The sequence below is a fragment of the Hemiscyllium ocellatum genome, chromosome 32 (assembly GCF_020745735.1).
Source record: "Hemiscyllium ocellatum isolate sHemOce1 chromosome 32, sHemOce1.pat.X.cur, whole genome shotgun sequence".
Taxonomy (NCBI): domain Eukaryota; kingdom Metazoa; phylum Chordata; class Chondrichthyes; order Orectolobiformes; family Hemiscylliidae; genus Hemiscyllium; species Hemiscyllium ocellatum.
Window position 1 is genome coordinate 19,561,816 of NC_083432.1, and position 72,089 is coordinate 19,633,904.

The 72,089-nt window shown below is 41.4% G+C and overlaps 1 protein-coding gene across 1 annotated transcript; it reads left to right on the top strand.

The window, feature by feature from the left end:
* The first annotated feature begins 31,185 nt into the window (after positions 1-31,185).
* Positions 31,186-33,387, top strand: fzd2 (frizzled class receptor 2). The gene has a single exon (XM_060849085.1). It carries the CDS (start codon positions 31,513-31,515, stop codon positions 33,211-33,213), a length of 1,701 nt encoding a protein of 566 aa, XP_060705068.1. The 5' UTR covers positions 31,186-31,512; the 3' UTR covers positions 33,214-33,387.
* Positions 33,388-72,089: the final 38,702 nt, after the last annotated feature.

Genomic DNA, 72,089 nt, shown 5'->3' on the forward strand with positions numbered 1-72,089 from the left:
GTTTCCTGACATTGGGTTCATGTGCAGACATAAGGCTGATCTTGTGGCAGTTGAAAATCATGCTTTATATCAATACAACCTGTAACATAATTCACTTATGATATTAAAACTTCTTGCAATTACATCCAACCTACAGGATTAAGTTAGCAACATACAGGAACCTCATGGCACCAGGTTCTCGTCTGTTTGAAGCGGCTGTGTAGCACTTGGCTTTGAGCTATTGCACCTGAGACCCAAAGGTTTTCTTTGCTGATCTCTACGGGGGTTGGGTGGGTTTGTGGAGTGGGAGAGGGGCAGCTTGGATGGAGAGTTGGGACAGGCGAGGACAGAGTGGTTAAGAAGGCATTTAGCATGCTTGCTTTCATTGCTTAGTTCTTAGAGTATATGAGTTGGGAAGTCATGTTGAGGTTGTGCAGGAAATTGGTGAAGCCTCTTCGGGAACACTGTGTCCATTTCTGATCACCCTGCTAAAGGAAGGATATTATTAAGCTGGAGAGGGTTCAGAGGAGATTTACCAGAATGGTGCGAGGTATGGAAGTTTTCAGTTATAAAGAAAGGCTGGGACCTTTTTCACTGGAGTGTCAAAGATTGGCAGGTGACCTTATAGAAGTTTATAAAATCATGAGGGGTATAGATAGGGTTAATGATAGGTGTCTTTTCCCAAGAGTGGTGGATTTCAAGGCTAGGAAGCACATACTTAAGATGAGAGGAGAGATATTTTAAAACGATACAAGTGGGAATTTTTTTACACAGAGGGTGGTTTGCGTGTGGAATGAATTTCCTCAGGAAATGGTGGTTGCAGGTAAAATTACCATGTTTAAAAGATATTTGGATAGATTCATGAATAGGAAAGGTTTGAAGGGATATGGACCAGGAGCAGGCAGGTGGGATGGGATTATGTTCGGCATGGACCGGTTGGACCGAAGGGTCTGTTTCCATACTGTATGACCCTATGACACTATGACAAGTCAGGAGTGAGTGACAGTTGAATGGAGTAGAGCCAGTAGAGTAGAGAAATGTAAGAGTGAAGGGCCGGTAGTATGGAGTGTGCTGGAGTCAGTGGGTGAGGTATGGGTAAGAATGGTCAGGTAAGAAATGAAGACCCTAATGGGAATAGTGGGCTACTCAACCTCTCAGTCCTGCCTGCAATTCTAGATCATGATTGATCCTCCATCATGTCATCATATTCCCATGCTATCCTGATATTCCATTATGTCAATAAGAAAATATCTATTAATCTTTCGCTCTTACTTAATGACTGCGCTGCCATAGCTCTCTGAGGCAGAGAATTCCATTCATCACTCGGTGAGGGATGATGTTCTTCTCATCTCAGTACTTTTATTCTGAGACTGTTCTAGACCCTACAGTCAGTGAAATCATCGACTCTAATCTAATCTGCCTATCCCTTTAAGAGTTTTCTAAGTTTCCCTCATTGTCTCTCATATTTCTAAACTCCAGACCCCATCTTATCAGTCTATCCTCATTATCCCAGGAATGAGTTTAGTGAACCCTACCTACACTGTCCCTGTGACAAGTGCATTCTTCCTGAGGCAAGGGGACCAGATCTACACACAATAGTCAAGGTGCAGTCTCACCAGTGTGCCACACAATCAAAGCAACCCCTTTTTACTGCTGTACTTAAATCCTCTTGCGATAAAAGCTAACTTGTTCCATGCCTTCCAAATCACTTGCTGCGTCGTCATGCAGTTTTCAGTCTCTTATGAATGAGGAAACTTAGATCTCTTTGGACATCAACTCTTTCCAGTCTCTCACAACTTAGAAATACTCCGTACTTTGTCCTTCCTGTCCAAGTGGATGAGCTCATGCTTATTTACATTATATTCCAAATGCCAAGCTCTTGCCCACTCTCTCAGCCTGTCTAAGTCCTCTCAAGGCCTTAAGAACAGGCCCAGTACTGTCCATGTGGTTCCATCTCAATGTTTTGACTGGCAGAGGAAAAGTTTACTGTCACAATGGGAAGCATGATTTGGTAAGGGAGCCGGTGCAGGATCGGTTTGCGTTTAGGATAATCAAAAGTCTTGTAGGGTTGACAAGGATGTTGTAGAATGGTCTATGAGCAGGTGAGGGATGTGGATGGTTGAGGGTGTAGGCTCGTATGAGGGAGAGGTGATATTTCTGATTGGAAGCTGGTAGGTTCCAGGTAATGAGGAGAGGATGAAGGGTTGACAGATAATATTTTGTACTACTCACTGGTTCCAGAGCCTTTTGAAGTCTCAGCCTAAGTTGATGATCGGATGACTCAAATCTTTCTTTGCCTCTTTTCATTTCTCTTTTGCTATATTTAGCACTGTTCCCTCTACAGCACAGTATTATCTGTATAACCATCCAGACAAAATTAGTTAATACAGCAAAAACTGGGAATCAAGCCGAAATCATTCGTCTAAATCCCTTCTTTATCTTAAAGAAAGAAGGAACTTTTGTTCACAGACTGCCTTTTGTGCTTTTGCGAAATTATGTCAAAAATTCTCAGTACATTCCCAAGTAGTTTATACACAATGAAGTACTTTGAAGTAAAATCATTGCTGTAAATTTAGAAAGTCATCTCATTAAATTTGTTTCCAAGTGCATCCTATCACCTACCTGATTGTCATCTGGTCCAGATACTGGGCTGAATCTTATTTCTATTGATTTTTTATATAAATTCTGTGAGTTCTGTGCTGCAAATCAATGCAAGTTTAAAACACCCCAATTATACCGAGGTAACACAATGTAAATTATAGACTGAATTCATAACTGGACTCATACAATTGTCCCACTAATTCTCATCTTCTGTTCCACACATACTCATGTTATGTCTTGTTACACAAAAAAAACAACAGAAATTGAATTGTTAACTTGCCTAATATCTGATACATGCACTAATATAGAGTGAATTGTTTGTATCTCTAAGGACATCTTATGTCGTGCAGCCATTAACTTGATCTTCATCTGGAAACGTTTTTTTTATCATTTCTGTAGTTAGTGCACCAGAATGACATCTATGAGCCAACTCTTAGAATTTTAAGTTGTTAGCGATGTGAATTGATCACTGTGCTGGGAAAGAACACAAAGGAACACCAACAGTAGCAAGTGGATGCTGGAAATCAGACACAAAAACAGACATTGCTGGAGAAACTCAGTAGGTCTGGTAGCATTAGTGGAGCGAGAGCAGACATAATGTTGTGGGTCCAGTGCCCCTTCCTCAGAACTGGGAACTTCCGTAGTGAGAATGACCATTGGCTGTTTGGCAGAGAGTGGGGATAAAAGACTTCTTTTCAGGCTGGCAGCCGGTGACAAGTGGTGTCCTACAAGGTTCTGTGTTGGGACTGTAACTTTTCACGTTATACATTAACGACCTAGATAAGGGAACTGAGGGCATTCTGGCTAAGTTTGCAGATGATACAAAGATAGGTAGAGGGTCAGGTAGCATTTTGGAGGCTGGAAGGCTGCAGAAAGACTTGGATAGGTCAGGCGAGTGGCCAAAGAAGTGGCAGATGGAGTACAATGTGGGAAAGTGTGAGGTCATGCACTTTGGTCGGAATAGAGAAAAGGACTACTTTGTAAATGGGGAGAAAATTCAGAAGTTTGAAGTGCAAAGAGACTTGGGAATTTTAGTCCAGGATTCTCTCAAGGTAAACTTGCAGGTTGAGTCAGTTGTTAGGAAGGCAAATGCAATGTGGGCATTTACTTTGAGAGGACTTGAATAGAAGAGCAAGATATACTTCTGAGGCTCTATAAGGCTTTGGTCACCCCACATTTGGGGTATTGTGTGCCGTTTGGACCCATATCTCAGGAAGGATGTACTAGCCCTGGAACACGATCAAAGGAGGTTCATGAGAATAATCCCAGGAATGAAAAGCTTAAACTATGAGGAATGTTTGAGGACTTGGTCTATACTCGATGAAGTTTAGAAGGATGAGAGGGGATCTTATTGAAACATACAGAATAGTGAATGGCCTGGACATAGTGGATGTTGGGAGAAGTTTCCATTGGTAGGAGAGAGTAGGACATGAGGGTACAGCCTTAGAATGGAGATAAGGAGAAACTTCTTCAGCCAGAGATTCGTGAATCTATGGAATTCATTGCCACAGAAGGCTGTGGACGCCAGGTCATTGAGTGTATTTAAAGCTGAGATAGATAGGTTCTTGAGTATCAAGGGGATCAACAGTTACAAGGAGAAATGGGGTTGAGAAATGTATCAGCCATGATTGAATGGTGGAGCAGGCTCGATGGGCTGAATGGCTGAATTTCTCCTTCTATGTCTTATGGTCTTGGACCTGAAACATTGACTTTGTTTTCTCACCACAGATGCTGCCAGACCTGTTAAGTTTCTACAGCAATTCCTGTTTTCATTTCAGATTACCAGCAAGTGACACAATGATAGTGACCCTGCTCTGGGTAAGGAGGCATGGGTTCAAGTCCCATTTGCTCCAGAGGTGTGTAATAACATTTCTGAGCAGGTTGATTAGAAAATGCCTCCATTTCTGCACGATAGTGCCCTGTGGGTGCAGTGGTCCGTCCATTCCTCTAGGTCAGAAGACCTGGCATCAAGTTATTTCTGACCATTGGCAATATGTTGTAGCTGCTATAAGAAGGCAGATTCCCCTCAACACTCTCTCATCTCACAGCCCATCAACAACAGCCCGGAAAATCCAGGGCAATGCTTTCAAATATCATTTTGACACGTGTCGACCAATTTGCACACTGCAAAGTCCAAGAAACAGCCACATGTAAAGATGATTGGTTGAATTATTTCAACAGTACTCTTTGTGGCATGAATATTGGACAAGAAACCAAGGTATTTCTGACTAATGCAGGTTAAAGAGCTACGAGACACAAAGTGGATGCATTTATAATCCCAGTCGTAGTGACAGTGTAATTGCAATATGCGTGCACCAACACCACATCAACTGCGGCTGCTGAAGAAGGCAACTCACCATAATCTCCTCAAAAACAGTAAAGAATGTTGTGGTTCTGTTCGCCGAACTGGGAATTTGTATTGCAGATGTTTCGTCCCCTGCCTAGGTGACATCCTCAGTGCTTGGGAGCCTCCTGTGAAGCGCTTCTGTGATCTTCACAGGATGCTCCCAAGCACTGAGGATGTCACCTAGACAGGAGACGAAATGTCTGCAACACAATTTCTCAGCTCGCCGACAGAACCACAACAATGGGCACCCGAGCTACAAATCTTCTCCCAAACTTTGAATAGTAAAGAACGAGCAATGATTACTCATGTTGCCAATGAGGTCCAAGAACAAATTAAAGCAATTGTCCAGTGATAATTTCAACTGTAAATGTGAAGAAAACAAAATTATATTTGAGTCAACTCAAATCCATGATGAATAGAAATTAAAAGTATGTAAAAAAGAAGTACATTCATGTTTAATACATTTAATAGTTTTGTAGATTATGCAATGTATTACTGCTAAGTCACTGTGTTTATCTTGATTGTATCCAATTGTAAATGAGTAAATTTTGCAGATTGGCAGCAAATTAACAGCATGAATAGACTCAGCATAAAACAAGCACCTTTTAGTTCCTTTTTCAGTATTTTTCATACTTTGACAACTGACATGAAATTGCTTGATGCAACTTTTCTCAGTTTGAGTCATCAGAAAATATTAGACCATCATAAAACGGTTCAGATTCACCAGCAAATCCTACTGAAAATGTGAAAGAATACAAACTGTTATACAAGGTAATGGTTCTGTTGGAGTTAATGCTTATGACACATTAACTCCACCTATTCTATTAATGTCACACACAATCAGTGAGTGGAGACAAGGAGTTCTACTGTAGCCTTTGGAGGGGACCAGATATATCTGTACCTACTCCCTAAAGCCCTGGTCGTTATGCCTGACCAAACAGTTGCAATTATAGCTGTCATGCAATAAACCTTGCTTTTAGGAAAAAACAGAAGCCAGGCCATAATTGCCTAAGGAATGTGTTGCCACACCAACACCCCACTCACCCCTTCTGACCCAAGTGCAGCAGAGTCTTCAGAAGCTGAATCGGACTGTACAGCTAGCTAAGGACCCACCCTGAGAGTGGAAGAAAGTCATCTTTGTCTATGAGGGACCATTGATGAGAAACCTTGTTATTTAAAAACAATGCCTCTTCTGGAGATACTCTACAGTCATGTATCCTCTATCACAAATCATTAGATCAGGCCAAGACAAAGGAGGATTGGTGGCAGTGACCTACCTCAAATATCCCTTACCCAGTATTACATGTGGTGGAAGTGGCAAATACCATTAGATGTCAACAACAGTTATCTGGGAAATTATCACATATTATTTTCAATATCACCTCAGCAATGCAGTCTCTGAGGGGAGTAGGATTACAAGGCGCCTTTACTAATGACCTTCTACCACATTGCAACGAGCAAACAAGCATATAATTGGCAGGATTTATGAATGCAGCTGCAGCATGCAAAATGTATATTCAAAATGATTAAGCGTCATGTTCGACAAAAAAGTTTTTTCACTCTACAGTCCTACATTCACTTGTGACATTGTTTCTAACACATGAAAGAGAAATAGGTACATATAGTGAGGAATTTGATATGGGTGACAGTGGGGGATCTCGCCTGTTTGGAGAATCACACTGAGCCTTGTGTTGCCTGCTTTTGGGAAGATCCCTTGTATTAATTAGATAGCAATGGGTCTACTCCTTGATCAGGGGAAAACCCCACCATGAAAACCACTGGCCAATGAGAGGCTGGCAGCTCTTTGTTGCTAGGCAGCACCATTGAAGAAGTTTTCTTGGCAATGCCCTCTCTCCCTCCACAAGAGCTTGATTGAAGATGGAGTGATTTTGGGAGGGGATGAGTTTGGGTTATGGAAGTGGACAGTTGGCTGCAAGGGTTGAGAAATTGGCTTTTGTCAAACTCCTCCCTTTCTGACGTCCATCGACCAGGCACAGCATTCCTTCAGATATTACTCAGGAAGTCTGCAAGAAAACCTGACAGGCTTCAGCTTTGGGCTAACAACATCATAAGTTCTTCCACTGTTCTGAGTGAATACCAGTTGTATGTGAATGGTGCCCATAAATGGACATTAACACTTATGCATCTTAGTAAGGGTCAGCAAAGCCAATCATGAGCCTTTCCCTCACAGATTTAATCAGAAAAGCAGTACGGAATCCCAGCCATGAACCTCCTGCCTGATGAAAACACCTCTGCCATAGTTGGGAGGACATTAAATTCTAGCTGCAGCGTTTGTGGACACATGTAAGAGAGACAGTGTGGCACAAAGGGCAGCAGCAAGGAAAGGCGCAGAGTCAGATATATGTATATTAAGGTAGAGAATTGGAAAGAAGGACATACAGAATGTGAGATGCATACCACCACAAGGAAGTACCATTAAACTCAAAGGAACAAAGATGGTGAGATAACTGAAGAAAGATCAATGCTAGGCCCACACAAAGGACAGAATGTAATACCTTGCCTTGTGCTGGGTTTGGTTGAAGGTGTATTTGATCATGCAGTGAGGTGACAAATGGGGAACCCTGCCAATCTTTCTGATTGAGCGTGTGCTGAGAAGGTTTGTAGAAGACTATCATGTCCCATCAGTAATTTAGACACTTAGATGGGAAATGAATATCCACTTAAGACCTGAAACTGCTGGTGTTGGCACTTACAGAGCAACGGGCACAGCACTCTCCGTGTGAGAAGCCCAGATAACACACCTAGCAGAGTTCCTGATAGCTGGGCGTGTAAGTGGAGGGGGGAGATGTCCATATTCAAGCATGCTCAGTGCCTGATTAAGAGAACTGGAATCTGCTTTTCCATGCAACCCTCCCTCATCCCATCCCTCCCCTTTCATCAGAGTATTTTCGAAATCCTGGGTCTAGAGTGAGTGTAACTTCAGCATCTGTCACCAGCATCACCTCCCTCCAATCCCCCTACCCCTGACTTTGACGCTACCAGCAGCATGGCACTGTCAGTGTCAGGTTGGCTGGCGGCTCTCAGCTAATGGGACTTCGACCCCAAGGTTCTTGATCCTTTGGAAAGCCCATTGCTGCCCAGTTATTGACCTGATTGGTGCTAAATGCTAAATGTTTCTGAACAGGAGCATAGGGTTGATACTGGCTCTCCAACCAGTGGGTAAGAACCTCTATCACTGCCACCAAAATCTTTTTGCATGATCAGCGCAACATACAGATGGTATTGAGGGTGCATGACTAAGGAATGTCTTCGTGGGTTTATGAAACTGAATGAATGCAGTGAGGGATAGTCAAGTGTGAGACTGCAGGTGGCAAAACTGAGAGATGCCAACATAACTAAGTTCTTCAACTCATCCAGTGTATTCTGATAAAACAGAAATTATCATGTGATTCAGGCCTATGGATATTTTCTCTGATTTGAATTAGGAGGATGGCTCAGAGACAGCGGTTATGTCCAGCCCTAATGCCCTGTACCATGGAAGGGGTTGATACAAGGTGGAGTCTTTCACGCCGTTATGTTCCTCATGTCAGTGTTCTGTGGTGTCATAGTTTATAGCATAGAAACAGACCCTTCAGCCGAACTTGTCAATGTTTTCACAATTAACCTAGCCTCATTTGCCTTGTTTGCACCATATCCCTCCATACCTTTCCCATCTATGTACCACATGAATCAGTGGGCTTACTGCCTATTGTGTAACCGAGCCACGCAGAACATAACGCGTGCAGGTTTTCTTTTCATGGTCTATGCTGGGTCAGCTGTTCTAGGCCACGTCTTTCAGCCGATATGAGAGTTGGTTAACTCATTCAGTTGGGCAGGTGGTATGCACTGTAGAGTGAAGGCCTGCAGCATAGCTTCAATTTCTCCACTGGCTGAGATTACTATGAAGGCATCTCCTTTCAACCTCTTCCTTCACCTCCCACGGTGACCCTCAGCTTAAACCACCACCAGTCATCTCTCTCTAATGACGGTGCAGCCCTATGGTCCGGTAGGCCTTTCCCATCTCAACTGAGGACGATGTGTCAATGGGAGTAGCATGGACAACAAAACTAGGAAGGAAAGACAACTTGCAATAAAAGGGAGAATTAGCAATAGGAGTATACAGAATGGGTACATTGCTTAGCATGCTAATTTGTGAAGGTGTTTGCCAAAAAAATGGAATCCTGCAATAGGCTGAGTAATTAAATAATTCATATTGCCATAGAAAGAAACACTTACAGTCATTAGCACAACAGTTGAGACTTTATTTAAATAACTTTACCATGTATCTATTCACATAACTGTTTTCAAAGCATCATTTTGATCAATTTCAGATTGTTGGTGTTTTATATAATCTCAAAACAAAGGAAAAATAAACTGTTATTTTCTGCTGTTTTTATTCTGACCTTGAGATACTCTGGAGAGCTTTTTTTTAAATAAGAGCAGTAACGCATAAACAGAATCTTCAAGCAACAACTTTAATTAGCCTCTAATTGACCTCAACACTTACTTAAACCCCTTCTCCCCAGGGAAGAATTTATCAATGGCCTTAAAGGGACAGACCAGGTCAGTAATAAATATTGCAAACATTCTCTAGGTCCTAGCTACCAATGAGTACTGCTAGAGGAGATCACATGGTATTATAAACAATCGATGCATGAGGATAGTTACAATGGCAGTTATTACATCCTGTAGTTTTACTCTAAGTTTATGTTATCCTGTGAATTCAGTGAGGTTAATTTCTTGCAAGTCTTCTTTTCTGAAGTGATGTCTGCCCTATAGTATCTCACCTAACAGCCCTTTTCCATGACTAAGGATATTGTGACATATTGTTCCCACGTGGAAAGTATAAAAGGCCAAGCCAGGCCTAAGCTCTAAACGAGAGCACTGTTCTCCCAAACAAGTTCCTCCAGTTGTCAGATGTAAATCTTCAGTTTATCGACTTGTTATTTGCTACTCCCTTGTCTAGGATCTGGGCTTAGCAGTGAAAAATAACTCAGAATGGACAGACAATTGAATTAGGGGCCCTCTTATTTCCTGTAATTTAAGAATGCAAATACCCAGGTAGCACTATTGCCCAACACACCAACAGGACAGCAGTAAAATTGTTTTCTTGCATTTATATAAAACTCTTTTCTGGTAACTTTTACTGTCCATCCGGTTTTATGTAATAGTCAGGTTACATGGTTTGTTATCCTATAACGCTGTGCTTAGAGGCAAGCCTTTCAAGTGACAAATTTAACTGACCACAGACCATGAGATACTATGAAAACATTGTAAACTACAGATGTAATCTATTAAATTTGTCAGTTGAAGCCACCATTGTGAGACAGATCATAATAAACAAACACCAAACAGAGAGGAAAACCTAACTGAATGAAGTCTGAGCTATTCTGATCAGGAGTAGTCAGTCTCACTCTGCAAAGCCCTCCCTCTTGGTCACTCAATCCAGTAAATGGAAATTACTCTCCTATAAATCACAAACAGGGCTGATAAAGGCAAGCTGGCAATTCAACTAAAGTCCTGAAAGATAATATGCTCCCCAAAAGGAATTTCACACGACAGCGCAGTCACCTGTAGTATCTGACAAACCTTTAGATGTGACTAACGAGAAACTCAATCCATTTGATATGTTTTCTTTAGAGTTAAAAAGAACTGAATTGTTTTGTTTGGTCTTTGCTTTTGTTCTGTCACAATTTCAATCTAAGTGAGGTGATTACATTTTCCCCATGCCCCTGTCATTAATTCTCTGTAAATTATTCTTGTAATTAGAAACACGGGTGATTTGTTGGTAATGAAGAAAATATTCAGAGAAGTGCAATGGCATCTCCGGACAGAAAAATAAATAAAGAATCTGAGTGACTCATCACTTTATTTTCCTCTCTCTTGTCAACAATATCTTGTAGATACCTTCTTTAATTAATATAAACATCCCAAGGCACTTCACAGGACAGTGAAAGTGAGGAGTGCAGATACTGGAGATCAGAGTCGAGAATGTGGTGCTAGAAAAGCACAGCAGGTCAGGTGACATCCAAGGAGCAGGAAAATTGACAGTTTGGCATAAGCCCTTCATCAGGAAAGTAATCAGGCAACATTGGGCACTCAATCAGACAAAGAAATATTGGAATATGTCATATAAATGGGAGATTTTAAGCAGTGATTCAAATTGGAAGAGGGAAACAAAGGTGAAGAGGTGTTGGGAGTGAATTTCTGACGTTGAAGCTGAGACAGCTGAAGGTATAGCCACCAATCACAGTCTGTTTCTCTTCTGCTTAATGCCCACATTCAGCTGAAATCTTGAAATGGCAGTGAATGTGTACACACATACCACTAAGCTCCCACACTCAAAGTGCAGGAAGATATGGCATCATTAGTAAGGACCTGGAGGAATCTGAATATAAGGGTGAGGTCATTACTTGACCAAGAGCCAATGTGGACCAGTGTGCACAGGGATGATATGTTAATGGGACTTGCTGTGAGTTAGCTTATGGCCAGCAAGGGTTTGGATGAGCTGACCCCCAACCATTTGCAATAGGGCAAGACTGACCTCGTTCTTATCAACATCTACATATCTGTACATTCCACCAGAACTACAAGTAGGAATGTGAATTGGGCTGTTTTACTTTCATACTCCTTAGCCTGGGCACTAACTGCAATAGTTTTCACAATTTCTTCTTTTAAGTTGCATTCCAGAAACCTAATGAAAAACTGGGTCTATAAGTCTGGTTCAATGTCACTGGAGACAACAGCTTAACTATTGGGATCTGGTGGTTGGTACTGACTTCCTGGTGCATTGCTTTAATCTAGCCGTACCAGGGATAAACATGCTCATGGAATGACAAAAAATCAAACCTGGTTTCTTCCTCTTTTTCAGAAAGTAGCGTAGAATAATATGCTACTGAACCACTGATAGAGAGTGAAAGTTAAAACCTAATGAAAAGAATGAATGCACCTTGCCTTGCTTCAAATTGTCTGTTGCAAAGAACTATAGCTTCATAAAAGAGTCCATGAAGTTAAATCTACATAACATTCATTTGGTCCGAGCTGGAGTTTTGAGTTCAATTTTAAATGCTACTCTTTCCTAAAGTTTACAAACTGTACACAAGAGATTTACTGGCATGGCTCCATGGATAAGGGATTGCATTTATATGGGTAGAGAAAGTGGAGTTGGGAAAACCTCGATAAAATTTGATAGATTTTGTTTTCAATCACAAATGGTTTAAATGGAGAAATTAAAGTAACATTGTTTGCAATGGCTGAAGCATTAATAACTAATAAGCACATTTATAATGCGATTGGTAAGAAAATCAGAGGTGACATGAGGAAAAACCATGTTATATGAATGTTTCATATTTGGAAAAAGATAAAAATCACACAACACCAGGTTATAGTCCAAAAGGTTTATTTGGAGGCTCTAGCTTTTGGAGTGCTGCTCCTTCATCAGGTGGTTGAACAAGAAGCAGCGCTTCGAAAAGTAGTGTCACCAATTAAACCTGTTGGACTATAACTTGGTGTTGTGTGATTTTTAACGTTGTCTACCCCAGTCCAACACCGGCATCTCCAAATCATATTTGGAAGGCACTGCCTGACCGGATGGAACAATCATGGAATAATTTCCATTTTCAATAGAACCAGTTTTGCATTGTCTATACAGACAGACCCAAAGTAAGCTGACCTAACCTATTTCAATTTGCCTGTCATGAATATTTGGCAATGTGGCAAAGCCTCCAATTATTCATAAAGTCATAGGTGTGCATATTGCACTGGAGTGTGATCTATCCTTCTGGCCTTGCTGCTATCCTAAACGTGAACTGACCTCACTTTGTGTACCACTCCACATTGCCAGTCATATAGCAGCATCACTTCCAGTTGGAATGTGAACTCCGAAAAAAACATAATAAAATGTAGTCAGTCACTATAGATCCATATCACAATGAAAAATATCCACTAAAAGTTGTTAACATTTTTTTAAAATCAAAGAATATACGTCTCTGGTGCAAGCATTTAGAATATGATTGATATTGCATGCCTTGAAGGCTGTTACATAATTCACTCCATTAATAAAATAATTTTACTTTGTGTCTTTAGAGCTCACTAATGAACTTTCAATCTGATGAAGAGAAAGGGAACTGGGGAATCCCAGTCACACCACCATTCAGGCTCCAATATTGTTACAGGTATCTCATATAATTTCTTCCAGTTCTTTTTTTAATTTTAAACTTTCCCCTAGTCACTATTTCTAGTGAAATTGTAAACGTGCAGGAATGTATTTACACTTTTGCTATTAATAACATGTTGTGCTTATAATGCTAGTAACATATATGATCCAAAGCAAGTCTTCTCACTATAAATCTCAATTTATGAAACTAAATTAGAAAATCACATGCTAAAACTCATCCATCAACAAGCACTTTTGTCGACACAACCTGAGCTCCTGGTCTTAGGATAAATTCTGATGTGCATAATTATAAAGGGCTCTGCCTTTGTCAGTCTGTCAGTGTAAATACATCTGTCGATGCTGGAATAATAGTGCCTCAGCTTTGTGTCTCCTAGATTCTCAAACTTTACTGCAGTTAAACTCCTAGATTCCAACAGTCTTTGCTTTGCAAAGTGAAATCATTTTTGACTTCTGGGTATCATTCATTGAAGAAGCTTAATGACCACAGATCTCTGTGTTGGTCCCCGGTTATGCCTGTCAAGACACTGCTTGCAAGATTTGCTATTGCCTTCCGCAGATGAGTAACCTGAAGTCTCTTCTGTTCCTGTCGCTTGCTGTCAGCATGATTCACCACGTTATTCTTTATCGTATTATTATAAATAATGTTCATTGGTCATTAAATCCTGAGGTGGGACTTGAACCCACAGCCTCTTGCTCAGAGGTAACATGTTACCCATTGCACCACAAGATTTCGCCTTTTATTTAGCTATGAATATATTTTTAAAAAACAAGACCCTATATACAAATAAGGGCAGGAGCATGATTTTGAAATAGGGACTAGCTTATCTGCACAATCCGACTGATCCATCTCTAACTTCTAACTTGACTTCCAAACTGCACTTAGTTTTGCAATGCCACAAGTGGTTTACTAGTATGTGTTGTAAAACGAGATGCCTGTATACATTAAGAAAGAAAGATTGCATCTATATCACTTCTTTTGTGAAAATATCGCAGTTTTCATATTTTAAATTTTTCCAAAGATTTTTTTTAAGTCAATAAAGTAGTTGGAAGTATCATCACTTCTGTAACAGAGGAAAATTATTAATATTTCTCAGTCCCCTCTTGTCATTTCCCAGTGGACTGCTACTTATAGACACTTTGGGAGTATTTTCCAGACTTTGTACAATTGACAGGGACATTTTTCAGCCTGCTGCATCATGTCAGGAGACAGAAGACAGATTATCCATAATTTTACCCACTCAATATTCATCATCACAACTTCTCCACTAAAGCCGTTGTTCCTGCCCATCTTGACTGAAATGCAGGGTGTGGCTGGGAGGAACAATTTATTCACAGCTAAACGGCACCAGCCACATAACATTTGAGTGCCACAAGTGTCAGTGAGTTAAGGCAGCTGCAACATGAGTGATTTACTTTGCATTAGCCACCTGTCCATTACATGCATGCTGTTTATACAATACAAAGAGTGTGAGTTATTTATATATATATATATAGCATAAGATTTTAACAAAATATTTATTTCATTTTCAGCTGGCATTTTTGTCAATGCATTCAGATGCGATGGTAAATTGTATGGCGTGCCCTCGTGTGGCGTGACTTGAAATATTTCCGGGTGTGCCATGTCATTTTTTGAGAATGCAGGAAAATATCATAAAGTTCCAGCAGTAACAGAAAATCCTCTTACTTGTGGGATGTCATTGACTTAAAGTTGACCACAGCCAAGAACAAATTCATTTTAAATGAAGCTCTATTCAGTAGAGCTGTGTGCAATCAACACACAGACCATTCAAAAACATATGAAAGCACCCTCTTATGGTTCAATGAATAAGCTAATTACCTGGTGTAGTCGTGAGCCTTATTGACGCAGATCCTCTTCCCAATCTCCATCAGGACTCTGGGTAGAATATTTGTGCACTTATCATCACAGTGCCTAAAGGTTCCTGCTCCTGTTAAAACTATGCCCAAATTCATGTCAGTTATGTGAGATTCCTACAGAAACTCCTGATGCTACAACAGGAGTTGTACAACATGTGCCCCTGCAGTATCTTCAGATAAAGGTGGAGAAAGTTACTCAGTACCACTAGTAATATTAAAACACCCTTGATAAATTTGGTTTCCTAGGATATATTTTACAAAATTAATGCTTGCTGTCCAACTCTGGACATTGGAAATATATTTCTGGTAGTGTAAACAATTTTCCATTTACTGATGGGTGGATATTATGTAAGGTATATCAAAAACAAGTCTAAATTCCCAATTTCAGATGACGCTCTGAATCTGAAGGACCTTATTTTTTGAAATATTTTCCATTGTGCAAACAAAGTCTTTCAGCAGGTACAGATCAATCTTGTTCCATTAGGAATAGCTGAACCTAAGGCTGTACAATTTGTTTGTTTACTCTGACTCAGTCACGGTACTATCACCTTTAAGTTAGAAGGTTGTGCAATCCCATCCCCACTCCAAGGACTTGAACACAGAATCTAGGTTGACACATCAGTACAGGGCTGAAGGAGCGCTGTAGCACTTGTGTTTCAAATGAAGCATTAAATCGAAGCCTTGAGTGTCGACCTATGTGGATGTCCAATTTTGAAGAAGGGTGGGGAATTTCTGTGGTCGACTTAGGCTGGAAAGTTAAAATGACAAGTACTAGAAAACTCCAGGTCATGTTTGACAGAAAACTGAAGTGTTCAGCAATGTGACTATCTAATTTCTCTTCCCAGTGCAGAAGAAAACTACACTTTCAGCAGCGAATACTGTACATTAAATTAAAGGAAAAACCAGTGAATTCTTCTCTCACCGGGAAATAATTTTTAGACTTGGTAAGGAAGACGCAAGGAGGTAAAAAAGTGAGTACTGTATCTCTGAGCTTGCAAGGCAAGGTGCACTGGGGTGGGTGATATGATGATGGGAAAATGGACCAGAGTGTTTTCAAAGGAATGATTCTTCATAGTACTGATAAAGAAAGATATATTTGTTAATGACATTGTACTAGTCAAAGAAGAAAATGGTGAGGAATGTGGAAGATGAAAACAAGGGAAATCCTGCTGCAACTCCAGAATGGGAAGGAAGGGGTGAACAGCACGAGTACAGGAAATGGGGCAGATAGGTTTGAGGTCTGTGCCATGCACAGTGGAGTGGAAGCCTCTGCTGATGTGGGAGGTTTGCTGAAGAATGGTTTCAACAGAGGCAAAAGAAAATCCTGACAGAATTGAAACACCCTGCATTATTGATTGATGTTTTCTGCAGCAGGTGAGACTTAAAACTAGGTCTCCTAGTCCAGAGGCAGGGAGACTACCACTGTACCACAAGAACTCATGTGCAGTGTTGATAAAATCTGATTATATCACCAATTTATTTCATTACCGTTTGTTATGTCTTGTTGTGCTCAAATTCACTGTTGCGTTTATATTACAACATTGATTACACTTCTGAGAGGATTGAGGAGACTGGAATGTGCATCCGATTTCCCGAGGTTGTGAAAATAACAATAGTTATAACTCAGTTACTTTACTCCTTCCCAAGCAGTTTTACTCAGAAATACAGAACAATTGCCTAAGATATTGCTTAATTGGGAAGCTCGGCAGCTGGACAGGACATGCTATTGTGGAGAACTCCAAAATCTCTCTTTTTTTTCTGAATTAAGTGAGCCTTTGAGCAAGCAGTCCATTCTTTAAATTCCAATACTGTTATTACAGAGCAGCTCTACATTAAAGTGAAGTGGTTTTGACTTTACATCAACGCTGTGCTGTGTCACTTGCTTCAGGTGTAAATTTATTGGGAATTGAATGCAGGCAGACACTGTGAGACCACCTGGAGAAGATTGTTTTACACTCTTCAGACTTAAACTGATTACAGTAAAACTAAGAGTTTTAGAAATGCAAGTTTAAAATACCTTTAATGTCGACAGGAGGCGTTTAAGTGTCGTTTCAGAGCTGATCGATGCACTTATGACACAATCCCTCTGACCAAACTTGCCCTCAGTCCACCAACCCTGTGAGTAATCATGTACTTGTCAGTCCAAGTTCCATAGCAGCAATCCTGCCTGTGGAGTCAGAAGATCGTGGGCTCCAGCCCTGTTGCATTGGCTTGAAGAAAAAAAAACTAATGTGTCACTAAGGGAGCACTACAGCGACTGATAATTGTCTCTCAAGAGGTTGAGAAACATATCAAATCAGAAACTGCTGGAAAATATCAGCAGGTCTGGCAGTATCTGTGGAGATAGAGTTAACATTGGGCCCACTAGGGCAGCATAGCGGTTAACACTGCTGCCTCACAATGCCAGGGTGACCGTCTGTGTGGAATTTGTACATTCTCCCCGTGTCTGTGTGGGTTTCCTCCGACAGTCCAAAGATATGCAAGTTAGGTGGATTGACCATGCTAAATTGCCCCGCAGTGCCCAGGGTTGTGTGGTCTAGCCATGGTAAATGCAGAGTGGTGGGGATGGCATGTTCTTCAGAGGGTCAGTACAGCTCCAATGGGCTGAATGACATCTATCTGCACTGTAGGTTCTACCATTCAGAACATGCTGCTTTCTCTCCACAGGTGTTGCCAGACCTGAGGTTTTTTTTCAGCTGTTTCTGATTTACAGCATCCACAGTTCTTTTGTTTTTTGATGTGAAAGATGCCTTATTCCCAATATTTACTTCACGACTAAGAAAGATTTAAAAGGGACCTAAGGGACAAATCTTTCACATAGAGTGTGGTGCATGTGTGGAATGAGCTGTCAGAGGAAGTGGTGGAGGTGGATACAATTACAACATTTAAAAGGCATCTGGATGAGTACAGGAATAGCAAGGAGTTAGAGGGATACAGACTAAATGCTGACAAATGGGAATGGAATAATTTAGGATATCTGGTTGGGATAAACGAGTTGGACCGAAGGGTGTGTTTCTGTGCTGTACATCTCTGTGAATCTATAACTGATCAAGAGACAAAAAAAAACCTGTAGATGCTGGAATCCAAGGTAGACAAGCAGGAGGCTGGAAGAACACAGCAAGTCAGGGGGCATCAGGAGGGGGAGAAGTCAATGTTTTGGGTGTAACCCTTCTTCAGGACTGGAGGTGGGTGTAAAGGGATCTGCAGATAAAGGTGGCGAGAGGCAGGTTAGTGAAGTGGGGATGGCTGAGGTCAAGTGGAGAGTACAACCTGGTTGGTCGGTGGAAGGAATGAATCCAGTTGGTGGCAGGGAGGAGTGGAAGGTAGGAGGAGGGGGAAGGGGAGGAGTGAAAGGAGGTTATTTGAAATTGGAGAACTCAATTTGGAGTCCTCCAGGCCGTAGGCTGCCCAGGCATAAAATAAGGTGTTGTTCCTCCAATTTGCAGTTTGGTTCACGGTGGCAATGGTTGAGATGAAGGATGGTCATGTGGGAAAGGGAGTGGGAAGGGGAATTAAAATGGGCAGTGACTGGGAGGTCAGGTTGGCCCCTGCGGGCCTGGCTGAGATGTTCAGTGAACCATTCCTTAGGTTTACATTTGGTCTCCCCACTGTCGAGAAGACCACATCAGGAGCACCTGATGCAGTAAACTAGGTTGGAGGAGAGGCAGGTGAACCTCTGCCTCACCTGGAAGGACTGTTTGGGGCCCCAGATGGAGGGGAGGGGGTGGGTGTAGCAGCAGGGTTTGCATCTTTTCTAGTTGCAGGGGGAGGTACCTGGGAGCTCATAGGGGTTAGTGGGGATCATCCAATATTTACCTCGTTATCATTTGCTCAATTTTGCTGCACAAAAGTCCTGTCTTCACAGTGGTGGCTGCCATACAGGAACAAATCATTGGCCATGAGCTCCCACAATAAGTTTGGCGATTGTGAAAGGCACTATACAAATGCAAGTTCGAGGGAACTCCTGTGGTTCTAGGGCAGTATCCCTAACTCTGGGCCAACAGATACACAGTTCAGAGTACAGTGCTAGAAAAGCACAGCAGGTCAGGCAACATTTGAGGAGCAGGAGAATTGACATTTTGGGCATAAGGCCTTCATCAACCACCAGGTGAAGGAGCAGCGCTCGGAAAGCTAGTGCTTCCAATTAAACCTGGTGGACCATAACCTGGTGTCGTGTGCGCGAATTAACTTTGTACCCCCCAGTGCAACACCGACATCTCCAAATCAAGTTAGTTCACGGCCGCGTGACAACATTCTGTGTGAAGTGATTTGGCGGTGAAGCTAATTTAACTGGGATTGGGCTGGGGAAAAGGCTTTGTTTGTGTCGGTAAAGCCACAGCTGGCATACCCCTTTAAGTAAAACCTGCTCTTCCCACCCCAGGCCGGATCAGAAATCTATCATCCGGAAACGATAGGGGACGAGACCTTTGTATCACTGGCTAAGATCATGAGAGAGAAAATAAAATACCTTCATATATTTCTTGTAAGAGGTTCCGACTGAAGGATAGAATTCACCCCATTTATTTTGTTCTGCTCCCCCCTCCCCGCCTCGCAGAGAAAGGGAAAAAAAATAACGATGGTTTCAATTACTGCTAACAAAGAGAGTGTGGGACCATCATTGCTGGCAGACTTGCAGAGAACAAATTAGACTAGCAAATAGCCCAGAGACTTACAGATCACCAATCTGTCTGCTTTAAAAAAAACTTTAACCGTTTAAAAAAAAGTCACAAAATAACGAATAAAATTCCACCCGGCTGCAGCAACACCAATTCACTCCACGTCAAGCTTACTTTCATTATTTTGTGCCTCAACATTTTAAAGAAGAGTTGGAATTTATACGTTGTTGAGCTCCACGCGGGATTCGAACTTTGCCACAATGAGCTGTCTGAAAAAAACTTTTTATTTAAAAAATTCAAGAACGTTCCTGATCCAACCAACCGGACACAGCCAGCCCCTGGAGGCAAATTCCAGAAATGATTAATTCCAATCTAAAGGATATAAATAGGATTGAATTAAATCGCTCAGGCAATGGCTTATTCGCAACAGACTTTGCGCTTTATTAAAAGAAAATGCAGAGTTTCTGCAGACTCTAAGTTCCGGTGTTGTCTTTCGGTCAAGAAAATTCATGAAACAAGAGCTTTCAAAAACCACATTTCACATTCATTCGTGCTTTTCCCCCACAAACAAAGCCACTCCCACCTTAAAACGAATCGTCAACCTTTATAACAACGACCTGTGAAGGAATTATAGCGCTTTTAAAGGTGCTAAGAAAACAGCTCATTGTTGACTCTGTTGTTCGTGAAGGTGCAATTAAGAGACAATGACTGACGATTCCTCGCGAAAAAAAATCAACTGAATTGTGTCTTGCTATTAAGGCTGAGTTTTTTTTAAAAAAAGGAGGTGGAGAACCATTGATCATAATTAAGGCCGATTATTACCAAAGAAGCTAATACTTTATTTAGACCTCCTCCAAATGTTTATTTACCAAAGTGAAGTTGGAAGTCGCAAGAAGAAAAAGAAAACATTATAACGAAGGCACCCTACCACCGCCCAGAACAAATCAATTCCAAAGGGAGTTTTAATTAACTTATTATTGATGAGGCATTGCAAACCCTGCATCCCAACAACAGACAGGGTGGGTATATAACAGTCCTGATATACTGGGATAAATACAGAGCAGGACCTGTATCCAACAGACGTAACACTGTTGTTGTAACTCCAGTTCCTTAGCTTCCCCTGTCTTTCTTTATGTTAATTTAACAATGCAGCATTGTTTTCTAATCATAAACCCCTCTTCACTATTATTCACATCAATCGGAGTGTTCGCTGTCTTATAGCTACAGGGATTCAGCAAAGCATTACAGAAAGTAAGCCTGTCATTTACAGGATGTGCACGCCATGCACAAACTTAAAAAATATATTTACCCCTTAGGGTTAGCCCCATGACATTGCACATGTGGGAAGGCAAGACAGCAGACTTCAAACAGGGTGAGGAAGAAGGTGGGGATAATTGGGGAAATGCCAATGTTATTCTGACTATTATTTATATATATGTATAGATAAACTTCCCTTTCTTCTACAATTCCATGTTAAATACCTACCTCCACATCAGAAATCGAAACAATTGTCACACTGTAATATGAATTCCAAACAATTTTCTGGATGGGAGAAAATTCAGAGGCCTGAAATGCAAAGAAACTTGGGACTTTTGGTCCAAGATTCACTTAAGGTAGACTTGCAGGTTGTGTCAATAGTTGGGAAGACAAATACAATGCTGGCATTTACTTGGAGAGGATTTGAATGTAAAAGCAGAAAAGTACTTCTGAGGATGTATAAGGCTCTGGTCAGATCACATTTGGAGTATTTTGCACAGTTTTGGGCCCCATATCTCAGGAAGGATGTACTGGCCCTGGACGGGGTTCAGAGGAGGTTCACGAGAATGGTCACAGGAATGAAAAGCTTAACATATAAGGATCGTTTGGGAACTCTGGGTCTAAACAAGATGGTGTTTAGAAGAATAAGGGGGAATCTAATTGAAATATACAGAATACCAAATGGTCTGAAGAGTGGATGTTGGGAAGGTGTTTCCATTGGTAGGAGAGACTAGGACCCAAGAGCACAGCCTTAGGGTAAAGGGAAAACCTTTTAAAATGGAGATAAGGAGAAAATTCTTCAGCCACAGAGTGGCGAACCCGTGGAATTCATTGACACAGAAAGCTGTGGAGGCCAGGTCATTGAGTATATTTAAGATAAAGGTATATAGGTTCTTGATTGTTGAGTGGATCAAGGGTTACAGGAAGCAAGCAGGAGAATGGGGTTGTGAAACCTATGAGCCATGATTGTGTGGTGGAGCAGACTTGATGGGCTGAATGGCCTAATTTCTGCTCCCACGTCTTATGTCTTAGCTGTGACACTGAAATATAAGGGTTATATTAAAGTTGGATTTATAAATAAATTGGTTAGCAAATAGCACCTGGGGAATTCATGGAGTTGGGACAATTGTGGATTACATTATTAAAATTTTCTATCAAAGAATTTCGAGCTGCACTGTTGACTGTTTCTTTATAGATACATTGTGACCTAAGTATTTTTCAACATTTTCTGTTTTACTGCAGATTTCCAGCATCCATAGTATTTCGCTATTGAATTACATAAACTTCACTGTTCCACCAACATTAGGCTTTTTTTTTAATGGACCAAGACATGACTATATCAATAACTAAGAGAATAAAGGCAGATATGAAAGAATTACACATCCAAAATTTGTGACAGACCATAATTTTCAGCATATGCTTTAGTGCAAAAAAATCAAACTTTTGGTGATTTACAAGAAACTTTTTCAAGCTAAAGGCCCAGATCAGGATGAGTCACACTGGAGTGTCCTTAACATTCCATAGCTAGTATTGCATTTGTAATAGCCTTTATATATACAACCAGTGACAGAAATAACTGTGTCATGAACAAAAAGGCTATCATTAGCCTGCATCCCAGCAATACATCAGAGATAACAGTGCATGCCTACCTTCCTAGCTTCATATGCCCACATTACAACAGTGACAGCTTTTAAAAACTACTTAATTGTCTTCATAGTAAAGTATTTTAGCTGTGAATGGTATTACAGAAATGTGGGCTTTAGTCTCCTGGCAAAATGAATTTAATATTTTTAAGTAAAGATCTTCAGGTTCTTTTAAAGCCGCCATTCCTTCCCTAGAGATCAATAACATAATCTAAAATGAGTGCAGTAATAGTTTGTAAACAGTTGGTTATAAGAATGCAGAATGAGGAGAAAATCATGAGCAAACCACAAGCATTTGGGCATCTTGCCATTGAACCTGTCAAATCAGTTACCACGTTCGAAGTGAAGTCACAGGACCTCACCTCAGCTGATAACACCGGCATTCTGAGTGTGGGAGTAAGGGACTGTAACATTCAATCATTGTGCTATGGTCACTCATTGCCCGATTATACTGTAGCATTGGTATGAAACTGAAGCTGAAAGGTGTGAAATGCAGCTGGAAAGGTTTAAATTACACAGTCAGCCTGGCCTCAAGTCATCCTCTGTCTGCTGTAAGTGCTTTGGATCTGCGTGGCTATATATGATCTGATCTCATAGCTGTTATTTATCAATACAGAAATGTAGTACCACTGATGCTGAAAGTCTGAAATACTAACTGAGAATGGTGTAAAACATAAGGCAGGATCTGTGGAGAGAGAAACAGTTAATGCTTCGGGTCAACAACTTATCCAGACACAAAAGCAAGCCATTCAGCCAGTCCAGTCCAGTCCATCCACCAGTGTGGTTTTCTTAGACCACTAAAACTGCACTAGCTCAACAAACCAAATATAATATCACTTATAGATATATAGGGTTTACCAAGATTGAGTTACCAGTGCCTGCAGCTAAAACAGCCCCATGGTCGAGTTTCCCATTTGATAACTCTCTTCACAACTACTTCCCTCATTTCCTTTGGAACTCTGCTACCACTCTAAAAAAACCCCTTTCACCAACCTTTTGACTAGTCCTCATAACGATATCTTCACTGTTCCTGCATTTATTTTTCATTTTGTCTTTGTGAAAATTACTGGGACTTCTTACACAGTTAAAATAGTTACTGTTAAATGTGCCTATTACTTTGAGTCATAGAAATGTACAGCACGGAAATAGACGTTCAGTCCAACTCATCCATGCCAATGAGATATCCCAACCAAATCTAGTCCCATTTACCAGCACCTGGCCCATATCCCTCTAAACCCTTCCTATTCATATACCCATCCAGATGCCTTTTAAATGCTGTAATTGTACCAGCCTCCACCACATCCTCTGGCAGCTCATTCCATATTCACACCACGCTCTGTGTGAAAAAGTTGCCCCTTGCGTTCCTTTTAAAATTTTCCCCTCTTACCCTAAACCTATTCCCATCTGGTTCTGGACTCCCCCACCCTAGGGAAAAAACCTTGTCAATTTATCCTATTCATGCCCCTCATGATTTTATAAACCTCTATAAGATCACCCCTCAGCCTCCGACGCTCCAGGGCAAACAGCCCCAGCCTCTTCAGCCCCTCCCTATAGCTCAAATCCTCCAACCCTGGTAACATCCTTGTAAATCTTTTCTGAACCCTTCCAAGTTTCGCAATTACCCTCTGATAGGAAGGAGACCAGAATTGCCCGCAATATTCCGAAAATGGCCCAACCAATGTCCTGTACAACAGCAACATTACCTCCAAATTCCATTACTCAATGCTCTGACCAATAAAGGAAAGCATACTTCTGACGATGGAATGAGATTAAAATACATTTTGTATCTTTTACTACATTCAAAAGTCTCAAATAATTGTTGCTTTTAGAATATAATCATTGCTGTTTGTTCAAAAAAAGGTAAATGCCATAAAGCACACTTTACAATCTCAGAATGACCTACAGCCAATTAAATGCTTTCAACATGCTGTATGTAGGAAAATGTGACAGCCAATGTGTGCACAGCAAGGCTCCAAAAACAACAATAAAATACATTATTAGATTATTTGGTTTTGTTCTGTTAGTTGTGGATTAACTATTGATCAGGATACTGGAGGTAACTCAAATAGTGTAGTAGGACTTTTTCCATCCAGCTGAGCGAACGGATTACCATTTACCATCTCACTGTCAATATGGCACTTTTGGGACTAGCATCTTTCAGTTCTACGCAAGGTCTAGATTTTGTCCATAATTAGTACAGTGGAACTTGAATCCATAACTTTTTCTTCGAAATTATAAATTATGGCACTCTAATGAGCTGAATTCATGTTTCTCTTAAAACTGTTGTTCTTCAATTTCTGATCCTTTCTCTTTATATTCTGACCTCCTCTGGAACTTATGCTGGGATCTCAAATCACTTGACTTCATGTGTGCACTTGTTTGAGGAATACTGTTTTTAGCCCAGACACACTGAACCCAGTTATGGTAAACCAACTGCTAGTCACCTCACCTCAGGTGGATAAGTTCACTCAGTATGGATCCCCAGTGAAACTGTATGGATCTCCAGTTGAACAGTTGGATCTCAATATCACAGCAAGAAATACTTCCTCCCTCTACTCAATATCACAGCAAGAAATACTTCCTCCCTCTACTGCAATGGTTGGGCGAATGGAGAGGAAGGTGTTTAAGTTATGAAAATTATGGGCATTTTACATTACTTTCCTTTCCGATGTTTCTTATCCCTTTAATCCTGTTTCAACTGGAAAATCAAACAAGCAACCCTAGACCCATGTAACTTTGTGCCCAAATTCTGACAAATCTCAGACCAGAATCTGAATGTGATACTATCCTGAAACTCCAACCTCAATCATGAGGGTTGTGACTTACTAGATTGGTTACACTGTGCCTTATTAAAGACTATTGTTAATGTGCAGTGTGTTATTTCCGCAATAATATTTATTTCTTACCAAAAGACACTAACACTTTACACTGGTCATTCTCTTGAATCTCCAGCACTACATTCACAGTAAACAATTTGAGTTCAGACTGACTTACTCGCTTAAATGTAGCCACTTAATAAAATTGAAACTCTACTCCATTTGAACTGCAAATTTAATTTGGTTTTGGACTTGCACAATAGACACAGCAACTGGTTCCGTCTGAATGGTGGAAACTTGCATTGTGCTTTACAAACACCAGTCTATTCCCAACTGGTTTGTGCAGCTTTTGAAAGCAAAAGATTCAGGCAACTGATACAAACCTCCTGGAGGCTTAAATTGACAAAACAGAAGCTGACGTTGGCAGATAAGTTTAATACTTTTTGGGAATGATCATTCAGCAGCGAACCTCTCTGTTGAAACATTGGGCATCACATTCTGTCCAGTTCACTTTGACCTGAGTTGCATCCATTCTGTAATGGGTACCACATTGCTACGTAGTACAAACCCCTCCAGATGTAACTTTCATACTGTTATGACTCTGCTGTCAGCACAATGTAAGACCATGGTTGTACAATATTTTGTGACTGGTGCTGCACTGACATCTGCTGAAATCCTATCCCAAAAGTATAGTGTTTCTATGATGAACTATGTGGCAGGAGGAAAACCTGAAGTCTGTCCACTGAAGTAATTTTGTGTACATACCCATGTGAATCTCTGAACAATCTCTAATCTCTGGATTTTGTGTTCCATAAGGAAATGTGTAATGATTAATTACAGAATGTATTATAAGTATGATCTATTTATCCAACTTAAAATGTATTTCTATTGTAAGTATTTTAGTGGGGGTGATCTAACTGACTTGTGGCATGTTCATTTTATGGATTCAGTGGCAGAAGGTAGCAGAGCAGGATGGGGGCAAGGTCGAGTTGGATCAGTTTGAGTTACAATGTTTAAATGATGAAAAGTAATTGAAAAATTTTGTAACCTTAATGGCTCGCAGATCTATAACCTCAGACACAGAAATAAATAGGAAAAATGACCTTCAACTTTAAGAAGACACTTCTGGTATTCAATTACTATCTGTACATTTCTAAGCCTTAATCCATGACCTATGCTAACGTAATTGAGCCAAGGCAGGTTGTTATAGCTATGGGCAGAGGGATTACTGCATTGGGAGGAAGCAGAGCCCACGTGAATTAATAGACTGTTTGATTCAGAATGGATCTCTGCAGTTAAATAGCCTGCCAACATTTATCAAGCTAGTTTGCAAGTAATTGCCAACTGATTAAAGAAAATGTTGGATGAAAACATCAGCAAGAGGTTAGATTCCCAGAAAGTGACAGTAGTAGGGAGGAGCCAACTCTTTCAAATCATTCATACAAGGAGCTGTGTAATCTTGTATACTGGAACAAGACTATATGCCTAAATGGGAAATAAAGTATCATCTAATTCCTGCTTAGCATGGCCACCAGTCTGTTAATATATTGCCATCACGCCACTAGCCATTCTATGTGACACATGTGCATCATCATTTACAAGCCTGAAATTTGGAGCAGTGTATAGCTCATTATTTCATTGGTGTAATCTTGGACAGAAAGGCTGAATCCTAGAGGTGAGGTGACAGTGACTATCCTTGATAACAAGCTAGCATTTGTCTGTGACATTAGGAGGTCTAACAAATTAAAACTTCATGGGAAGAAAACTGATTAAGATGATTGTGTTTATTGAGGTGCAGTAATCTCAGCTCCAGGATATCATTACAGGAGTTCCTTCGGGTAATGCTGCAGACCCAGCCACTTTCTCCTGATTCATTAATTGCTTTTTGGACTATAACATCAAAAGTGGAGATGTTTGCTGATGGTTGCACAATGTTCAGTTAAAATTTATGAGATGCTGAATCCTCACCCTATGAGGACGTAACAAAATCAATACAACACTCAACCTTCAAGAGATAGGAGGAAAATAACATCTGTGCAACATGACTGCTAAGAAATTATCATGTCTAACAAGAGGAAATTTAACCATTTCCCCTTTACACTGAACGGCATCATCACTGAATCCTCCACAATTAACATCCTGGAGGAGACCCTTGACTGGAAAGTTAACTGATCTGCCCATATAAATACAATGATTACAACAGGTCAGAAGCTGGAATTTCATGATGAGTAACACACCTCCTGACAACCCAAAGCATATATACCACCTACAAGACTCAATTCAGAATTGTGAAGGATTATTCAATGCCTGTGTGAAAGAGTAAAGTTCCAACAACGCTCTAAAAGCTCCATACAATTCAAGACAAAGCAGTCTGCTTGATAGCCCCTCTTTATCACTTAAACACTCACTCCTCCCAAAGCTGGCACAGTGTGGCAATCATGTGTACCATCTGCAAGACACACTGCAAAACAACTCACCAAGGTGTTCCTCGATGTCAAGCTTGTGACTTAAAAGAGGAGGAGCACCAGATGAATGGGAACACCACCACTTGCAAAGTCTCATCCACGTCATACATCATCTGTACTTCAAACTATATTGTTATCCCTTCACTGTCACTGAATCCAACTAACCTCCTAACAGCACTGTAGGTTTACTTGCATCACATGGACTGCACCACACCAACACCTTCTCAAGGGCATTAGAGGACAGGCAATAAATGCCAGTTTTGCTAATAAAAGAGTAAACCCTCCAAATGTTCTCCTAATGTTCATTCACGGAACTGGATGATAGAACTGGATGAATATAGGCAACAGTGAGCCAGGCCATTGTTGAAACGCATGTGCTTATCCCCTTGTGGTGGCAAATGAAACTTTGAATCATGAACTTTGTACAATAGTTGATTTGCCATTTCAATGGATGTTTAATGCTGTTCCAAGTCCAAATCCCTGATGCTGTTTGCGCTGCTAGTCTTAACATTTGGCTTTCACCTGTTGCTGCTGCTTTGTCCTTGGAACAGACTCTGAACCACAAGTTGTGGACAGGAGCACTTAATCTCACCATAGTTTCCCTGAGATGGCATGGGGCTTAGACTTGGTTGCTGATGGTGGTGCCAGTTAAGAACCCAAGGTAAGACCAATGGTAAGAAAAGTGTCAGAGAGGAAGGGAAGCAGGGCATCTGACTTGAGTGAGGAGGTTGGAAGAATGTTGTTTTGAGCTCAGAACTTTTATACAAGGAGTATCTCTGCCAACTAAATAAATGGATCTTAGGGAAAGGCTCCTTTAGTAAACTCAGAATATTATCGAAAGTAGAATTTTGCTGTGAAGGGAAAAATGCCTTTTTAGAGATGGAGGACAAGGGACAATCTATTTTGTTAAGCGAGGTTAATAAAGGTTAGGGAGCCAAGCTGGGTAGATGAATTAAAATATGGATCTTCTGTAATCTAAGCAAATGACAGAAGTTTCTATCGTCTGAATGACCAGAGTTCCTAAAGAGTAGTGAGGAAAAGAGACAATGCTATGAAGGAAATATATTAACTGTTCAGGCAAACTTAGAGAGATGGAGAGATTGTCTAATGAGTCTCTTGAGTGTGGATTAACTTCAAATATAATGTTTTGCCATGACGTGTTTTGGATTAAAAATCTAGCAATTGAGAAGTGAAAGAAAAGTTATAGAAATGATCACTTCAATATGATTTTAAATAAAAATGTTTTGAGGAGAGGATAGCCATGTAACTTTGAAGAAATGTTCACCCTGCTGGATGCAGGACCTATGATACTGGAAAGGAAGGTTTGGAGCTCTAAACTTTCTTCCAAGAACTCTGGAAAAAAGCAGGAATGGAATGGAAATTGAGTTTTTTTTAAAAATCTCCTTTTGTTTATGAGCCATCAGACTTCTAAAAAGATTTAGAAACCAGGCTGTTGAAAATCTAAAACAAATGCTGGAACTAACAGAAAGATACAATGGGCAGATTGGGTCATTTGAACCAGTGGGATCTCCAAAACCGTGTTCACACAAAACAATTTGGGTTCAAAATTGACTGCTTGCTCAGATGTAGCCACTTAATGAAATGCAGCCTCCATTTCACATGTACTGCAGATATAACTTTGTTTTGAACTTGCACCGTAGACATAGCAATTGGTTCAGTGTTAAATGGTGTGGACTTGCATTATATTTTATAAACACATGTCTATTCTCAGCCTTTGAAAGCCAAAGATTCAGGCAAGAAACAGTGTCTGAAAGAGAAAGAAAAGACTCATATTTCAGCGAGGATATTTCTGTGCGATTCTGACTAATGGTCCTGCCCAAATGCAACACCACTAGTCCGAATTTCCTCAGAGTTGTTCCGGCTATGCCACTGTAACTGGGCCAGTGGTGCAGTTTAAATCCTGGTTCAACATGTAAATAGGATTTCCACCAAACATCTGGTGAAGGTAAGCCATTGAAATTTTGGCAGCGACATGTGTCTGCTTCTCCAGCTTGGGTTTTTTATTTGAGTCGATAATCTATATTGCAGAAGATCCTCTTGAGTGCAATCAAATGGCCTTTTGAATTTCTTTATGCTTCAAAAAGTCCAGATAACTTTAAATTGACTCAAAGAAATCTGCTGATCAGGAGCTGCTATCAAATACCTTAATGCAAAAATTCCAGATCTAACGCATGCATTTACTTGATATAAATCAGATGCACATAAGTAATGTACCTGGATTTATAGGTTGCAGTTCGTGTTTGAAGCCCTGTCTAAAAAATTCCTAAAGGGCTTGCAGAGGTTTTACAGTGAGGCTTCTTCAGTAAAAATGTGTCTACAATTCTCACATAACATGTTGTTTTCCACGCCAAAATCTGAGAGTGTTCAGTATTATAAGTATTAATTGCACACCACTAATATTGCAAATGTGTTTTTAATCGTATACTTACAGAAGACGTTACTGCATATTTTTAAACTGGGAGGGTTTAAACTGGGAAATAGTATTCAATCTAATCGTATTTTATGTAGTTTATCAAAGGGACATGTCATGTGATGTAATAGGTTCCACACCAGCTTCCTCCTCCCTTCCTTCACTTCGTATTATGATCCAACATATCCCTCTTATTCCCGCACACATCTGATTTCGCCTTAAATAGACAATAGGCATCTACACCTATTACCTCGACTCTTCCATGTGGCCGTGTACTCTCGCACTCCCCACTCTTTTTAAAGCTTCTTCCAAAATTCTTTATTGAATGTATTATGTCTCATAGTCACAGTTTCTTGCCCTCGCACTCAAAGTCCCCCAGTGAAAATATCCCCACTGTTGGGAAAATCACTCCCATTCCGTTTCCCAATTTTCCCCTCCTATCCTTGATGCACACCCGCTCGACGGTGCTCAATCCCTTCTGGATAAATAGCACATGTATTTTTTTTTGGTGTGGGGAAGCAAGCGAAATATTTGCAGCGCCCTCTCCCACAATTGAAAAGTTTGAAAAGCAGAGATTCCCTGGAGATTGAAAGCAGAGTTGGAAACTAGACGCAGGAGGGATTCCTTAAAATAAAAAAGTTTTGTGCGCTTCTTTTTTCCGCTCTCTCTCTGAGACATTTCGACCAAACTCTTTCTCGAGCCCAAACAGCCTTTTATGTAAATCGCAATAATCGGGAGGGCTGTTGTCAAAGCCACACAGTACACTTCCTTCAGCACGCTACCGCTTTAAGTGAAGGTGGTATAGTTTGGCATCTAATTACTGAGATCATTATGTTGCGGTTAGCCAATCCTGCCCTGAGGGCTGGTCGTCAATTTTTAAGCTGATTGGCTGCGTTGGGTGGAGGGGGGTGGGTTGAAGGGGGGTGGGGTGTAGAGTGGGTCTGTTTCAAGGTTTCGTCCTCCTCCCCCTCTTCTTTCTGGATCCGCCCGGCCTCCGCCAGTGGGTCTCTTGAAACTGTGTAATTGAGATGATGTTAGTTGCACAAAGAAAAAGTCAGACAGTCGTTTAACGGGGGCGCAGCGAGTGAGTTCAGTGTCTCTGTGAGAGAGAGAGAGAGAGAGTGTGTGGAGCTAACTTAGCAGCGTGGACTCATTCTAAGTTTCCTTCTAAGGAATTTCTTCTGCAAAAAAAAGAAGACAAAGCTTCCAAATGTTGCAGAATTGATTGAGACTTACCACTATAGAAGGACACTTGTGATTTTTAAAAACAAAATATTGGACAGGGAGAGGATTGGAGTCTGGAGGGATGCATGTGAAGGTGTTGCCGGGCGGACTGCTGACCGTGGTCTGGCTGCTCCTGTGTGCTTCCGAGAGAGGGAAGGGGCAGTATCAGGGGGAGAGGGGCATCTCGATCCCGGACCATGGATTCTGCCAGCCCATCTCCATCCCGCTGTGCACCGACATCGCTTACAACCAGACCATCATGCCCAACCTGCTGGGGCACACCAACCAGGAGGACGCGGGGCTGGAGGTGCACCAGTTCTACCCGCTGGTCAAGGTGCAGTGCTCCCCGGAGCTGAAGTTCTTCCTGTGCTCGATGTACGCGCCGGTGTGCACGGTGCTGGAGCAGGCCATCCCGCCGTGCCGCTCCATCTGCGAGCGGGCCAGGCAGGGCTGCGAGGCGCTCATGAACAAGTTCGGCTTCCAGTGGCCGGAGCGGCTGCGCTGCGAGAACTTCCCGGTGCACGGCACCGAGCAGCTGTGCGTGGGCCAGAACCACTCGGAGGAAGGCGCCGGGGCAGCCGGAGGGGCGGGGGCTGGGCTGGTCACCAGCCTGCCCACCCTGAGCCCCCAGGAGCCGGGCACCCCCCGGCCACCCCGCTCTGACCGCCAGCACCCCTTCTTCCATTGCCCGCGGGCCCTCAAGGTGCCCTCCTACCTCAACTACCAGTTCCTGGGCGAGAAGGAGTGCGCCGCGCCCTGCGAGCCCTCCCGGCCGGACGGCTACATGTTCTTCAACGAGCAGGAGATCCGCTTCGCCCGCATCTGGATCCTGATCTGGTCGGCGCTGTGCTGCGCCTCCACCCTGTTCACCGTCACCACCTACCTGGTGGACATGCAGCGCTTCCGCTACCCCGAGCGGCCCATCATCTTCCTGTCGGGCTGCTACACCATGGTGTCCATCGCCTACATCGCTGGCTTCGTGCTGGGCAACCGGGTGGTCTGCAACGAGGGCTTCTCGGAGGACGGCTACCGCACGGTGGTGCAGGGCACCAAGAAGGAGGGCTGCACCATCCTCTTCATGATGCTCTACTTCTTCAGCATGGCCAGCTCCATCTGGTGGGTCATCCTGTCCCTCACCTGGTTCCTGGCGGCGGGCATGAAGTGGGGCCACGAAGCCATCGAGGCTAACTCCCAGTACTTCCACCTGGCAGCCTGGGCGGTGCCCGCGGTTAAGACCATCACCATCCTGGCCATGGGGCAGATCGACGGCGACCTGCTCAGCGGGGTCTGCTTCGTGGGTCTCAACAGCCTGGACCCGCTGCGGGGCTTCGTGCTGGCGCCCCTGTTCGTCTACTTGTTCATCGGCACCTCCTTCCTGCTGGCCGGCTTCGTCTCGCTGTTCCGCATCCGCACCATCATGAAGCACGACGGCACCAAGACTGAGAAGCTGGAGAAGCTCATGGTGAGGATCGGCGTCTTCAGCGTGCTCTACACCGTGCCCGCCACCATCGTCATCGCCTGTTACTTCTACGAGCAAGCTTTCAGGGAGCAGTGGGAGAGGAGCTGGGTCAGTCAGACTTGCAAGAGCTACGCCATCCCCTGCCCCCTGCACTACTACCCCAGGATGACCCCGGACTTCACGGTGTACATGATCAAATATCTCATGACCCTCATCGTGGGCATCACCTCGGGCTTTTGGATCTGGTCAGGCAAGACCTTACACTCGTGGCGCAAGTTCTACACTCGACTCACTAACAGCAAACACGGTGAGACCACCGTGTGAGAGAGCGGGACTGAACTTAACACGGGACTCCATTTCTTGTTTTCTCTCTCCTTTTTTTTAAAAAAAGAAAATGTTTTACTTAACGTTTGCATTAGGATAATTTCCCAAGGTGTAATAAAACCTGTAAATAGCATTTGTAAAAAAATTTAATTATATATTTGTATTTAAAAACAAGATTCTACTTGAGAATTTTTTTGTTACTATAGCTATCACTGATTTGACTTGCCAGTGGAAATCCGGGGAAGACAAAAAGTAAGGAGTTAGACTTGAAACCTTGAAATCTTTTTTAAAAAGATTTTCTCTCAGTGGAAGTTTTTGGAGTTTATTCGATTAAGGCAAATCGTTCTAGTGGTGTAGAAATCGCAGATTAGCAAGGATTTAATCAATGAAAACTTGCTGCCCGGCTCTCTCTCTGTCCTCAATTGAAGTATTTCTCCTTACACAACTGCAGGTAATTTGCAACAAAAAATGTTGGTTTTTGCAGATTATTTTCCCCGTTGGGAAAAAAACCTCTTCTTTAATATTGAGGTTGGTTTCTAATGTTATGCTCCTGAGGAAGTGAAAGTTGAGAATTTGTTTTTAGTGTCTGCATGTTTTGAGCAGTCCCAGATCATTCGGATCGCCGAATTGTTAGAGATGCAATGAGATGCGTTGTGTCTTTTTTTTAAAAAATGTGCACACCAGTTTCAACCAGTGAGCACCGAGTGCTTATATTTTAAATGGTTGTTCCGACTGGGTGTGTACAGTTTCATATTCGATCACAAGTCTTTATAATTATAGATCAGTAGAATTGTTTCTATATTCAACATTTTTTTTTGTTTCCCCATTTTAAATAAAATTCCACTTTTTTTGTACAAATTTGGGAGTTGCATATCCTTCTTACTTTGGGGGGTAAATAGGCATCTTCAAACTCTTTTTGTAAATTTCATTATATCTCCCCATTCCTCTACTGTAAATGCTTTTTTTTCTCCCCAGTCACTCCCCCCCCCCCCCCCCCCCCCCCCATATCGCCCCACTCAGAAGGATGAGCAGTTCTAAACTGGGGTCATACTGACAAGTTCCTTGCCACATAAAGGTTTTGTATAGGGCCTCTGTCATTTTCTGATTTCTTTAGCTGTAAGCCATCTAGAAAAGGACACTTGAGTTTAAAGTGTGGTTATGAACTAACCACTGTCAGTCTTAGTTTTAAGTAAGGTTTTCAACCAAGTCCCCAAAGGCATGAGTGGCATTGTTTTGTTTTGTTGTAAGCCGATGTGACCTCTGTGGGACAATCTATTGCTCTTTGTTTGGGGAGTGGGGTTGGGTATCCCTTTGGAAACATCTTTCATTTTAAACCAGCCTCGGTGAGTATTCTGTTAAAAGTAATTGTGTCTTTCTTTCAAGAGTGTGTGCGCATGTTTGTGATTCAGTCAAACAACTGGATTTCTGGAGTGGATTGCATGGCCTTAATCCTCTCTTGTCAGGGCACCTCAGAAGCTGAGGGGCAGTTTGTTAAACTATTTTCCCTGCAAGCATTTTTTGAAGAAGCTCAAATGCGATCGACTATCTTTTAACTTTTTTTTGTTTAATCAGACTCCTGGTGGAAACCTATTTGCGTCAATCAACTACCCATCCCCCAACCATCCCAGTGCATATTTTCCCAAAAAAAAGTTTCCTTGTTTTAGTTAACAGGGTTTTACTACATCTCCATATAGTATTTCTATAATGTCTGCAGGCTTTGAGTCCATGTTCAGATCAAGTATTTTATTAAATCTACTCCAATCCATTTTGTTCTGGGTACTGCTACCAGTGAAATTAAGGAGCTGAACTTTCTAGTTTTGTTTCCTTGCCCCTTGTGACTTGTCCCTACTAAAGGAATTCCATTGTCTTGTAGGAGAACACTTGAATTCACTTTTGGCCTGAGAAGTAAATTGTATTTTTTAAATTAACAAGACATCCCTTTAAACATTTGCCTGTATCCCCAGCTCCACCAGTTCAATAAACAACATAATCACAAACATTAAATGCACTTCATTCCATAACTGGAATCAGTTCTTGGTGCCATTTATAAAACTGACTTAAATAGTGGGACTGGCCTCCAAAATGGCTAGCAGAAGTGATTTTAAAATGACCTGAATGTGTCATCTATTTAGCTTAGTGCGGTTCTGTGAAGATGCAAATACATTTGCATGGTTCTTGTGTGATCAACTTCAACATGAATGGTACAGTGACATCTGTTTTTCTGCTTGGTGGCACTGACTGGAATTCCAAACTTTCTCGTTTCTTTCAATCGACTTTTCAAAGAACAGTATCTTTTAAAGCAAGAGAGAACAACTTTTAAAAGATCAATTTAAATCTTTTTCTCTGCAAGATGGTGTTGTTTGGAGGTCAGATCTGTACCTCTACAAAATCTGAGGCAAGCTTTAGAGCTGAATAGTAACAACTTTCTATTGACTTCATGAAGAATTCCACAATGTCTGGAAAATGTGTTTTTGTACACTAAGTTCAACCCAACAGAGAAGTTTCTGTCCTTACCAAATAAATACATAAACCTTTTGTTCAATCTGGGAAATCTATTTTCCCCTGTATCTCATGGAACTGAGATTTTATATCCATTCATTAAAGCACTCCTTTTCCTTGGCATCTTGAATTAAGCTGTGTGGTGTTGCAAATATGTGATTCTGGTATCCACATATTTGTTTCCATTGTGCCTAACTTTTTTTCTTTTAAGACAGGAAAATTTATGTATTTTGTTCCTATTTCAATACTTGACATAACATATTATGTCTTGCATTTGTTATCTTTTACAAGAAAATAGTTTTGTGCATAAATGGATTCAATGCACTGAGAAGGGCACCATACAGTCAGAATTATGCTAAGCCAACTTACCTTTCTTGCAGAACTGCTGTGTCTTCAGTTGGGATGTTGGGATAATCAAAGGTTGCCAATTGTGTGACAGCACACCAGCATTCTCTGATTGTGCTGTGGTACTGGACGGGTTTTTTTTTAACTGTTGGGATAGATCCCTCTTCTAAGGAATATTTTCTTTGTACCAAATATGATATGCCTATTCCTTAATCACTTTTAAAAATAGTTTTTCATTTTATCTCAACATTTTTCTTCTGATGAAATTTGACAGTTTGACTTCACCATTCTTCAGATGGGTTAACCTTTGATAAAACTGGCCTGTGGCCATTTGCACTTTTTTTTCTTTTGCAATACTTTGTTGAAATATCTCAAAACCAATCTTCTGGCGAACTCTTCCACAGGAGGACTTCCATCAATGTCATGGTTAATTTCAAGTTTCTCAGCTGTCTGGATTTCAAGGTCAATTATACTCCAATAAATTCCTGGTTTCCTTTTTAGGGAGGAGAAGAGAAAATCATTTTTAATGATATAGTTGTTTTTATTACAGAATAACACTATACCTGGGAAGCATCCGTGTGTTTCATCTAAACTATGTTTGAGATACAGTCTCTGTTACATAGGTGAAAGTGAAGACTGCAGAGACTGGAGATTAGAGTTGAGAGTGTGGTGCTGGAGTGTGGGTCTGTTACATAGGCAACCATAAATGAAACAATGTCCAGTAAGATCACACAGTCAGCAATGAGGTGAAGGACCAATTAACTATTACTCTGGTGATGATTGATGGCTAGAACACCGGCAGAAATCTTCCGTTTCTTTAAAAATGACATGGGATCTTTACTACTTAATTGAACAGACAGAAACAGGTCTACTTATGGTCTTGGTGGTACCTTTGGATTTGCAGTGGGTTTTAGGCACTACTCTGAAGTGTTATCTTTGATTCTGTTTGAAGTCTTCACCTGGGATGTGGTTGCATAACTTCAGGTGTAGACAAAGGCGGCACGGTGGCACAGTGGTTAGCACTGCTGCCTCACAGCACCAGGGACCTGGGTTCAATTCCCGCCTCAGGCGACTGACTGTGTGGAGTTTGCACGTTCTCCCCGTGTCTGCGTGGGTTTCCTCCGGGTGCTCCGGTTTCCTCCCACAGTCCAAAGATGTGCGGGTCAGGTGAATTGGCCATGCTAAATTGCCTGTAGTGTTAGGTAAGGGGTATATGTAGGGGTATGGATGGGTTGCGCTTCGGCGGGTCGGTGTGGACTTGTTGGGCCGAAGGGCCTGTTTCCACACTGTAAGTAATCTAATCTAAAAAAAGGTTGCTATCAAGTTAGCCACAGTGTTAAAGAATAGCACCCTTAATTGTCCCTGTTTCATGTGTTTCTGAAGAAGTAGTCATACAGCACAGAAGGAGGCCATGAAGCCCATCGTACATGCTGTTTGGAAAAGTCACCAATTTGTCCCACTCTCCCTGTTTCACACAGCACAGCAAATGTTTCCTTTGTAATTCACCCTGCATATTCCTATTGAATCTATTTCTACCTCTGTTCAGTCAAATACATTCCTGATCATGACCTGAGGGGGCATAAAAATTCTAATGTCACCCCTGATTAAACCTCACCCCTTTCATGAGCAATCACCTTTAGACAGTGTGGTACATTTAGAGAACAACTAAGCTGTATTTTCAGTGAGCTGAGCTCAAACTATAACTGGCAGTAGGAGTGAATGTCAGTAAACACTAGAAATAAGAAGAATTACAGACAATGATCTTGAAATCAGATTTAATAAAAAATAATTTTAAGTTTCTTAAATTAATATAAATATATTCTAGTCCAGACAGGATACCATTCATATGAGTTGCTGATACTGTTGCCTGTAGACTCATTCTGAATCAGAAATACTGTGCTAACCAATCGATATGAAACTTTTATGATGTGTATGCCGTGTATTGAGATAAACAATTTAAGAAAGGATTGGGAAATGTATATGTGGGGGCGGTGGAAGAAGGTTAAAACATATGATGGGGAGGAGGAATTTTAGAAGAGGCCAGCTTAGGGGATCAGGGCCATCCTGACTCAAGTTGGATAACATTTGGAAGGCATTTGTTTCTAAAATACTAAGTTAATTCTTCAGTGTTAAATCACTTTAATTTTGTAAGATGATAATGGGCAAATTTATTGGTTCTTGGATGTATTGATGTTGAATTCAATTTCCTATTGTTGTGAACAATCTTATGAGCTAGGCCCATATTATATTAGCAATGAAGTGCCTGTTGCAAACATGTTTCTAATTTGGCTGATGCAAGTCCTTCATTATACAATCTTTATTTTCCATCCCTTGTGATGGTTTGTTTTTTTACAATAAACTGTTGCTGCTGTGGAAACAAGACAGATAAGCCAAGAAAGCATTGAGCTGCTCTGATGCACCTTGAATGTGCTAGAGATTACCATTATATATAAAGCTGTTGTATCAAATTCCCTCATCTCTAAGAGAGGTCCAAATGCAAACCTCTTCAGGAGATGTTCATTTTTTGTCGATTGATTGATTGATTGATTGATTGATTTTAAAAAAATCATACCTGCTAATGAGTGATAATGTGAATAACCTATGATTTAACATGGAGCATTTACAGTCTTCATAAAGCAAAATCCTTTGGCAGATTACAAAGTTATACTTAACATTATGGCTTTATAGTAACAAAATCACTTTATTTAAAGTTAAGATACTGAAGTTTCCATTGGCATACATGAAATTAACATATGCCCATTAATCTCTTTTTAAATGCAATCTAATAGATCCTCTTACCACATTTTACTTTTTTCCTTGCTGTAAAACTATATACCCTGAAGGAAAATGAAGACCATTCAGTCCTAAAGTATTTGACATCAATGCTGTTGAGTGATCTGTTTCAATCTGAATTGTCTGTAGTTCATGACACAGTCAGGTGCTTTGAATAACTTAATGGTGGGCTATAATTTATCCTTTTGTTGCATGAAAATAATGACTGGGGTGTTAATTTCAACCAATAACCAATATTTTAAATCTTAAAATTTATGTAAATCATTCAGTGCTACTGACTAAAATCTGGGATTCATTGTGATGTTTTATTTCTTCAGTGAAGGGACTTTACAAGTTGCAAAATAGTTGTAGTACCAAAGCATTTCTTTGCTGGTACTTACGCAGGAGCCCCCTCCCAATCTTCTTCTTTTCTTCCTATTATTATAACCGTTTCTATCCCTTTTTTGTCTTGCACTTACTTAACGTTCTCATTAAAAACATCTATGATATTCACTTCAGCTACTTGTAGTAATGAGTTTCATATAACCACTCTCTGGGGTTAAAAAAAACTTCCTCGAATTCCATTTTGAATTTATAGTTCTCTGTTAGTCCTCTAAAATAAATTCATAGTGGGAATATATAATTTGCATCAAATGTCTGATGATAGGAAGAAAGTCAGTCTCCGTCTCTAGGCCTTCCCATATTCTGTGACCCTGTCTGGGAAGTATGGATCGAGTAGCAGGTGAGGAACAAAATCAGGACGCCCTGTTATCTTCCAGTCACAGTCCTGTTGTGTTAAAACTGGATACTCAGAAGGAAGACGATTACCTTAAACCCCATGAAACTACTCTTCAGCAGAAGTTATCCTTGATCAGAGTGAGAACAGTGAGTAGCGTTAGACAGCATGGAAACAGACAGTTTGATCCAACCAGCCCCGGCTGACCCATTATCCCGAACTAAACTAGTCCCATCTGCACTTGTCCCATATTCCTGCAAACCTTTACCATTCATGAACTTATCCAAATGTCTTTTAAATGCTGTCACTGTACCTGGATCCAATCCTTTCTCTGGTGGTTCATTTCACACATGAATCACTCATTTTAAAAAAAAGCCCTTCATGTTCTTTTTAAATCTTTCTCTTCTCACCTAAAACCATACCCCCATGAATTTGAACTTCTCCAACCGAGGGAACAGACCCTTGTCAGTCATCTGATGATTTTGTAAACCTCAATAAAGTCACCCATCAAGGGAAATATCCTTTGATCTGTATTGTGTGCATCCATTTAAGAACCCAGTAATCAGAACAATGAAAGATGGCTCCTGGTATTATAACAGGATGACAAAGGGCCTCTTCCTACAATCAGGATCTTGCACAGTTATTTTAAGTCCATTATACACAGTAGAACATTGATCTAGGAGGATTTTAATCTCTGTCAATATTGCTGACTCCTACACGCTCTGTCTTGAGCTGCAGTTTCGATACACGGTTGGTTCCTTCCAGATGCAGCAGTTCACTCTAAGGCCGGGCTTTGAGCACTGCACTTTCCAAGGCACTTGAGACAATAGGACTGTTTAAACCGCAAGCAGAGAAGTAAACATATGTAGGAGCGCAGGGATAAAATTAAACTGACAAATTTGTTCTTTACTCTGTAACTCATTCTGCTTAAATATGTGTGTAAAGTTTCACAAAAGTCACAAACTATTATCCCATGGGTGCCTGTTCTGCTTTGAAAGCACTTTCTGAAAAAAAATTAAATCCCCAAATTAAGCAATCATGTAATTCCTTCAAATGGGCCATTTTAACACATTATTAGAATGAAGGACTTGTGGTTACAAATGTCACACTTAGAGGCTTTTAGCTTTCATCTTGTAAATCTAAAACAGGATTTTTTTTTGAAGTGATGCTGTGCGCCATGCTTAACTAATGGAATGTTTTTAAGTGGATCCAGATACATACAAATTGTGGAAAATAAGCCACAGTATCTGCGAAAGGAGACTCAATTGTAGCCAAACATTTTTTTGCGAGTGGTTTCTTTTGGTTGTCAAAGAGAGTGTTTAACCACCGTTCCAGATTTACACTTGCCGGCCCTAGTGACTGTCAGCGACTGGTTACATTCCAAAAGCTGACATCTGAAGGCTCACGGATTACCGATTTTAAAATAGAAACTCATTAGTTTTGTTGCACTTTCCACTACGGCAGAGCACAATTCTCATTATAGAAAGCGGTGAGTGGAAGTTAGACAAAACACCAGAGGGTGGCGGTGTAATGAGACTCTATTCGCTCACGTAGTTTTTAAAATAGAAGTTTAGTGTATCCCGGTTTTCCAGAAAACATTAATTGCTCTCATTGCAACCATCCAGCAATGCGAGGCTGTGTGACTGTTGTGTTACTCTGTTTTAGATTTCGGGTGGGATATTAATTCATTGAATTTGATTGGAGATCCCATGGGCAGTATTGGAAGAATAGAATTCTTCTGGTATCCTGCCCAATACCTCCTTTCAATGACACCACGAATACATTGACTGCTTATTCAGAATGCGTTCCTGTTGGTAAAATGTTGCAAACACAAAATGGCATTCCATTTACCTACATAGCAGCTCTAAACGGTAATTAATTACGTCTAGCACTTTTGAGATTTTTCAACCCCCTGAGATCCAGGGAAATGATCTCTTCATCATCAGAACCGAACCATATATGTGCCGCTACACCGACCTATCATTGCTGTGAACCCCATTCCTCACTCCCTTTCACGCGAGCTATTTGCATATCCTCATGTGGCGAGCCATTTTAGTGCCATTTCATTCCAATTATTGCTTATTTTCTGTTGCTACTCAATTCAAATTTTGCCCCCAGCTCTACATACCAAAATTATTAGGCCACAAGTGTGCCGGGCCACTGCGTGGTCTTTTGAAAACTGTAAAACTAAAACTGTGACGTGAATGATAATTAATTTTTCCTGGCTGCATAATAGAAAAATTTCAGATATAACTTTTATATGATTGATGATCACAAACCATTGATTTTTGCAATGCCACCAAACAGAAATGGCATCAAGGAATGAAACTTAATCCAAGTTGAAGTAGACACAATAATTTGAGTTTATTTGTTTTCTTCTTAGAATACCCTCACTTTCTCTCCCCCCAAAAACTGACTCCTTGCTGGGTTACAGTCTGTAGAAACCAGGCAATATCTGGTCATTTATCAACCAGGTCCATGAATTGTCAGCCTTTCAACCATCACCTCTGGAGATTCTTGAGGAGATATTGTTGTCACTCTCCTTTCACTTAGCTGTTCCTCAGCAGCATCATGCCCAGTCATCAGGTCAATTGATGAAATCAAGCATATCCTTTCCCCCCACCCCTTCTTGCAAGTATTTCTAATCAACCTGTTTGGACATGTCACAACACACATCCATGGCAAGTGAGACTCAAACCTGGCCATTCTAGCCAGAAATAGAAGCAACCTTTACCTCACTCTATTACTTGTATATTTTCAGATTGTCTGTCCGATATTTAGTTTTGGATACACCAACCACATCCATTCATTATCAGATAATAATTGTAGGAACAGAAGCCAAACAGCTCCTCGCGCCTGTTATTCCATTGTGTTAGGTCACGGCTGATCTATTTCTTTAACTCCATCTCCCTGCCTCAATTTTAGAATATTTAATACCTCTGCCTAGAAAAGTCTTTAATTATCAGTTTCTGAATTTTTAATTGACACCACCCCATCCCCATTCAATGCCCCCCTCCACCTACCCCCACACTGCATTCCCATTGTCAACAGTTTTACTTTTGGAATATTGTGTGCAGTTCTGGTTTCCCTCTTATAGGAAGGATGTTGTGAAACTTGAAAGGGGTCAGAACAGATTCACAAGGATGCTTTCAGGATTGGAGGGTTTAAGCAATATGGAGAGGCTGAATAAGCTAGGGCTGTTTTACCTGGAGCGTCGGAGGCTGAGGGGTGATCTCATAGAAGTTTATAAAATCATGAGGGACATGGGTAATGTAAATAGACAAGGTATTTTCCCTGGGTTGGGAGTGTCCAAAACTAAAGGGCATAGGTTTATGGTGAGAGGGGCAAGATTTAAAAGGGACCCAAGGGGCAACTTTTTCACACAGAGGGTGGTGCGTGTATGTGGAATGAGCTGCCAGAGGAAGTGGTGGAGGCTGATACAATTACAACATTTAAAAGGCGTTTGGATAGGAATAGTTTAGAGGGATATGGGCCAAATGCTATTAAATGGGACTCGATTAATTTAGGATATCTCATTGGTATGGACAGGTTGGACCAAAGGATCTGTTTCTGTGCTGCACACCTGTATGACTCTGTGACTTGGGAGAGAGTCCAAGATTCCTGTTACCCTTTTTCTGAATAAGGACTTTCAGACATCACCCCTCACAGACTGAGCTCATATTTTAAGGCTTTGTTCCCTCACTGGACTATCGCAAAAGTTGAAACTGTTTCTTCCAATTAATGCCTTTAGCTATCAGAAATGCCTCAATTGCATTACATTTCAATTGTCTATACTGAAGAGAATATAAATCTAATCTGTACAGCCTGCTCCCATGACTTATCCTTTTTAGTCCTTTTGGTGAAAACGATTGCACTCCATGCAAGAGCAATTCATTCTCCCTGAGGTAATGCATTACTCTAGAGGGGGGTCTGACCAGAGCTTTTTACCAGACTTATAGTACAACTTAAACTCATTTTGTATTTCAGTGCCCTTAAAATTAAAAGAATCAAAATTCCATTGGCCTTTTAATTTTTTTTTGTAGCCGTCCACTAACTTGGAGTGATGTTTTATATAGGGATCCCTAAATCTTTTCCTCATCCACAGTTCTTAGCTACACACCATTCCTAAAACACACTGATTCATCTTCCTTAGGTCCAAAGTGGAATGACACATAAAATTCTTACAATGACCTTCATGTGCTACAGTTTTGTCCACTTAATTTACCGAAGACCCTTTGCAACTCGCTGGAATGGCATAAACCAGTTGCAGAATGGATTTAAGCGGTGTTGTTTTTTTGTTCATAGTTTTTGTCATTCCTCTGTAGAGTTCTGGCTTATTATTGATCACAAAGCAGTGATCACAATGTGATTGACATTCAAGGCTCAATGAGTTATGGGTCTAAAGTTGTTTCCATATCTTTTATAATTTTTTTCCATTTACCATTCCCCTCTTCAGACAAATGATGTATGTTTTATTATACTTTAACAGGCAGCTTCAGCCATTACTACCTCACTCATTGTATAGCTGTGCCTATATAGCGACTCAGTAGATTGTTATGCAATGTAATTGGCCTGAAAAGGTTCATCTGGACTAGCTCTGTCGAGTGAGATACAAATGACTGCTTCAGAAAGACCTGGTTGGTTTTGCTGTAGCTGTCAGTTCTACATTCTACAGACTACAGCCATGTAGCACAGACCTAGTTACTACCTCTTATGAGATAACAATATCTTTTGACTAGCATTTATGTGGTTAACCAAACTCAAGCTTATGTAACCTGTTATCTTGCTGTTATGTAATAAACTACTTCTTGTTACTGAGAATGTGCCTCTTTTGCTGAAGAATTATTAGTGGTTAATTCTTCACCACTTAACACTAGTGAGCCTGTTATTACAAATCACAAGGAATGTTAGTAGCAGCAGATCTAACCAAAGACCCAGGTGCCATCTATAGGCATCTCAGAGAATCTCTTCAGAATGGAAAGAAGCCACTCAGCCAATCAAATCGACAGCAACCCTCTGATTAGCATCCCACCCAGACCCCTACCCTATCCCTGTCGCCCTTACATTTCCCATAGCTAACCTAGCTAGCCAACCCATTCCTGGACACTATAGGTCATGTAGCATGGTCAGTCAACCTCAATTGCACACCGTTGGATTGTGGGAAGAAACCAGAACATCCAAAGGAAACCCGCACAGACATAAGGAGAATGTGCTAACTTCTCACAGATAGTCATCTGAAGTTTGAATCTAACCTGGCTCACTGGCACTGTGAAGCAGCAGTGCTAACCAGTGTGACACCCATCTTGCAAGATGATGCCAGCAGTGTAGACTGCTGTTTAATGAGAAGAGAAAATCAGTACATGCAAAGAATGCACAACAACCTGAAGAAAAGAGAGAATGCAGTCATTTTAAGTGACAGCCAGTTAGCAGCTGCAGCAGAGACAACAGCCAGTCATTTCTGTCTGCAAAAGCTCCAGAAGCACATCAGCCTGCCTCTAATGCCCTGTATTGGCCAGGACCAGAGAGAAAAAACAATATAGAAACACTTGTGAAGACTACAGAGAGTCTCATTGAAGCATCGAGGAGTAGACTGGATGACTAATAGAAGACAGAGTTGGGATAAGTGGGGCATTTTCAGGATTGTACCTTTAATTAGCAGAGTGCTACATGGATGAATGCTGAGGTTGCAGTTATTTGCAAAGTATATTAATAACTTTGATAACGAAGATGATTGTACAGAGCCAAGTTTGCAATGACACAATGGTAATTGGGAAGGAAACTGGTGAGGATGACGCAAAGAGACTGCAGAGGGCTATAAACAGCATTAAGTGTATGAGAAAAAGCTTGGCAGATGGGAAATGATGTGAGAACTGTGAGGATATGCACTTTGGGAGGGAGAATAAAGGAGCTGAATTTTATTTAAATGGTGACAGACTGCCGAAAGTTATTGAACAGAGGGATTTGGGAGACCTTGTATATGAATCATAGGAAGCTAGCATCCAAGTTCAGCGGATACTAAGGAAGACAAGTGGAGTTTTGGCCTTTATTTCATAGGGAATGGAGAACAAAAATAGAGAAGTTTTGCAAAACTATTCAACTCATTAATCAATCCATAGCTTGAATACTTTGAACAGTTTTGGACCTCTTATTTAAGGAAAGGTATACTGACATTGGAGATGGTCCAGAGAAGGTTCATTGGGTTGGTACCAGGTGTGGAGGGACAGTCTTAAAAGGAAAAGTTGTGTGGGTTGAGTTGCACTCACTGGAAACACAACCTAATTGAAACATTACACTGCATTATTCTGGGCTGGGGATTTGAGAAAGGGTAGAATCAAGGAAAAACTATTGTAAACAAGCATTATTTACATTATAATTATATTACAACATATTTTACACTGCGGATCAGAGCTTCAAGTTAGGGCAATTATTTTAAAAATTCTTTAAAAATCACTAATGAGACTAGAACCTAAAAAGACAAAAGGAGAAGAAGATTTCAATAAAATAAGATATTTAGAGGTAAGAAGAAGGTTTTTATTGTACATTGAACATTATTTAAAGGCATGAGCCAGCACTAGAAATAATTTTCTTGGGGTAAAAAAGGCACAAATCAGTTGGGGAAGAAGAAGATAACGCACAAATCCCTCACTGCAATTCTTCAGTTCAATAATCTTAACTTTTCAAAGATTTAAAGAGATTCACAAGTTTTTAAATGTTTCAGGGTAACGCTTAAAGCTTTATTGAAAAAAAATCTAGATCATTTAGAATGCAGAAAGGTTTCCAAAATATTAAGGAAAGAAACTTTAAAACAGTGTTAAAGAAAACACAATTGTGTCATGTTTGATCAGTCGTCATTGTGAGATCTAGCAAATTAATTGTAACATACCAAAATCACCTCATTAATTATCTACCGTGCCACAATGGTGTCACTCACATCCAATTTCCACCCTGTCTTATGACGCACTGTTCCCATAACACCCTGTCACTCGTCAGATACGATGTGGAGGTGCCAGTGTTGGACTGGGATGGACAAAGTTAAAAGTCACACAACACCAGGTTATAGTCCAATAGGTTTATTTGGAAGCATTAGCTTTTGGAGTGCTGCTCCTTCATCAGGTGGCTGTGGAACAGGATCATAAGACACAGAATGTATCGCAAATGATCACAGTGTCATGCAACTGATGTGATATTTTGAACAAACTTAGATTGCTGTTACGTGTTTTATCTTTTAGAATAGGTTGCAGGTTTCGGTTCATTAATATCTAAATCCCAGAATGAACCGAAACCTGCAACCCATTCTAAAAGATGAAAGAGGAGGTTTGTTCAATATATCATGACACTGTGATCTTTTGCTATAAATTCTGTATCATGTGATCCTGCTCCACAGCCACCTGATGAAGGAGCAGCGCTCTGAAAGCTAGTGCTTCCAAATAAACCTGTTGGACTATAACCTGGTGTTGTGTGATTTTTAAATTTACTCACCAGATAGCCACTGAAAGACCAGCATCTCTTGTGCCTACACCACTTTTGAAAGCCACTGGTGAACTCAGACAAGCACCATCAGGCCAGGCATTGCTGCATGGTTGCTGACATTTGTTTCAGGCATGACAGACTGGGGGGAGGTTGGTGCCCTGCTTTATGGGTAGAGTATTGGTGATCCTATTGGACAAATACCTCATCATCTCCAGGACCAACAGTGGAGGCTATGTCAACAGATGACAGCCTGGTGTGATGTTGCCACCCAGGTTAAGTTTGTCTCAGCCAATGGAACAATGCCTAACACTGTAGAAAGAAGGTCAATGTTGTTTTCCCCTCCAGCAGGGTAGGAGCCACCATCTTCTCTCCAACACTTCACACTCACTCCAACTCTGTTAGCCTACCCACTCCCACCACTGTTACCAACAACATGTTCCCCACTCGCCATCACCCACTCCTACCTCAACATTCTCCACTGCCTACATGCTTACCCACTTGCACCAACCATAATAGCCTGGCCACCCACATTCATTCCTGTAATTGCCTTGGGTCATTCCATGAAGAAAACAGCCTATAGAAAGACTCAAGGTGGATAGTGGGCTGCCTGTCATTCAGCTCATCCCTTAGCTCTGAGAATAGAAAGGAGGGCACAAGCTGGATTTGGGCACTACCTTTGATTTACTGTGATGGGTACTGCTGAGCAAAGGCTATTCCCCATGATGACTGAGGACTGCTGGCCATCACAAGCTTCCTTCCTATGTATGTTCCATCTTCCTTCTAGGTGGTATGAGGTTAAATACAATGGGTGTCAACTGACAGACGTCAGGATTCAGGTGCCCAGATCTTTAAAATGTCACAAACATTCACAGAAAGCAATCAAGAAAATGAATAGAATACTGGCCTTTACATCTAAATTGCTGGAATACAAAGATGCAGAAGTTATGCTGCAGTTATCCAAAACCCCACATGAAATATTGGGGCAGATCTGGGGATCTCAGGAAGCATATATTGGCCTCAAAGGGAATACAATGTAGATTTCCAAGAATGATACCTAGACTTCAGGGGTTGTGTTATGAGGAGAAATGAGACAATTAGGCCTGTTCTCTCTAGAGTTTAGAAGGTTAAGTGGTAATCTGATTGAAGTCTTCAAGAAATTAACAGGTTAAGACTGGATAGGTAAAGATGGATTTCCACTGGATGGATATTCTGGAACTAGCGGGTATAGTCTGAGAATTATAGTCAGGCTATTCAGGAGATATATTAGAAAGTACTTCTGCACACAAAGGTTGTGGAGGCTTGGAACTCTCTTCCACAAATGACAATGGATGCTGGGTCAGTTGTTAGTTTTAAATCTGAGATAAATAAATATTTGTTAGGCACAGGAATTCAAGGATATGGGCCAAAGGCAAATATATGAAGTTAGGCTTCAAATCAGCCATATTCTTATTAAATTGTGGAACATACTTGAGGGGCTAAATGGCCTACTCCTGTTCCTTGGGGTCTGCACTGGATGGCCTGGCAAGACAGTGAAATTATGAGCCTACTATCTCAGGTTGAGGGGGGATCAAATGCACAAAGGCAAGGCAGAGATGCTGTGAGCATCCAGGTGGGCTCAGAGTGAGTGAGTGCTATGACAATGAACGAAGGGCCTGGAGATCTGTCCATGAGCTGGTTTTATGTCCCTGAGCACATAGTGTCCTTGCTGCAGCAATAAATGGCAGTTGCTGCTGTAGCCCAAGGTGCAATATTGAAGGTTCTGCAAATCAATGGAAGGATTCTTGGAGACTGACACATGTCAGGTGCCTCTAACTGTGGATGTGTGGTGCATGTTGCTGTGTCCATGGAGTGTGCTCTGAGAAGTCAGCGCCTGGTTTCCAAAATGGTGGTAATTTGGAATAAGTAGCAGCTGAAACCTTGCGCTGGTTTCCTCGTCAAGTGTTTCTGGCATCAAGCCTGGTTGGTGAGTTTGGCAAGATAGACGCTGAATAGTAATGAGGCAAGTTGTGATGTTAACTAGGCAATTAACAAGCAACAATCAAGTCTGGTTGAAGATTTGTAGCTCAAGATTTGTAGCAGAACCACAACAAGCAACAATCACTGGCAATAGGCCACTCGCTACTGCCCCGTGAGAGTCTCACCACACTGCTTGTGAAAAGTGTAGAAGATTGAGCAAGATGATCTTGAGATGGTCCTTGCCACATCTGGTACCCAACTGTGCCACACAGCTCATCATAGCCCATGTTGCTTAGACCCCTGTAAGATTTTGCCCATGTTTCCAATATTAATGTCATCAACTAGTCTTAAACTAATGTAACTAATGTAACCTTACTATTCTGTAACAGCCTTCTTGCTGTTACTCAATGATGTGTATTTTCCTGCCAAAGACGTAATAGTGGTTTGACCTTCACCATTTAATGCTAGATGCTTCATAGACTATTATTACAAAAAGAGTTTCTTTGTATCAAATCTACCCAAAGACTATCCTGGCAGAGCCAGTTGCCATCTGCAGGTACCTCTTACAACATTGATAGCACTATAGCCTTTCAATCGCTGGGCTATGAGTGCAAATCTTCTCAACAAATGGGAGCATAAAGTCTAGGTGGACATTTTGGTGCAGAACAGAGGGGGTGTTACACTGTCTGCAATGCCGTTGTTGAGATGAAGTGTTAAACTGAAGATTCTTCTCAGTCGAGAATGTGGTACTGGAAAAACACAGCTGGTCAGGCAGCATCTGAGGAGCAGGAAAATCGACGTTTTGGGCAATAGCCCTTCATCAGGAATGAGGCTTGTGAGCTGATGAGGTGGAGAGATAAGTGAGAGGGAATAGGGTTGAGCAGAAGGTACCTGTGTGTTAGGTGAATGGAGGTGGGGGTAATGGCGATAGGGCAGAGAGGAGGGTGGAGCGAATAGGTGGGAAGGAGGATGGACAGATAGGACGGGTTGAGGATTCCTCCGCCTTCTCAAATGAATGTAGAACACCTTGTAACATGATTCAAGGAAGAACAGGGAAGCTCTGCCAATATGTTCTGTAGCTAAAGCCAAAAACATGTTAACTAGTCATTTATTTAGTTGCTGTTTGTGGCACTTGCTGCACAGAAGATGACTCTTACTTCCTCCATTACAATACAAACAACACTTCATAAAATACGGTCCATCAGTGTTAAAACATTGTTGGTTGTTCTAAGATCATGAAATCTACAATATAAATGCAAGAGTTTACTTTTAAAAAATACAAACAGTATAAGTGTTTAAATTCCCTAATAGCCCCTATTTATTTTTACTGGATTTTTATTTATGCCTAAGATAACAGTTCCAAAATCAAATCAATGCTTTTTTTTTAACTTAAATAAAGATTTGCTTAAACCAAAACAAAACGGAGAGCGTGCAAACCTGAACATTAAAGGGAAAAAAATGAGATGTCAACAAGAGTTCCCAAATGGCGATGACAGCTAAGATTAAAAAACATCTTGTACTGACAAATCCAACACAAGATATGAAATCTGATTAAAAAGCCGCAAGATTATTCTGAAATGAGCAAGATTTGAAGATCTCTCTGTACCAGGAGTGTCTGAAAGACGGAATGTTCAGCTAGGCTGCATGACCAAGGTGCATTCTACAGTTTCCAGACTAGAGCATAAAATCGAACAATGCATGTTTGTAACAGAACAGACTGTCTTTTATCACAAGACACTGGAGCAGGGTATTCATCCAGTGATTTCCAGTATCTGTATTCAATCAAACTTGATGTCAAACTGGCCTCCAGACTGATGCAAAAGGCAGGATTTCAGGGTGTGACCCAAAACCTGATGTCAGGGTCATATGAGGTCCCCAACTGCACACTGTGTTGGGAGCAGGCACCTGACTGTGATCTTCCTTGAATTGGCTAGAGGCTATGCTGAAGGGCTCCAGGGGGGCTCTGGTGGCCAGCTTGTCCAAAGCTGCTATCTGCGATTGTAGATGAGAGAATTTGGCAGGAAGGCAGGTGAGAGGAGGGGGACCACTTTCCCAAAAGCTCTCAAAATGTTTGCATTTTGAATCCCCTCCACATGGCAGTCTGTATGGTCAGGTAGCCTGGGAGGATGTCAAAACCCTTCAGAAATGCAAGCCATTCAATCTGCTGCTGGGAGGCTGCTGATCTGTTCCTGAGTCTGGACATCTGTCGGGCAATTCCAGTCAGTTTCTGATAATTGGGCTTTCAATTTGCATCTGCGGGGGTGTCGCCCTCTTTCTTCTGACCCCACCTTGGGGAAAATTGCCAGGAGAAATTGATAATAGTAACACACTGGCCAAAGATATTCCCCTCGTTTCATAATTCATTCATGGGACGTTGGTGTCATTGGCTAGACCTGCATTGATTGCCCATTCTTAATTGCCTAGATGGCACTTGAGAGTTAGCCACATTTCAGTGAGCCAGCTGTAACATGTAGGCCAGTTCAGGTAAGGTTCGCAGATTTCCTTCCCTAAAGTAAATTAGTGATCAGGTAGGGTTTTAACTACAATTACTTATTTGTCCAGCTGATATGGTCAGATCTGAACCCATATCCCCCAGAATATTGGCCTGTGTTTCTGGATTACTAGCCCAGTGACAGGACCTCTACACTACTAGTCCTGTCTATTTTTGGCTCCTACATAGATGAGAAAATTCTGACTATGGTCAGTTGGTGAATTTTAAGATGCCAGCACTATCAAAGAAAAGGGGATCTGGTTTAGAAAATTTGCTATTGTTGGAACCTGACATAATCTTTTCACTGTACTCCTATACAATTCTCCAAGTTGAATGACTCCTGTCGCAAAATCACAGCAATGAATCCACTCAGTGAGTCACAACTAACTTAACAAACGCTCCCAAAGTTTGCAGAACGCAGTTTTTTGGAATCTGGTGACAAACATTGAAGACTAAGCAAGTCATGCAGAATTGAAGGTAATTAATATTCTGGAATGTTGGGAGGGCTCAGAAGTATATGACTATATGGATATAAAATCTAGACTGACACATGGATCTGCAGTGAGTGCTTCAATGTTGGAGGTGCTGTATTGTGGATGAGATGATAAACTGATGCCCCAGTATGTAGATGTAAAAGATTCTATGGCATCATTTTGAAGAAAAGCAAAGAGTTCTCTGTAATTTATCTGCATGTTATCCCACTGTGATTGTGAAAGCTAGCCCTGTGGAAATTGGTGGCTGTGTCTCCTAAATTGATTATTCTGCAAAAATACTTCATTGACTGTAAAATATTTTGGAATGACCCGATTATGAAAGATGCTATATAAATGCAAGTCTTACTTACTTTCTATATTTTGCCAGTTAGGTAGCAGCTGACTTTTGCTGTTGATACAAATCCACTAATACATCTATATAAAGCGCCCTCATACTTTGTTTACAATTAGATCCAAAACTGTGATTGAAGTTCAATATTTGAATTTAACATTCGCTAGTTCATGGAACTCGGTAAAACTACAGAGTGGTTCCATTCAGACTGATCCTTGTGCAATTAACCCCATTGTTTTTCTTAATCCTTCTTTCATTTTAATTTAACCTGAATTCTCTTTGTAAATTAAAGCTGGACTAAGTTTCGAGATGAATGTAAAAAAATGGACTTGAATTTCTATACACGATCTCACAACGTCCCAAATGTGCATTTTAATTGTTACTTTTGAGGTGAAATCCCTGTTGTAAAGTAAGGAATATGCTGTCAATGTATCCAAACCAATATCACACAAATATCAGAGTGACCAGAGAATCTGTTTCTTTGGATGTTGTTTGAGGAATAAATATTGGTCAGAAAACCAGGGCAAGTTTACCCCACTCTCTTTGAAATGATGCTATGGGAGAGTTTTTAATATTTTCCTCAAGTTAAAGTAAATGTGACTTCAATTTTATGTTCTCGCCCAAAAGACAGCAACTGCAACAGTGCAGCACACCTCGGCATAGCTTTGAAATTTCAGCCTAGACTATGTGCCCATGACCCTCCAGCAAAATCTGAGCTGGCAGTTCTTTGGCCCAGAACTCTGATTGTTGGATTGAGCTACAAATGATCCCCAACTCATAGCGTTCCTCTTTGATTTTTCAACTGAAATGAAACCCAGGTTACAAGGATGGAAGTCACTCCTCTGTTTAGAGGACACAATTTTTGGACAGGTATTATATACTATCCCTGACACACACACACTGCTTGCCAATCCAACTACTTTGCCACAGGACCTGTGCACCACACTCTCCACCTGCCCTATACTTTTTGCCTACTTCCCCGTGGTGAAATCATCTCTGCTGCCAAGTTAGACTAAAACAAAACTCCTGGTGCTGAGATAAACTACTGAAGCACAGTGTGGAGAGCTGTATTTCACATTAATTGTGTAATACCTGAAGCTGCTTGATGGGATAGGAAGTAAACTTGTTTTTAAAAAGAAGGGTGGCATGGTGGCTCAGTGGTTAGCACTGCTGCCTCACAGCACCAGGGACTGATGTTCCATTTCAGCCTCGGCTGACTGTCTGTGTGGAGTTTGCACATTCTCCCCGTGTCTGTGTGGGTTTCCTCAGGATGCTCTGAGGAAACCACACTCCAAAGGTGTGCAGGTTAAGTGGATTGGCCATAGTGTTCAATGATGTGCAGGTTAGATGCATTAGCCAGGGTAAATGTAGAGTAATAGGGGAGGGGAATGGGTCTGGGTGGGTTACTCTTCAGCGAGTCATTGTGGATTTGTCGGGCCAAATGACCTGTTTATACACTGTAGAGATTCTATAACCTATACAGGTGAAACATGTTCCATTTGCTTGCAGCTCAGTTTAAGTATTAATATCCACAAAAATGGAGTAAAAGTGTGGAAATTGACTTTATTCTTTCTGAAGGAGAGATGCATCACTGCAATGGATATCGTGTTAAAAGTGGCTCTGCAAATTTGCTGGTGCCATCTCATTTGCTTGTTCAAAGGGCCGAGTGCCACATTGCTGGCTGTCTGTGCGAATGCCCAAAATTTACAAGTTTAATTCCTTGATTTCAGACACGTAAGATCTACTACCTGTACAGCCACAGCAGTCCCAAGAAAAGAAGAGATAGTGACATACTGGCACTGACGAAAAGATAATACTCCTTGATCTAACACTTTTGGCTATCGACTCAGATACTAGCATTGCACATAGTATAGTAGTATAGTATAGTGTAATAGTATGGATTCGAGATTGGCATTATGGTTCTATGAAAGGGCACATGGGTGTGTTTGCATCATAGAGTCAAACATTACGGAAACAGACCCTTCGGAGGCCTGTGACCAGTGGAGTGCCACAAGGATCGGTGCTGGGTCCTCTACTTTTTGTTATTTACATAAATGATTTAGATGCGAGCATAAGAGGTATATTTAGTAAGTTTGCAGATGACACCAAAATTGGAGGTGTAGTGGACAGCGAAGAGGGTTACCTCACTTTACAATAGAATTTTGACCAGATGGGCCAATGGGCTGAGAAGTGGCAGATGGAGTTTAATTCAGATAAATGTGAGGTGCCTTATTTTGGGAAAGCAAATCTTAGTAGGACTTATACATTTAATGGTAAGGTCCTCGGGAGTGTTGCTGAACAAAGAAACCTTGAAGTGCAGGTTCATAGCTCCTTGAAAGTGGAGTCTCAGGTGGATAGGATAGTGAAGAAGGCGTTTGGTATGCTTTCATTTATTAGTCAGAGTATTGAGTACAGGAGTCGGGAGGTACGTGTATGGAATGAGCTGCCAGAGAAAGTGGTGGAGGCTGATACAATTGCAACATTTAAGAGGCATTTGGATGGGTATATGAATAGGAATGATTTGGAGGGATATGGGCCGGGTGCTGGCAGGTGGGACTAGATTGGGTTGGGATATCTGGTCGGCATGGACGGGTTGGACCAAATGGTCTGTTTTCATGCTGTATGACTCTATGACTCTATGTCCATGTTGACCAGGTATCCCAAACTGAATTAGACCCATTTGCATTTGGGTTGACATGGATAAGCAATTGTATTTTTCAAATTGACATGTTGTTTATTAATCCATCAAATTAATTGTCATGGCCAAACAGAATCAGATAAAGTTTAACACAGAAATATATCAGATATATTGGATGAAAAAGTGAACTTAATGTATAATGTCATCTGTAAATTAACCTTCTAAAATAATGCCCCAATTAAATTATTATCCCTTTTTGCTTCATGTATTAATTTTGTGCATCAACAACTCAAGCTTCTCAAATGCAAATAACAAATTTAATGTGACATCCAAAAAAAAACCTAGTAAGACATATAGCCACATGGTCATGTGTGCAAAGTTGCTAGCCTTCTCTCAGTCAGAATGGTGATCAGTTCTCTGCTTTCAGTTTCCATGTGGTTGATCTGTCTACTTCATCCAGAGCCTGCTACCATGCCAAGACACAGTTATTTATCGTGCTGGCTATCCACATGATCAAGGCCAGATAGGCCAGACCTGTCTTCTCAGGATTCAGCATTACACCAGTTGTCTCTTGCCCACCTCATCAAGTTATTCTGATCATAGTATGAACTGGTTTTCTGTTCTCCAACCCTCATGGGACCAATGAGGTAATAATTTAATCACCACCATATTCTCAATTTCCAAGCAAACAGTCCATGTGGCATGTTTGCTACAAATTTAACAATAAATATTAATTTAATAATTAATCTTATCTAAAGCACCATCCTGTAGGTCTTTGTTCATTTCGTTTAACATTAGTACAGTTACACCACATTAATTACACTACAGGCTTGAAATCAAATAGGAGTTAACCTTAGGACTTTAACCATTGATTACTGCAAACAAACTTCATTTGCAGTCCTTAAAAGATAATAGGAACAGTGGAACTCAGCATTACACATTCAAACTGTTCCATCCCCACCTGCTCCTCTTCAGACTCTTGTTTCTTTGTCTTAGTTATTTGTTATTTATGAACAATACTCTCTCCTTCACCAGGTGTTCCATTGTTCATTGGGTGAATGGAAAAATAAGGGGATTGCAAACATGCTGCATTCCATTGCTAAATCATAGAGTGAGGTTTCTGGTCAGATTGAACCCTGGAGTAAATTCATTGCCTCCGGGCCTCTCTGGGCAGAGTGGGATATAGTACATATTCGACAGCCCTAGCTCCCTTTTTGTGAAGCCCTCCACTAGAAACACTGGCTTTGTGAATTTAATCTCATCTTTCTAGTTTTATCAATGAAGGGCAAAGAAAGGGCAAGGTGCCATAGAGAAATAACAGAAAGCTGATTCCTGGTGTCAAAGGGTCAAAATCTGAGGCAAGGAATTTGGAACTTTCAAGGTTGGAAGGTGGTACCCGAGAGAAACTTTGTTCAGGGTTATAAATAAAGGCAGAGGGCGTCTTCAGCGTAGACAAGGGAAGGGCAGAAACCCAAACCATTAAAAGCCAAATTTAAAATCTATTTCTTGGTGGGAGGATTTGAAATGTGCTTCTGGACAAATTGATTAGACCATATAAAATAATAGAATCCCTACAATGTGGAAGCAGTCCATTCGGCCCATCCATACCGACCCTTCAAAGAGCAGTCGACCCAGTCCTATCCTCCTACCCTATAGTTCAGCATGGCCCATAGCTAATTATCCTGAAGAAGGGTTGCACCTGAAACGTTGACTTCTGCACCTCCTGATGATGCCTGGCTCGCTGAGTTCTTCATAGAATCAGAAACAGTGTGGAAACAGGCCCTTTGGCCCAACAAGTCCACACCGACCCTCCAAAGAGTAACCCAGCCCCCTGATGAATGCACCTAATCTACACATCCCTGAACATTATGGGCAAATGTAACATGGCCAATTCACCTAACCTGCACATCTTTGCGACTGTGTGAGGAAACCGGAGTACCCATAGGAAACTCACGCAGACACGGGGAGAATGTGCAAATTCCACACAGACAGTCACCCGAGGCTGGAATCGAACCCGGGTCCCTGGTGCTGTGAGGCAGCAGTACTAACTGCTGGGCCACTGTGCTGCCCCATTATAGGCCCTATTCATCTAGCCTCCTGTTTGTCTACCTTGGAATCCAGCATTTGTAGTTTTGTTGTCTCTAACCATGGCTAATCCTGGCTAAACATGGTGTTCATAGTTTGTTGGATGCTGGGATTTCCGACTATAGAGGGCATATTTTCTGACAAATACTTTTCTCGTATGAACACTTGTTTTTAATATATTACATTGTTCTCATTGCACTCAGAATCAAAATGATGATTTCTTAGACCCTGTGAAATGTTCAAGATTCCATGATTTTATAGAGAATGGATTTCTTTGGTGAGTAGAAAGATGTAATTGGCACATCTGAATGTCCTTACTATGCACAGTCAATGTGTTGGGAATCTCCACCTCCACCTACCTGCCTTGCTTTCTCATCAATTAATTATTACCAAAAAATAAATTTTGATCTCAGCTTTGAAATTTTCAATTGACCTGCTGGCCAGAATGTAATTTTTTTGTGGGATAGAATCCTAAATTCCACCATTCTTTGTGTGAAGTGCTTCCTGTCTTCATTCCCTGAACAGTCTTGCACTAATTTTAATGTTATACTCAGGTCTCTCCACAGGAAATACTTGATCCCCACCCACCACTAAATTACTGAATGGAAATGATGTGCAAGGTTACAGAGAAAAGTACTGAGCCATGATGCTCACTTGGACCGCTAGTGCTGATAAGATGGGCTGAACGGCCTCCTTTGTATTGTGACAATTCTGTGTATCACTTTTCACATTTCAGTTGGATCACCCTTAATTTTTCACCAACTGTTTTTCATCAGCCTGCTCAGACATTTTATAACACTCTACCAGAGCAACTGGAACTTGAACTCAGCCCAGAGGTAAGGACATTATCACTGCACCACAACACCCCTGTTAGTCATTCATATTCAAATGAAAGTGAATCTAACATAAAGAACCAGTCCACAGAATGTTTTATTCACAATGTTGTTCTGGTAACTCTGTGCTGAAGCATTTCAAAAATCAATATTATCTTTCCTCAGCTATACCGATCAGAACTGAATGCAGTACTCTACCTAACTTGCTGTTGTCCGAAAATTTGGAAAAATGTTACTCTATTCCTTCATCAATTTATTTTGTATGTGCTGTGAAATGTTAGGCTTCTTGCACAGACCCATTGGGGAGTAGCACCCATCACATTCTGCTGGTTGGTCTATGTATCCACTATCCCTGTGCAATGTCTTCCAATATCTTTAAATTAATAGAGATCCTCCAATGATCATTTTTGGTCATTTGCTGCGTATTATTTAATCTGTTTTGAAAGTAAATAAAGTAACACTCATGGAAATAATTAATGGAATTTGATGGAGTTGGCAGAACACCATTGTGAGGGCCGAATGTGGGAGCTGAATCTGTGTCATTTGATGTTAGGACCTGATGCCAGTACTGGCCATTTAAGAGACTTCTTTTGGAGCTGCTGTGTAATTAAGGAGCTGAGGGCTTGAGCAGAAGCACCTCTGGTGAATACCATTACTAAGATAGTAAATAGAAAGATGTCTTTATTTTATGTGCTCTCAATAAAGGGAATATGAGTTTGGGGCATGAGGCGGATCTTGGTGATGAGGGAGATGTCTTTATCCTTAGGTGCTTGGCCTCCTGCACCACCAAATCCTTACCTTCCAATACCTGAAGGAAGAATGCCTCATCTTCTGCCTTGGGACCCTCCAACCACACGGGATCAATGTGAGTTTCACCAGTTTCCTCATTTCCCCTCCTCCCACCTTATCCAGGGTCCAACCTTCCAACGCAGCACCTCCCTCTTGACATGCCCTACCCGTCCATATTCCTTCCCATTTATCTGCTCCACCCTCCTCTCTGACCTATCACCTTCAAACTCAACTTCATCTGCCTATCGAATTCTCTGCTACCTTCCCCCCCCCCAAGCCCCACCCACCTCCCATTTATCTCTCAGCCCCCTTGGGCCACCCCCTCATTCCTGATGAAGGGCTTATGCTCAAAATGTCGATTCTCCTGCTCCCCCGGATGCTGCCTGACCAGTTGTGCTTTTCCAGCACTTCACACTTCAGTTCTGATCTCCAGCATCTGCAGTGCTCACTTTCTCCCTCCTTAATCTGTGCCTTTTGTCGGTCTTCCATTTTTCCCAATCACTCACCAAAGGACTCAGAAAATTCTGACAAAGGATTCTGGGAAAATATTTGATGTGATTCCACCTTCGAAGCAATCAAGCAAACCTCCATTGATTCAACCATTACCACAAATCCATAATTGAAAAATTGAATTCTGGCTAATTGTTTTCCTCCATTGATAATTCTTTGGTCACAGGCTACTGAGGCCATAAATCTCATAGCCTACCTTACGATCACTATTTATACTCATTCTGTATCTTCAACCTCTATTTCCAACAAGGTATGACTCTCTTCTATTTGGAATGAGTTAAGTAAGTCAGCATTGAATGCTGTCAATAGGCATATGCTCTGGGAATCAGCAGAGGATGTGATTTCCCAGAAACCTAATTTGAAAATGGAGCATACATTTGGAAACAGTAATCATAATATCATTATTTTTAAAGTAGAAAGAGACAACAGAATTATCTAATGTGCAAATGGAAAACTGGAAGAAAAGTCAGATGGAGATCTTCTGTTCCATTTGAATCATAATAATTGATTAAGGTAGAATCATAAGTACACTAATTGAACAATGGGAATCATTCAGAGAGGAGTCAGTTTTGGTATAAGGTAGTCATATTCCCTTGAGGTAGGGAAGAGGAACATGCAAAGCTAGAACTCGCTGGATGAATAAATATATAGAGATTAAAGGGTGACAGAAAACGCAAGTTTAAAATAAATGTTAAGTTCATAATTTCAAAATAACAGGCAGGAGGCTGGAAGAACACAGCAAGCCAGGCAGCATCAGGAGGTGCAGAAGTCGACGTTTCAGCTGTAATCCTTCTACAGGACTGGGAGTGGGTGTAGGGGGTGCAGTAGAGTGGGGAGAGGGTGGTGAAGTGGGGATAGGTGATGACAGGTCAAGGGTACAACCTGATTGGTCAATAGGAGGAATGAATCAGGTTGGTGGCAGGGAGCAGTGGAAGGGAAGGGGAGGGGCTGTGAAGGGAGTCGGGGGATGTGAGGGAGGTTATTTGAAATTGGAGAACTCAATGTTGAGTCCCCCAGGTTGTTGACTGCCCAGGCGTAATTTGAGGTGTTGTTCCTCCTATTTGCGGTGTGATTCATCGTGATAATGGAGGAAGCCAAAGAGGGTCAGGTTGGAAAGGGAGTGGGAAGGGGAATTAAAATGGGCTATGAATGGGAGGTCAACCCCTGCGGATTTGGCTGAGATGCTCAGTGAGCCATTCCCTAAGTTTCTGTTCAATCTTCCCGATGTAGTGAAGACCACATCAGGAACACCTGATGCAGTAAACTGGGTTGGAAGAGAGGCAGGTGAACCTCTGTCTCACCTGGAAGGAGTGGTTGGGGCCCTGGATGGAGGGGAGGGGGGGGTGGTGTACTGACAGGTTTTACATATTTTCTGGTTGCAAGGGAAGGTACTTGGGAATTTGGGGGGTGGTTGGTGGGGAGAGTGACACAAACCAAAGACTGGCAAAAGGAATGATCCTTGCGGAAGACAGAGAGGGGTGGTGGGGGTGGGGGGTGGGGGAGATGTTCTTGGTGGTGGGGTCTAGTTGGAGTTGGCAGAAGTGTTTAAGCTGAGACAGAGGTTCACCTGCCTGACATCCAACATGGTTTACTGTATCAGTTGCTCCTGATGTGGTCTTCACTGTCGTAGAGAACTTATAGAGGCAGAGGGCATGAAAGGGATACTAAAGAGTACTTTGTACTTGTTTTTATTAAAGCAGAGTTTCTGAAAAGCTCATTTAATAGAAGTGCAACAGAAAAATTGGGCAGGATAAAAATAGATGAAGAAGAGGCACTGAAAAGTTTGTCAGTTTTTTTGGATATAAAATTTATCAGTCCAGATGCGATGCATCTTTGGTCGATGAAGATACCAAAGACAGGAATAGGAGTCGTTATGCCTAAATCTTCTCATGCTCATTAGGTATTGAAGTGATGCCAGGGAACTGGAGGATTGTAAATGTTAAAACAAGGTTCAAAAAAGCACTGACAGATAATCTGCACAAACACTTCAGAGTAACATTGGGTGGTGGAGAAACTTATTTGGCATTTAGGAAAATAGGAGTTAATACAAGAGAAGCAGCACAAATATTTCTTAGAGGCAAATCATGTTTGAATAATTTGATCTAATTCTTTGCTGAAGTAATGGAAAGAGCAATGACTGCACTGTATTTGATGCGTGTATGGACTTCAAAAGATACTTAATAAATTACTACATTATAGAATTATTGATGAAATTGAAACTTATAGGATGGAAGTGGTAGCAGCTGCACTGATACAATATTGTCTGAAGGACACAAAGCAAAAATAAGCAGTGAGCCAATAGTTTTTCAGGCCAGATGGGGTGGTATTAATGGGTAGAAGGATGCTGTAACAAACCCTCTTTCCTTTGGTTGGTCTAATGACCTAATTGGTTCATAGTGGTGGACAATCAACGACTATTATGCCTTCATAAGAAGGCTGTTGGCTTCATATGATGGTAATTAGGTCCAAGTAACATCAGTTAATCAGACATTGTTACTAAGACTATAGGGAACATTATTAATTCACCTGAACTGTCTCAGACTCCTCCCTCCCCTTCCTAGACCTTTCCATTTCTATCTCGGGCGACCGACTCAAAACAGACATCTACTGACTCCCACAGCTACCTGGACTACACCTCCTCCCACCCTGCCCCCTGTAAAAACTCCATCCCATATTCCCAATTCCTTCGTCTCCGCCGCATCTGCTTCCAGGTGGACCAGTTCCAATACCATACAGCCCAGATAGCCTCCTTCTTCAAGGACCGCAGATTCCCCCCAGACGTGATCGACGATGCCCTCCACTGCATTTCCTCCACTTCCCGCTCCTCTGCCCTTGAGCCCCGCCCCTCCAACCGCCACCAAGACAGATTCCCACTGGTTCTCACCTACCACCCCACCAACCTCCGTATACAGCGTATCATCCGCCGTCATTTCCGCCAACTCCAAACGGACCCCACCACCAGGGATGTATTTCCCTCCCCTCCCCTATCAGCGTTCCGCAAAGACCACTCCCTTCGTGACTCCCTCGTCAGATCCACACCCCCCACCAACCCAACCTCCACTCCCGGCACCTTCCCCTGCAACCGCAGGAAATGCAAAACTTGCGCCCACACCTCCTCCCTTACTTCTCTCCAAGGTCCCAAGGGATCCTTCCATATCCGCCACAAATTCACCTGCACCTCCACACACATCATCTATTGCATCCGCTGCACCCAATGTGGCTTCCTCTATATTGGGGAGACAGGCCGCCTACTTGCGGAACACTTCAGGGAACACCTCTGGGACACCCGAACCAACCAACCCAACCACCCCGTGGCTCAACACTTTAACTTTCCCTCCCACTCCACCGAAGACATGCAGGTCCTTGGACTCCCCTATCGCCAGAATATAACAACACGACGGTTGGAGGAAGAGCGCCTCATCTTCCGCCTGGGAACCCTCCAGCCACAAGGGATGAACTCAGATTTCTCCAGTTTCCTCATTTCCCCTCCCCCCACCTTGTCTCAGTTGATTCCCTTGAACTCAGCACCGCCCTCCTAACCTGCAATCCTCTTCCTGACCTCTCCGCCCCCACCCCACTCCGGCCTATCACCCTCACCTTGACCTCCTTCCACCTATCACATCTCCATCGCCCCTCCCCCAAGTCCCTCCTCCCTACCTTTTATCTTAGCCTGCTTGGCACCCTCTCCTCATTCCTGATGAAGGGCTCTGGCCCGAAACGTCGAATTTCCTGTTCCTTGGATGCTGCCTAACCTGCTGTGCTTTAACCAGCAACACATTTTCAACATTATTAATAGGTCCACACTTCATGAGATCTCAATATAATCTGCTGGATCACCTCCCAAGTCTGTATGAGTATATCCTGGATTTCTAATCAGGCAATTTCTTTTCAACAGTGTCCTGGATCTCTGTGCCAAGTAGTTTTGTCTTGACCATGTGCTGGGCAAGTGGATATTAGTCATCCCACCTCAGTGTTGGTTCCATGGAGTTATGTGCAGGTCATCTCAATTGATGTAAATAAATCTTTATTCTCAATCTGTTAATACGTCTATGCTGATGTTTGTTAATTACTTACTTTAAGTTGTTGATTAAGTTGAATATCTTATTGTCCCTGTGTTGGTTTCTTGCTGGTGAACCCAACATATTCACATTTTCAGTTAAATAATTGGTGGATTTATCCTGCGACTGAGGTAGCTCGTTGGTATTGATAGTTCATCCTGGAAGATGAAGAATTAAAATATTCTTCTTGACATTGTGTTGTTTAATCATTTGACATCAAATTCAATTTTGCTATTATAATTTGTTCACTAAGTGTAGTGCTGTCTGAACAACTCAGTTAAAGATTCCATCAATGAGCTCAAGCTCACTTGTTTTTGGAAACTTTGCAGGTTTCTGTCAGTTTACTTTTCTCCAGTGATGAGAGCTTTATTTTCCAAATTGGAAAATCCTGGACATTTGCAGATTTCACAATGAGTTATGAGAGCTTCAAGTTCTGTTGAAATCTCTGGCTATAATACCACTGACTGAACCCTGATTGGGCATCCCAGCTGCACAATATCCTCAGTGTATCCTTTTCAGAATATCTTCCCAGAGGGAGTCTGGAACAGTTCAGTATTGCGACCGTTGACAATGTGATATCATCGCCAGAAATCAAAAACAATGAGAGAAGTCGCCTCCTCGTTTCCCCTTATGGCTTGAATTTTTATCCACAGACTTTGTGCTTTTTTGATTACATTTTCCAGCCACGATATTCCTAAAGTCACTATTCATGGATATAGGTTTGCTCGCTGAGCTAGAAGGTTCATTTTCAGTCGTTTCATCACCATACTAGGTAACATGTTCAGTGAGCCTCCGGATGAAGCACTGCTGGTGCAGCCCGCTTTCTGTTTATGTGTTTGGGTTTCCTTAGATTGGTTCTGCTACATGGATGACACCTTTGTCATCGCTAAATGAAACAAATTAGAGGAAACCTTCAAGACCATTAATAATACCGTACTGGCATAAAATTAATCAAAGAGGAGGAAAACAACAACAAACTGTCATTCCTAGATGTCACAGTAGAGCGAACAGCTAAAGGAGAATTGCAAACCAGCCTCTAAAGGAAAACAACACATGTGGACCAAATATTGAACTACAGAAGCAATTATCCCAACATCCACAAATGAAGCTGCATCAGAACATTATTCCAATGATCCACAACACAGCAGCACACAGGAACTATGAAGAACAGAGGAAAATTACCCATACAGTATATTCAAAAAGAAGGGATACCCAATGAACACAGTCTGCTGATTTCTCAACAATAAACCAATTTAAACAGACAAAACACATCCAGAAATCCTAGCCACTCTCCCCTATATCAAAGACATCTCGGAAACAACTGCCAGACTACTCAGACCTCTTGGCATCATGGTAGCCCACAAACCCACCAACACACTAAAGCAGCAGCTAATGAACTTGAAAGACTCTATCCAGACAACAACCAAAACTAATGTCACTTAGAAAATAAAATGCAAGAACTGTAACAAACACTACATTGGACAAATAGGCAGAAAATTAGCCACCAGGATACATGAATACCAACTAGCCACAAAAAGACATGACCCACTCGCACTAGTCTCCTTACATACGGATGAGGAAGGATACCACTTCGAGTGGGACAACACATTCATCCTAGGACAAGCCAAACAGAGACATGCGCAAGAATTGCTAGAAGCATGACATTCCAAGTGGAACTCATTCAACAAACACATTGACTTGGATCGCATTTATCATGCCCAAGGTAAAAAAAGGAAGTGATACCACCATAGAAAATGATGTCAACACATGAAATGACATCACCAACCCAAGGAAAACCGAACACATGAACAGAAAGTGAGCTACACCACCAATGCTTCATCTGGAGGTTCACTGATGATGTTACCTAGAATGGTTACGAAACATCTGAAAATGAACCTTCCATCTCAGTGAGCAAACCAACAACCAAAGCCTCAACCTGAACTACAAATCTTCTCATTATTCATAAAACCCATACAGTGTGAAAGCAGGCCATTCAGCCCATCAAGTCCACACCAATCCTCCAAAGAGTATCTCAGCCAGACCACCCCCAAACCTACATCTCCCACAGCTAATTCCCTGGACACTATGAATTTAGAATAGCCAAACCATCTGACCTGCACATCGTTGGACTGGAGAAGAAAACAAGAGCACCTGAAGGAAACCCACGCAAACACAGGGATGGAATCAAACCTGGTGCTGTGAGACAGCAGTGCTAACCACTGAACTACTGAACCACTGTGTTGCCCCTATTTGTTGACTACATCTGTTAATCCTGCTGTGAATAAATTTGTGTATGTTTGAATTTAAAGAGGCGATAGTAAAATTTTCATATTTATAATTAAGAATTTGTTTTTGCCACATATTAGAAGATAGGTTTGTTACAATGATTAGGTTTTTGGTTATCTTTGATTGTTCATTGATAAAACATTGTGGGTGTTTCTTTCTTCTTTGACAGTGGTTCAGTCAGTCATTAACCATCATAGAGATTAAACCAATCATACTTCCCACTTGTGATGATTCATGGAACAATGGGCAGAGTCACATGATATATTTCCAGTGCACTCTTCCCACCAGAATTGTGACTGCACAAATTCACTTGTTGTGAACTGTATGGACAACCGTTAATTACTTCCAACCTTCTCAGTTTATTTTTTTTGCTGTTCATTTGCACGTTTCCTCCTTGTCTAACAAGATTTTTAACTTCACTCACAGAGCTTTGAAATGGTTACTTCATAGCTGAATCTCTAATTGGAATGCCTCTCCAAATCCTTGATTCCCGATGAAATCTGTAACTATCAGGTCGGACAGCTCTTCAAGTTCTTTCTAGTCCATGCTGCGTTTTCTTCACTTCCTTTCCAGGTCTGAAGTAAACGTTTTAGCCAGGAGAACTTATTCTTCGTTTTGACCTTTCTATCAGTTCCTGATGACAATTCTGAAGTTGAGTCAGACTGGATTTGAAGCATTAGCTCTGCTTCTCTCTCCATGGATGCTGCCAGACCTGCTGAGTTTCTCCAGCACGTTCCATGTTTGTTCTTGCTGATTGCTAAATTATTCAAGCTGTTGCAGTTGTGGACTGTCTGGGTGAGTAGTTCTTAAAGTAGTAAAATCCTTGAAACTGTAAACTTACTTGTTGCTCTGGAAATTTATTCTCTGAGTTTTAATAATATTTTCATGTTGTATCTTATGATATTAAGCAATGGTGTCCACTGCTAGTCACCATATGTAATTGTGCTCCCAATCCCTTTTCCTTCCTCTGGGTCTGATGGCTTAATTGATTTACAGTGACAAAAGATCAGCCATAATTGAGTCTTAACAAGGAGAGACCTTTAGCTTAACCTGGTGTATTGTATTGCATGATAGCAATTAGTTGCAAGTTACACAAGCTCATTAGACTTTGTGACTAATCAGTGAGGAGACCTATTGATCTTGGTGCGCACTTCTGATAAGTTCTGCCTTCTCCTCACCCAAGCCTGTTCAACACCAACAGATTAGTTAGAGCTTAATGCAATCACTAACATCATCACTTTAGAATGATTACATTTTAGAACAGAAGTATGCAGCTATGTCCTGCAGAGATTATTACTGGGACCATGTCTCTTTTCAGATATCAAGAAATTTGGAACTAGGTGTAGGAAAGTCACATTGAGTCAGGTGATCAGCCATAATGGAATGGTGGAGTGTCCTGAAAGAAATATCAATAAATAGATTTTTTGACAGAACAGGTCATCAAAACTTGACCATAAAAATAGATGTTTCAAGAATCATTTTCAGAGCTGAGAGAAGTTGAAAGGCAATGGGGCTTGGTGGAAAATTTGAGAATTTCCGACCATGAAAGCATGGCCACTGGTCAACCAATTAAAATCGGAGATGCACACAAGAGGCAAGAATTGGAAATGTTCAGAGATATTGAAGTAACATAGGGCTGAAAGAGTTCCTTAGGTAGTGAAGAATGATGTCGTAGAGGGGTTTGAAACATGGTAGATGATTTTATAATTAAGGCACTGTTGGAGCTGGTGAATTTCAACAAGCTTAAGGGTGATGGGTGAATCAGATGTAGGGTGTTATGGTACAGGAAGCAGAGTTTTGGATGAGCTCAGCTTCATGTAGGGTGGAAGATGGGAAGCTAGCCCGAAAAGCATTGGAATAATGGAATCCACTGGTCACAAAGGTATTGTCGAGGGTTTCAGCAACAGATAAGCTGAGCCAAAGTTGTTTAATGTTATGGAGGTAGAAGTTGTTCAGCTTGGCGATGATGCAGATCTATGGTTGGAAACTCGCCTCGGGGCAAACACATTGCTAAGGTTGTGAATAGCCTTGCTTGGCTGGTGATATTTACTAGGGATTGACATTGTGGTGAAAAATATCCCACAGTATTCAATAGTGGACCAGCAATGTGAAAAACCACATACACTACAGAGGTCTGGAGGTGTGGTGGTGGGATAGAGCTGAATGTCATTGACATATGAAACCTGAAATTGATTTTTGAATGCATTTCCTCAAATGTTGAGATATCCACAGGTACGGTGCACAAACACTTCACACAGGTATTCATTAACGAATAAGTTACTCAGGAGTAAATTACTTACTCTAGACATTTGGTGTATGAAATAATGAAGGTTGTTGATGCTATTTTCACCTGGACTGCATTCGTTTTTATCCTGCTGAAAATAACTCGTCAAAGTATAATGGGAAAATCCCGATTTGAGATTTACTCCAAGTACATGCAAAACTAAGGTTAATTGGAGTTTTGGGAAGCCTGCAACTGGTCAATCTATAACGCCAGCTGGAATGAATTTGTTCATTTAATACTCTACCATATCTCAAATATGTTAATACTTACTACCATGTACATTTTTGTTATTTTGCCTAATCTCATTTATTTTTTTAAAAATCCCTCTGTTCAGTCCAAGTATTTCACTGACGGTTACAAAAACAATTACTTCATACATATGGTTAAGAAGTTGCCTTGTGCTGCTGACTCTCACTAATGAACAAGCCTGGCACACAACGTAAACAATTACCTCAGGAGTATTGAAAGACCCTACCTCAGTCCGCTGGGTCTCACCAATGAACAACTCTTGCCTCAGACTTTAACTACCACTTGAACAAATTCAAAACATGTTTGCCAGGGTGACCCTACACTCCAATCACATCAAACTGTTTCAGAAAGAAGAACTTATTGTTGATATGGTTGCAAAAATGCAACAGACCATTGTAGTCAGGCAGTGACAATTCAAGAGAGACCAATTGTGCAGTCTCAATAGAATCCCAGTGCATAAATGGAAAGGACATTGTCCCTTTTAACATTTTTCTTGATACACTTAAGAACAACACAGATCACAGAAGTAGTTAGGATACACAACTGCGACTAACTGACCTGCATTGACCCGAAAGACTTAGAGTCATAGCGTCACAGAGATGTACAGCACAGAAACAGAACCTTTGCCTCAACACATCATTGCCGACCAGACATCCTTACCTAAACTAGTCCCATTTGCCAGCACTTGGCCTATATCCTTCCTATTCATATACCCGGCCAGCTGCCTTTTTAAATGCTGTTATTTTACCAGCCTCCAATACTTCCTCTGGCAGCTCATTCCATACACACACCACCCTCTGAAAAAGCTGCCCTTTAAGCCTCTTTTATATCTTTCCCCTCTTACCTTAAATCTATGCTCTCTGGTTCTGGACTCCTCCACCCTAGGAAAAAAAGCCTTGTCTATTTACTGCATCCATGCGTTTTGATTTTATAAACCTATGTAAGGTCACCCCTCAGCCCCTGATGCTCCAGGAAAAGCAGCCCCAACCTATTCAGCTCTCTCTATAACTCAAATCCTCCAACCCTGGCAACATCTTATAATTCTTTTCTGAACCCTTTCAAGTTTCACAGCATCCTTCTGATAGGAGAGAGGATTGTATACAATATTCCAAATGTGGCCTAACCAATGTCCTGTACAACTGGAATATGACCTCCCAACTTCTATACTCAATGCTCTGACCAATAAAGAAAAGCATACAAACACTTTCTTCATTATCCTATCTACCTGTGACTCTACTTTAAAGGAACTATGAACCTGCACTCCAAGGTCTCTCTGTTCAGCAACACTGCCCAGGACCTTACCATTAAGTGTGTAAGCCCTGTTCTGATTTGAGGAGTGGCTATTAGAGTTCAATCTAGACACCTTGCATTATCTAAATTGAACTCCATCTGCCACTCCTCAGCCCTTTTTCCCATCTGATCAAAATCCCGTTGTACTCTGAGGTAACCCTCTTCGCTGTCCACTACACCTCCAATTTTGGTGTCATCTGTAAACTTACTAACTATACCTCCTATGTTCACATCCAAATCATTTACATAAATGATGAAAAGCACTGGACCCAGCACTGCGTCTTGTGGCACACCACTGGTCACAGATCTCCAGTCTGAAAAGCAACCCTTCACCACCACCTCTGTCTTCTACCTTCGAGCCAATTCTGTATCCATTTGGCTAGTTCTCCCTGTATTCCATGAGATCTAAATTTGCTAACCAGTCTCCCATGGAGTACCTTGTCAAACGCTTTACTGAAGTTCATATAGATCATGTACAGTGCTCTGCCCTCATCAATGCACTTTGTTACTTCTTCAAAAAACTCAATCAAGTCCATTAGACACAATTTCCCACACACACGACTATGCTGACTATCCCTAATCAATCCTTGCCTTTCCAAGTACATCAAAATCCCGTCCCTCAGGATTCCCTCCAACAACCTGCCCAACACTGATGTCAGGCTCACTGGTCTGTAGTTCCCTGGCTTTTCCAAACCACCTTCCTTAAATAGTGGCACCACGTTAGCCAACCTCCAGTCTCCCAGCACCTCACCTGTGACTATCTATGCAAGGGGCCCACCAATCACTTTCCTAGCTTCCCTTTGAGTTCTAGGGTACACCTGATGAGGTACCAGGGATTTATCCACTTTTATTCATCTCAAAGAGTCCAGCACCTCCTTCTCTATAATATGGACATTTTTCTAGATGTCACCATCTATTTCCCTACATTCTACATCTTACATGTTCTTTTCCACAGTAAACACTGATGCAAGATACTTGATTAGTATCTCCCCCATCTCCTGTGGTTCCACACAGAGGCCGCCTTGCTGATCTTTGAGGGGCCCTATTCTCTCCCTAGTTACCCTTTTTTCCTTAATGTATTTGTAAAAACCCTTTGGATTCTCCTTAACCCGACTTGCCAAAGCTACCTCATGTCCCCTTTTTGGCCTCCTGATTTCCCTCTAAAGTAATGTCTTACTGCCTTTATACTCTTCTAAGGATTCACTCTGTCCATCCTGTCTATACCTGATGTGGGCTTCCTTCTTTTTCTTAACCGAACCATCAATTTCTCAAGTCATCCAGCATTCCCTATACCTACCAGCCTTTTGTTTCACCCTGACAGGAATATACAGCCTCTAGACTCTTGTTATCTCATTTCTGAAGGCTTCCCATTTTCCAGCCATCCCTTTACCTGCGAACATCTGCCCCCAATCAGCTTCTGAAAGTTCTTGCCAAATACTGTCAAAATTGGCCTTCCTGCAATTTAGAACTTCAACTTTTAGATCTGGTCTATCCTTTTCCATTACTATTTGAAAACTAAAAGAATTATGGTCGCTGGCCCCAAAGTACTCCCCCAATGACAGCTCAGTCACCTGCCCTGCCTTATTTCCCAAGAGTCGGTCAAGTTTTTGCACTTTCTCGAGTAGGTACATCCGCATACTGAATCAGAAAATTTCCTTATACACATTTAACAAATTCCTCTCTATCTAAACCCTTAACACTATGGCAATATGAAAATCAATGTCCCCCACCTTCAATACAGCCAGATAAATCAGAAACGAAACAATAACAACTAATTTCATAAATTAAAAAGAGTACATGTATTGTATTGTCATCTTGTAATTTGCTCTGTTTATGAATTGTTAACATTCTGAACAAGTACAACATTGGGAAATAGATCGTTAGGTAAAATTGAGCTGTTAATCAATGTTGGTCAGAGCTAGAGAAAATGATATCAATCGCATTGAATAATCAATACATGGATGGACAACAAATTGGCTAATACCACAGCTACCACCCACCACCCCACCCTCACCCCAGATCATCTCCTCGACCCTGTGCCTGGACGCTGTGGTTTTCCAGCACCACACTCATGCCTCTGATACCACAGCTACCCTAGATGCTAATCTGGAGGGTAGCAGATGTAGTCCAGGGCCACTGACAGGACCATAGCTGAAAATGTGTTGCTGGAAAAGTGCAGCAGGTCAAGCAGCATCCAAGGAGCAGGAGAATCGATGTTTCAGGCATGAGCCCTTCTTCAGGAATCTGAAGCCATTCCTGAAGAAGGGCTCATGCCCGAAACGTCGACTCTCCTGCTCCTTGGATGCTGCCTGACCTGCTGCGTTTTTCCAGCAACACATTTTCAGCTCTGATCTCCAGCATCTGCAGTCCTCACTTTCTCCACTGACAGGACCATCTCAATTCCAATGGCAGCAAAGTTTCATCAAGGAGTTGGCCCAATTCTCAGACTTACCCTTTGCTGAATCTGCAGAATGCTCCTTTGTCAGGACCAGGTCGCTCTGATCAGTTCAAAAGCTGCGGTGACATTTGACAGCCCATGGGATCCAATTTTTTGTTGTGATTTATTCTCTTCTGCTGTAATCAAACTTTACAGTAGCTGAACGGTAACAAGAAATTAAGGGATTTCTGCTGGTTTGGTGAGAATCAGGCTGGCATTAAATGTTCATTAAAATGTGCAACACTCATGCCCTCTATTTATAGACAGGAAAATCAGACGGTTAGAAGCTCACTCCCTGTGTGGGATAGGCTTCCATGATGTGC

Coding starts and splice junctions, on each gene's coding strand:
- fzd2 (XM_060849085.1), top strand. CDS start 31,513: ATGCATGTGAAGGTGTTGCCGGGCGGACTGCTGACCGTGGTCTGGCTG.